The following is a 72,089-nucleotide window of genomic DNA, read 5'->3' as shown; positions in this document are numbered from 1 at the left end:
TTCCCCTACCTACATACACTATCTGGGCAATATTTGCAATTGGATTATGAAGTTTATTTCTAGTGGTTCTAAGCTATCACCCATGCTTTTAAGTCATAATGCATCAATTATCTTCCATCAAAATCAATGAAACCAAACAAGACCAAGTTATAGGTGCACAATCAAATTAACCCTAAATAGAATCCAAACGTCCAGCAATGAAGAAGAACAAGCGGATTGAGAGAAATTGAAACAATTGAGGAATTTAGAGAGAGAAAGAGAGAGAACTAAAATGCAGTAGTTTAACAATTACAGATAGTAGTATATGATGATTGATAAGACAAGATGTATACATGTCCATTAAAAATTTAAACTGAGTGAGTGTTTATTTATATCTACACATCTTTGTGGATATATATATATATATACACAGAAAAATAGTGATCAGAAAGCAACATTAAATAGGTAAGCCTAACCCTAAAGATCATCAAACTATACCTTCCTGCAAATCTTCAAGCAAAAAAGAAAAACAACAACATACTAAAACAGAAACAGTCACGGCAGAAAACATTCCAGAGAACAACATTCAAAAAACAAGACCTAGTCAGAACTAAAACCCACAAAACAAAAGGAAAAACAAAACAAAACAAAAATGTTTTTCGGAAGCAATTCAAATTGAATAGATAATTCACCAAAAAATCAAAATCAGAGAGATTGAATGGTAAAACAATTGATCGAATTGGAGCACAAACACACACACACACACACACACACACACACACACACACACAGAGAATGAACTGACCTTAATCGGCGATTTTACGATCGACAGAGAGGGGGTTTGGTTTGTTCTTCTCTGGAATTTATGGAGTTCAGATCTTCGGCCGCTTCTCCTCTCCTTCGTGTCCTCTGTCTAGGGTTCAAAAATGGAAAGGGGAAAGGTTAATATGAAGAAAAGAAAGGAAAAAAAAAAAACATACAAAACGACGTCGTTTTGTATCGCTGCTGGGAGCGCGGCTGGAAAGAGCGGCCGAAGATCTGAACTCAACAAATATATGCTACCGTGATGATGACACTAGTAAGTCAGAATCAGATTTAGAGTCGGTTGCATGCACTTCCCAAAATAGTGCTAACTCATGTGGACATGATGATGACAAGGAAACATGCAAAACTCTATCAAATTACATGATGTATCTACTCCTCACCTGTCGTTCGTTGTTGCCTGTTGTTGTATCAAATAGGCAGTTGGAAGAATTCATGAGCTATGCCGGTCCTTCTTTAAGGTATATTACAGTTTTTGTTTCAGGTATATTACGGATGTTATCACTACAATAAATTATGATTTGAGACCAAAAAAAATTAGGAACAATATTACTTTTTAGGGATAAAATATTTTTATTACAAAAAGTGTTATTATTTTATTTTTAGCGATAAAATTAGACATTTAGTGATGAATTATTAGCCTTTTAAAACCAAAAGTTTTGTCTCAAAAAATAAATCTTTGAGAACAAATTATTGTGTCCCTAAAAGTGTATTTATTAGAGATATTTTTAAAATTTTGTTCCTAAAAGCTCATTTTTTACTTTTCAAGATGACTTTTTACAATTATCCTCACTACAATTAAAATTAGTCTCTAAATATTTTTTGTAACAAAATTTATACTTTTAAAAATAAAAATAAAAAATTAATTTTTAAAACTCTTATATGTAGAGCAATAAAAAGCAGAGAACGTGAAGGACGCAAATTGTCTCCCTCGAGTATGACAGATTTTTGTTTTCGTGTCACAATAGATACTTCTTATTAGGGGTGAGCAGCGGATATACCGATCCGCCAAAACCGACCGAATCGAACCGATCCGCCGCATTTTGGACAGATGCGTGATGATGAGCGGACGGTTGCGGATTGATTTTCTCAAATCCGCCAATTTGGCGGACGGATGGCGGATTTGAAATTTTTTGGCCGCAACCGAACCGCCAAACCGCCAAATCACGAGCACTCCTAGTAATTTATAAGACTTTGTATTTTCAATTTGTTTAAATATTATGTTTGTGTTTTTAATTGAAAAAGAGTTTAAATATTCTGTTGAAAAAAAAGTTTTCAACTAGAATATATTTTTTGAATTGAAAAAAATAAACGTATTATTCATATATATTTTTTAGTTTTTAAATGTAACTCTAAAAATAATAAATAGAAAATATGATATATGCTGGTTGGTTTTTGTTTTCAAAAACATATGCAGATGTAACAATACAGAGACATTCAATCTCTACTACTGCTTTGTTTATGGTTTTGGTGGTTTGAATTGTTATTATATTTTAAGAATCACAGATTGTAATACTTTATGGGAATGAATCATGCAGTGATTGTAATATGTGGATGAGGCATGCAGTGATCGTGATATTCTAAAGTTTCAAACTTTTTTTCTTTGGATAAGGCATACAATGATTGTAATACTTTTTTAAGTCATTGACTGTAATACTTTCTTTTTCTTTTTTTTCTTTTTTTTTTTTTTTTTGTTTGAGGAAGTGCACAAGTTGAATTATGTTGAAAATTTATAAAATTTTAAACCGCCAAACCGATTCGCATCCATCTGCCAAACCGCCAATCCGCTCAATCCACATCCGCCGGATTGGCGGACGGATGCGGATTGATTTTCTTCAATCCGCCAATCTGGCGGACGGATGGCGGATTGGAGGTTCCGTGGCCGCAACCGACCCGCGCCCACCCCTACTTCTTATGAATGAAATGAAAAAAAAATGTTCAATATAATAGTAATATTATGTTATTGGTATCATCATCCAATAATATCCTATCATTTACCTTCTCATGTATATATGGCAATATAGTTATATTTTGAGGTTACTCATCTTTGGTGAATTTTTTAAACATTTTAAGCAGATTTTTTCTTTCTTTCTTTTTAGATTCTCTTAATCTAAATACATTTAAAAAGTAAAATATTTGTGAATTTTTTTATATAAAAAAATTGACTAAATATAAAAAAAAAAATAAAGAACTTGGTACATTTTTCACAAAAAAAAAATTATTTTTAGGTGCATCTAAGAAAATTACAAATATATATATATATAAAATTCACTAAGAACCAAAAAAAAAAAAAAAAACTACTTTCAAAAATTTAGAACCAAACACAATAAATGTTATTTAGTTTAAAAGTTGTTTTTTGTTTTTAAAATTTGTAAAACTTAAATTTATAAAGTGATCCCCATTGCTGAAGTCGCCACTCTTATCTAATCCCTTGTATTAGTAATTTGTAGAGGTAGTAAATGGGCGGGTTAAAACAGGTTAGGTAATAAAATAATTCAACCCAACCCGGCCCATTTACAGGTTGGGTTTAAACGGGTTGAGTTAAATTGAGTGCGAATTAGACAAATCAATTTGACTAACCCGTTTACTTTAATGAACTTATTTTATAATATATTCAAATTTTAAAAATAATAAAAAATGGTGCCAAACAAAAAATGTCATAAATAGTTTTTAGAAAATTACATACACATGTATATAGTCCTATATTAAAAATAAAAATAAAAAATAAATTTGAACCTAAACACATATATGACAATATATATATCTATATATATGTGTGTTTCCATATGTATACATTAGCGGGTGACGCACGCATTTGCATATACAATTCGAATAAATAAAAATAAAAACAAATAATAAAAAAATTAATATTTTAATATGTATATGTTGCCCAAGTGATGTGAGATTTCTTAATGAAATCAAAAGTCTTGGATTCAAATCTCTTTCAACACTTTATGTAATTTTTGTTTTTAGGATAAAAAAAAATGTCACGTGGCATGAGAAAAATGCTTGGACACCAAATCTAGTCTTCATTTAATAATAGTATAAATAGATAGATGTGTATATCTTCTATACTTCTATTTATATTATATTATTAAAAGTGAACAATTCACTTGATTTTATGAACCTCTTCTCTCTTTTTGCCAAGTGACCTTCTCTTATTGCGCCAAGTGTCAATTTCTCTATTTAAAAGGAAAAAAAAAAGATCATAGTTACACAAGGGGGCATAAGACCTCAACCAATGATCATTGATTGATATAATAAAAAAACACTTTTCACCACTTAAACAACATAGAAAATATATTTTAAATTTAAAATTAAAATTTATATTTTAAACACACCTATCAAGTGGGCTCACATTCCGTGTATATATAGATGCATGCAAATAGAGCTTGAAGTAGTTGAAAAAAAACAATTCAAAAATCGAAGTTAGAGGGAGGGATAAATATTGTTCAAAGAATTTTGTTGCTAATCACATTTTATCCAAATAATCAGAAGCAAACTAGATAAAAAATATTTAAAAAAAAAGTTAGAGAGAGATGCAGTAGGTTGTAGATAATTTGTTTTGTATGGCTACTGTTTCATACCATCTAAAAAACTTGTACTCATTCATTATTCATACTATTCAATACAGGTTTCTCTTCTCTCTCTTTCTAATATCATAATAGGGTCTAAACCCATAAAATTATATGCAGTTTAGCGGGTTCAGGTCAACCTATAGGCAGATTGGCGGGTAAGGGTCAATCTTACCTGCTCTAGAAAATTTGTAAAAGGAGTTCGAATGTGTTTAGCTTTCATTTCCTTACAAAACTTGATATATTTGATTTTTCTTATCTTTCATATTTTGCAAATATTTTTAAAATCCTAAAAATTTATAAATGGACAATTATTGTCGTGGTTCTACCTATCTTTCAACATTTTCCTTCCTCTTTCAGAAGTGAAATTTGTCATGTGTGTTTTCATTCTTTATGCTCACCAACTTGTGAGTCGACCGAAAATAAATAGAAAATTTCAATGAATGTTTTGTGATAAAATAGCTCTGGCCAAACTTAACTCATTAATCTATAAAGTTCACTTGCAGAAAACAGTCTACAAATAAGGTGTCATTTGGCAAAATTTATAGTTTATTATTTTTTTTATTACAAGAAACAATAAATATGTTTATGTTTATTTTCAATAAAAACGAAAACGAAAACAAAAAGTATGTTTGATATATAAGTATTTAATAATTTTATTTTGAAAATAAGTGAAAATATAGACTATGAGACGTGATTGTAGACGATTAGAAATGGTGGCCAAAGGTGGTTGTTGGCAATGAGAGGTAAAGGCTAGAGGTGATTATTGTACATAAGAAGTGGTTGGAGATGATGACCGGTTAGCCGCCTAGAGTCATAATTGAAAGTGGTTTTCAATAAAAAGTGATAACCAAAGATCGTTATGGCCAGTAAGAGATAGTTTGTGGTGATGGAAGGTAATTAGTGGTTGAGGGATATGGTTGGCCGCCCTACTATAAAATCATAAATATATCACGAATTTTAAGTGTAATGTATGTTATTTAATCAAGAATTTTTTATTGAGGGTAATTTTTTATCAAACTTTTTGACTGTCATTAAAAGATAATTCCATCACGTGTTTTAACCGTGATAATAAACATTTAGATCACAGATTTTAAGTGTGACTAATAATCAATAAAACTTGAGATTAAACTTAAATAATCCATGATTAATAATGAGATAAGATCGCAGTTATATATATTTCTCATCATGGTTAGTGTGTGTAATAAAATAAAGGTTCAACCATAAAATGTGACTATCAATTACAGTGTGTAAATAGTGATTAAAATCTGAACATAATTAATATCTAAAATATAATCAATATTATTTGTACAAAAAGTTTTTTTAAATCACAACATTGACTACATATGAATAGCTAATTATCTCATATATTTCATAAACGAAACTCAAATGTTGGAAAAATATATACAATGAAAATTAAGTAATAAAAGGTTTTTTTTCCGTGATTACACAATCAAAATCTTTTTAGAAAAATAAAAATAAAAAACTTAAGAAAAACTCAAAATTCTTGAATATTCAGTCTTCTTTGACCATATTTTTCATCTCTCCAAGCAATTTCTGACATGAATAATGAAAACACAAATTAGTTCAGAAGTCGCTAGAAACATAGAAATAAACTTAGTGCCTGTTTGGCACAACTTATTTTCAACTTAAGTCAACTTATAGCTTAAAATAAGTTATTTTTGTGTGTTTGGTGTAGCTTAATGGTGCAGATTATAGCTTTTTATAAGTTAATTTTCAGCTTTTTCTTTGAGTGGAGAAGGAGCTGCTTTTCCATTTAGCTTAAACGAAAAGTTGAAAATCGAGGGACAAAATTACTTAAATGCCCCTCATCAATTTCAACTATTACGAAAAACCCAAGTATATAAACTTCTTTTCTCAAAACACTACTCATTTGCTCACTGGAGAGAGAGAGAGAGAGAGAGAGAGAGAGAGAGAGAGAGAGAGAGAGAGAGAGAGAGAGAGAGAGAGGCAATTTCTGGCATGTTGAGGCGATTTCCAACAGGCAATTTTTGGCAAACAAACTAGAGCACTCTCTCTCTCTCTTCACAATCTCTCTTTTCTCTCTCTCTTTCTCTCTCTCTCGCTCGCTCTCTCTTACAATCTGCTCCGTCATCACCTCCCGTCACCACCGCCGTCGCGATCTGAGATTTGCTCCGTGCTCTCTCTCTCTCACTCGATCTGCGTTGTTTGTCCTAATCGTTGTTGCTGTCGCGATCTACATTGAAACCTTAGCCACCGGCAATTATTCGCCGGCGGCATTGAAACCCTAGGAAAAAATTGAAGAAAAATAAAAAAATCAATATTAATATTAATTAAAAAAGAAAAAATTGTATATTTTTGAAGAAAAAGAAAAAAATCAATATTAATTAAAAAATCAATATTAATTGGTATTAATTATGAATAAATTAATATTGTATATTTTTGTAATGAATTAATTATTAATTGATACTAATAAAGCCTTTAATTGATACTAATTAATAATTTTAGTATTAATTGAGACTAATTAAGCAATTAATTGATATTAATTAATTTATAATGGAAAAAAATTGTAACAATAATACTTCCATTACATTTTTATCAAATGTATCAATTTTTATATTAATTGATACTAATTAATACTAATTATATTAACCTTTATTAATGAAATAATTTTTTTAAATTAAAACTGAAAAAAAATGAAAAAATTATCATTTTTATATTATATAAGGGCAAAAAGAATAATTATATAAAAAACTATTTTACAACTTATCAACCAAACACTACCCTGCTACTTGAATCCATAATCTCACAGTTGCACCAAACAGGTTAACAGTTTATGTTCACAGTTATAAGCTTCTGTTAAGCTATAATCTATAATCAATTTCCTACAGCTCTACTAAACGGAGCCTTACTCATTTGTTCAAAATTAAAGAAAACAAAAATTAAAAGAAAAAAAAAATCTAAAAGTTTATAGGATTTATCAGAGTTTGAATTAATCAACTAGACTGAAATTAAATGCAGGGACAACATCATCCAGACACATCAACTGGATAGGTAACAAAGATGTAACACGATTTAGAGTCTCTCTAGAGAACGGCCCTTGGAGTTGGGGCCAACCAAATAATTCAAACTCCATAATGTGAAAAATGGAGAAAGGGTAATTCATATAAAAATGAATTAGGGTTCAGATTTGGGATGAAAGAGCACTAACGTAGTGCTTGGCCAATCCCAATCCCAAAATAATAAAAAAGCCTCAACTTCAATATGCTAAAATTTCATTGCTTTAGCTGGCAATAACAGATGATTTTGTCCCTAGTTAGTGCTTAAGTTGATGATAAAACTTAACCATTTCCATTAAATAAATAATAAATAGAACAAAAACTAAGGTTATTAAAAATCAATACCAATTGAAGTAATTGAGCAGCTAAACATAAAAACCTTATGCTTGACAATGGGAAAGGGTCATGAACTTTAGAAGATGAAAAGGTGGTTCATTAATCTCAGAACATGGTGCTATATATGACGGAATGAATCATAGAGGAAGGAATGAATCATAGAGGAAGGAATGAATCACAGTGGGGATGAGATTTCAATTCAGAAGTTACTTGCAACTTTGACATAAGAACCAGCTATGTAACTATGTTTGCCATTTTCAGAGTGCTATGATTAGTGTAAACAATCTCTAAAACATTATTATGATTAAGCAAGAAGCTGAACAGAGGCACTACATTTAAATCAAAAATGAAAAGGAATCAACATGAAGAAAGAACACATGAGATCGCCATATACATAGGAAAATTTGTGTGTATATATGTACACATAGCTATACAAAGTCACAAACATCTAGTAGTAGGCAAGCATTTTGTAAAGGTCTTCTAATAAACTATATATTTGCATTAAAAAAGCCACCTATAATTGGAGACCTAAAAGAAGGGACAACAAAGCAAAATGGTTCAAAGGTCACCAAGATTTGAGTCAACTTGCTTGGCTAATAATGCAAAGATATATTATAATTATAGGCAGCTTCCATGCATGCAGTTAATTGTTGGTTAGTGTGTTTAAGCCATGGGATACCTGGTTTATTAGGTGTCCTAGTGAATGCTCTTGGCGAATTGACGCTTGTAAAAACAAGACTTCAACTCAAGCTATTCAATTTCATTCTTGGAATTTTGTTTCTCCTGTAGAACAAAGAATGATGTCATTAATGAGCACTTGAACAAGTTCATGGATGACAACAAAGCAAATGACCATAAGAACTTCGCTTGTTTACAGCCCTATAACATGAGCACTAGGCAGGCATATGAATGAAGCATTCACAATCTAAAAAAATATTCATCGACAACATCAAGTTTCAAAGCTTGAATAAGAACTGGCTAGAACATCTAAAGAATGAGAAACATATAGAACTATCATACTGAGTATCTAAAGTTAGTTACAAAAGAAGTGGCAATTCCTATCATTGGTAGAGAGATACAGACTGGAATAGCATACCTAGATCTTCCAGAGCTACTGCTTCAACTGATTATTCAGCTCTCCCCGCTGAGCTGCGCATGCTCTAAAGTCTTAGAAACACCAAAGAGCAAGTGCACGACCCAACAACAAGCTGCAGAAGTTAGTTTCAAAAACTAGAACACATGACAAACACAAATTACTGAAATAGAAACGGAGCAGAAAAATGAGAACCACAAATAAGCTTTAGCTAAAGAATCAATAAGTTCAGAGCATCCCCATGAACTATGAAGGGTCATATTGCTGCCCAAAATTAAAAAGGCAATGACACTAACTTACATGCATATAAATATAGACACCTAGATTATACACTCGCATAATGAGATTAAATTATTAGAAAGTTAAAGCACCTAAAACTAATGAAGCCTAAATGCTCGACTTTCAGAAAATTAAAAGCTCAAGTCACATGTCACATTTGAAATATATGTAAATGCTCAATTTATGGTATACATCAGCCTACCTTGATAGATGTTTATTCACTTACAAGAACTTTACCTTCTTATATGAACTAAACATTTCCGAAAATAAAAAAAAACTCAAATAAAATATCGTACATTGAAACATATGTAAACACTCTAGTCAAACAAATCATAAACCTACCAAATTTAGCGTTGTCATGAGCTATGGCGTACATCAGCCTACCTTGATACATGTTTATTCAATTGTTGTAAAAGCTTTTCCTTCTTATAAGAGCTAAATATATGCACGTGTCTCTTGACCTTATTTCTGCCACTAGCACCTAGTTCAGGAGAATAATACCTAAATGGGAGCATAAGCCAAAGCACCTGGTTCAGGAGAACTTCACTCGCCTAGTGCTCATGTCGTTGATGAAATTTGGTAATGCTTCACTCAATATGGAGAATATTCCAAATGCTTCACTCAATGTGATGAAAAAAGTGTTTTTGCCCTTGATTTGATAAGCATTTTATGAAAGGGTTGGAGATGGATTTTGAGCAATTTTTCATCAAATTTAAATTTGATAGAGAAAAAAAAAAACAGGTTTAAGGATTGAAAAAGAACTTTTTAGTTGCAGCAGAGCAGACTGCTAATTTTTTACCGTATAATCGTCAGCCAAAAAGGTTAATTCAAATATATTCATGTAAGAAAGGGAACATGGAATTTGACTAAACTTTGGAAAGAAAAGTAGTCTTACCTAATTAACTGTGGATAACAGATGCAAATACAATGAAAAACTCAAGAGCCATGACAAAGTGACGATTGCATTTATAAGGTAAAATGTCCATCTTACAGCAGCCCTGGCCTCATCCATCAATCTCAAAACTCCAGGTCTGGGCTTCACTTGCCCATTAACAACACAAATCCATTTTCTTGGAAATCATTCATCCAGAATAATCACCCACATAGATGAACTGACAAGGAATCATAAATGAAGAATAAATAAATTCCTACTTACAATTCCAGATTTGATAATTTCCTTGTATCTTTCAGTCTTCCAATCCTTCAGATAAATAATCCTAAAACAGTCCATAAATATAGCCAACTAATTGATGATACAGATTAAAAAAAATCTCTTCAATTTGGAGGAATTTACAAGAGATCAGCATAAATATAGCCAATTCATCTCTGTTAAAGACCATGATCTCTTCCCCCTTTTTCGCCCATTTCTTCTCTCCAATAGGAAAGCTTTAAGAATAATTACGACAAAATTGCTATTGGTAACTTTGAGAAACCCTCCCTTTGCTCACAGAAGAAAGAAACCCTCACTCAACCAATCAGCCTGGCCTGTTTGGTTAACAAATGCAAATCCAACTAATTGACTTGCTTCAATTAATTTTTTTTTTTTTAATTTCCTAGAAACCAAAAAACCAAAATCAAAATCCAAACTCAACTACTATCAACTAAAACCACGCAATCAAACAATGATAACATCAAAATTAAAAACACAACTACAATCAGAATTTAAAAAATTAATTAATTAATTAATTATTTCTATGTCGATCAAGGTTTTTAATGAATTGAATTGCAAGTACTTGGAATTTGAATTCTGAAGAAGTTGGGAATAAGAAATGCAAGAATCAAATACTCATGAGTTCAAGTGAGTCCCACTTGGGGGATAATGGTAATCTGTTAGGTGAAAAAAAAGGTGTTAAAAAGATTTATTGAAGAGCTGGTGTTAATAATAAGTGTAAGATAAATTGATAGAATAAGAGAGAATAAATTGTGTATATATTGATTGATGTGTTACAAGATTGTTGTGTTGATATTGATTTTTGTATCTGTATATTACAAGTCCTATATATAGAGAGGTTTTGGGAGTAGTAGGTGTAGAGTGGGTGGTGGTAGTAGGTAAAGTGGAGGTGGTAGGTGGAGTGGGTGAGGAGTAGTGGAGGTGTGTAGTGGTAGTGGTAGGTTTTAGTGGTGTAGGAGGTGTACATTAACAGCCCCCTCCAAACTCAAGGAGGATAGGAACTAACCAACTTGAGTTTGAAGAGAGTAACAAAACAGAAAAGTAAACTGATAAATAAAAAACAAAACAGGACAGGAGACACGGTATGGTCGTGTCGGACCGTTGTAGCAGACAGTTTACGGGGTCATGTCGGACCGTTGTAGCAGACAGTTTACGGGGTCATGTCGGACCGTTGTAGCAGACACTGTGTGGTCGTGTCAGACCGATGTAGAAGACAGTTTATGGGGTCATGTCGGACCGATGTAGAAGACAGTTTACGGGGTCATGTCGGACCGATGTAGCAGGACAGTTTACGGGGTCATGTCGGACCGATGTAGCAGGACAGTTTACGGGGTCATGTCGGACCGGTGTAGAAGACAGTTTACGGGGTCATGTCGGACCGATGTAGCAGGACAGTTTACGGGGTCATGTCGGACCGATGTAGAAGACAGTTTATGGGGTCATGTCGGACCGTTGTAGCAGACACTGTGTGGTTGTGTCAGACCGTTGTAGCAGACAGTTTATGGGGTCATGTCGGACCGATGTAGAAGCTGACCGGAATCAATGTCGGGACAGTTTATGGGGTCATGTCGGACCGTTGTAGAAGCTGTGGTGGTGCACCGAGGAGGCGACTTAGGGAGTGCGCCATGAGCGACTTATACATGATACTGGTATAACCCCCCCTCAAACTCAAATAGGTGTGAAGATAGAAACCTATTTGAGGTTGAAACAAAGGGATTGATAAAGCTGACTGGTGTAGAAGACACTGTATGAGTGTGTAGATAGGCTGCCCAAAAGATATACATGGATGTAGATATCGAGCCCTCAAAAGTCGTGCCCTCAAAAGGTGTGCCCGCACCCTCAAAAGGCGTGCCATCAAAAGGCGTGCCCGAATGCATCAAAAGGCGTGCCATGAAAAGGCGTGCCAATTTGTCGGCGAGAAAAGGCGCGCGATGCGTGTGGCTGCCTCGGCTATTTAACCAAGACAGAGCTGAGGCAGAGGCGAAGACAAACAATTGGCGAAAATCCTCTGAAAAACTCTTCGTTTTGCTGAGAAGGTTTTGCTGAGAAGATACTCTGTAACACTCTCTATAACACTCTGTTGCCCAGAAAAAATGGCTTCGTCTTCCCGCGGGCTGCTTACCCTCTTTCCCGACCTCAACGAGTCAACAAGAGAGATAACGGGTGCGGTGTCCCGTGAACCTCAACCAAACACCACTGGGTTTGCTCCGTTGAACTTTCCGATGCAGTCGGTGGAGCAAAAAATGGCAGTGCAAACGGATGTGGAGGCTAATCAGTATACTTTGAAGGCATGTGTGGAGTCCATGACGGCGGTCACAAACTTGTCGCACCGGCTGCAGAGTAGGACAAATGAGGTGCAGCAATTAAACTCCCAGCTGGCTCTGCTCCAACGCATGTATAAGGATGCGCGAGCAGAGATAAGCGTGCTAAGGGCAGAAAACAAGGAGCTGAAGCGGAAGGCCACCGTGATGTTCCGATTTGGAGGGCCGCCATATGCTGCAGTGGAGGAGCAGGGAGTAGTGATCATGCCCAGTGGAGTGGGAAACACGGAGGCAACACCGGCAAGGGCCGCCCATGATGGAGGCAAGAAGAAGAGACCGGCGGCAGAGTAGAGAAGAAAATCCTGCTTGTGGATGTGGTTGTTTGTTTTTTTGTTTTTTTTTGTTTTTTTTTTTGTTTTTTTTTTTGTTTTTTTTTTTGTTTTTTTTTTTTTGTTTTTTTTTTTAATGTAAAAGTGTGATCGGGGTTGATCCCCTGATATGAATAAATGGACAAGGTGGGGAAATGTTGTTGGTGTTAGTTGGTGGTGGTGTGTTGTTGAATAAGAAAAAATAAAAAAAAAGAAAGAAAACAATGGATAAAGAAAAGAGAGAGAAAAAAAAAATATTGGTGGATGGGTGATAAGAAAAACAGCGGTGTGCAGGTCGTCTTCTGCTTCTGGTTTTGTTGTTTTTGTTTTTTTTTTTTTTTTTGATAAAATAATAAGAATAATAAGATAGTAATGACTGAAAGCATGTGACTCGGTGGGTGGAAAGTAAAAAAAAAATAAAGAGAGAAAGTAGGGGATATGAGGAGGATGAGGAGAAGAAGAAAACGAATAAAAAAAAAAAAAAAAAAAAGTGGCGGCGTGATTTGAAAAACAAAAGGTAGTGGATGGCAATAGTAAAAGAAAAAGAAAGGAAAAGAGAGGGTTTAAAGGGAGAGAGAGAGAGAGGGAGTGGGTGGATTTAAAAAGAAAAAAAAAATGTTTTCATCACATGTGTGTCTGTCAATCCCGTGGGTGTGTGTCTTGTGTGTCTGCTGTGAGTGCCGTGGGTGAGTATTGTGTGAGAGAGAGAAGCCTAGAAATCTAGAGAGAGAGAAGAGAGCTGGGTTTGTGTCTGCGTTGCTTTCTCTGATATCTCTGGACACAAATCAAAAACACCATACTCACATATACATATAATCATATATATATATATAATTGTATATATATAGAGAGAGATGAGAACGAGGCAGGGAGTTTGTTATCCGAAAGTAGAGATGTGTTTGGAGAAGAGTATTGATGAGGATATTGAGGCGGTGGAGCTTGAGGAACCCAAATCCCTACATTATTTGGGGAAGAAAATGAACCCAGATTGCTCTCCAGATCCGCATAGCAAAACGGCATAACTTCATCAACAACAGTCTTATAGATACCGAACGAGGGAGGAGAAGAGGAATCGAGAAAATCATCCACGCGCCACCCGGGTAGCGTCTCTATCAAGGACTCGGATATGCTACTGGTGGCGCCGCCGCCCTCAACACCCTTGTTGGCGGTGATTGCCACCGCTGTCGCTGCTGTGACCGTCTTGGAGATGGTGGGTTTGCATCTGGGTCTTGCGGTTGAGGACAGGCAGCGGCGGCTGAGATGGAGGAGGGTTTTGGAGGTGGATCTTGAGATGGCTTTGAAGAAGAGTGCCATTGCTGTTATGAGACAGAGAGAGAGAGAGATGCATATAGTAGTTATGATGATGAACCAGATCCCCTTTTTTTTTTTTTTTTTTTTTTTTTTTTGTGTTTGTGTGATTTCCCTCTGTTGAGTGGTGTGTGTTCTTTGGCTGTTAATGGTATGGTCTCTAGAGAGAGAGAGAGATGGCTGTCATGGTCTGAGAGAGCCGAGAGGTAAGAGAGAGGAAGATGAAGTTACAGTCTGGGTATGTGTAGAGGTCCGGCGGGCGGTCAAGGTGAGGCTGCCGCCCGCCGGTGAAGCAGAATGAATAGGTTCTTAACGTAGCTCTGATACCATGTAAGATAAATTGATAGAATAAGAGAGAATAAATTGTGTATATATTGATTGATGTGTTACAAGATTGTTGTGTTGATATTGATTTTTGTATCTGTATATTACAAGTCCTATATATAGAGAGGTTTTGGGAGTAGTAGGTGTAGAGTGGGTGGTGGTAGTAGGTAAAGTGGAGGTGGTAGGTGGAGTGGGTGAGGAGTAGTGGAGGTGTGTAGTGGTAGTGGTAGGTTTTAGTGGTGTAGGAGGTGTACATTAACAATAAGTTTAAGAATATAAAAACTAATTCATAGAATCAGATATAGAATTTGTATAGATGGACAAAATTTTACAGAAGTAGAGTTGTGGAGGTCGTCGGGAGCACCGGAGATAGAGCCGGCGACGGAGGCTCCAGCGGAGCGAACGTTGGAAGAGACAATCTTCAAACAAGAGGAAAGAAACCTCACAGGATGAAGGTGTGCTTGGTCTTGTTTCTTCATAATCAAAGACTTCTTCAGGTTTCACCGCTCACCGGGAAGTTATCGGTAATGATAACTGCTTCGCCGCCGCCGGCTCTCTCCGACTCCGCCGCCGCCTCAACCTGTCGCCGGAAACTGACGATCAGATACTCCACGACGGCAGACTTGGAGGAAGAAGAAGAAGCGGTGGTGGCAGTGGAGGAAGATTTGGTGTTGTCGTGGTCGATCGAGAGAGAGCATAGTTGAGGGAGTCCCTAGGATTTATAAGGAAGAGTCGATTGTGTTTGGCCTCAACCTAAAACAATCAGTGCATCCGGTAACGTTTACGTTTTCAATTTATATTTATAAAAATTTTATAAATTGATTTTTATTTATTTTTAAAAAAATATAGATTATAAATGCATTTGGTAATTGACAAAATGTTTTAAAAAGTTTTAAAATATAAAAAAGAGTGAGAAATGGCAAGTGGTGGCGGAAGACGGTGGTAGAAAGTGGTGACGGTGGGTGGTGGCGGGTGGGTGGGAGTAGTAGTGGTAGGTGGGTGGGTGACAGTGGCGGGTGGTAGATGGTAGCGAGTGGGTGGGGGTGGGGGTGGTGGTAGGTGGGTGGGTGACGGTGGCGGGTAGTGGGTGGTAGCGAGTGGGTGGTGGTGGTGGTGGTAACAGGTGGTAGGTGGTGATGGCCGATGGGTAGCGGATGGCGGGTAGTGGTGGGTGGTAACGGGTGGGTAGGGGGTGGTGATGGTGGGTGAGTGGGTGACGGTGGCGGGTCGTAGCGAGTGGGTCGTCGTGGTGGTGGTAGTGAGTGGTGGGTGATGGTAGCAGGTGGGTGGCGGATGGCAGGTGGTGGTGGGTGGTGGTGGCAAGTGGGTGGCGGATGACGGGTTGTAGTGGGTGGTGGCGGGTAAGTGGCTGGTGGTAGTGGTGGTGGTGGTGGGTGGGTGGGTGACGGTGGCGGGTGATAGGTGGTGGCAAGTGGGTGGTGGTAGTAGGTGGGTGGTGGGTTATGGTGGTGGTGGTGGTGGTAGTGGCGGTGGCGGGTAGGTGACAGGTGGCTAGTGAGTGGTGGTGGCAAATAGGTGGCGGGTGGTGGTGGCAGGCGATGGTGGGTGGTGGCGGGTGGATGGCAAGTGGGTGGTGCTGGTGGTGATGGTGGTGGCGAGGGGTGAGTGGTGGTGGTGAGTGGGTGGTAGGTGGCTGGTGGCTGGTGGCTGGTGGTGGCGATTGGTGGCTGGTGGCTGGTGGTGACAGGTGGTGGCTAGTGGTGGCAGGTGGGTAGTGAGTGGTGGTGGCAGGTGGGTGGTGGGTGGTGGTGACGGAAGACGGTGGTGGAAAATGGTGGCGGATAGTGGCTAGTGTTGGGTGGTAAAAAAAAAAAACTCAAAACGGAAACACATTTTTTGTGTTTTCATTTTTTGGCCAAATTTATAAACTGAGACCACTGATTTATAAATCAAAAATTTTACCAAACAAGTTTTTATTTGAGTTTTTAAAATTTTTGTAAATATAAACAAAAAACTGAAAATGTAAGTGTTACCAAACAATTTAGAAATTATTTTATGAACAATACACAAGTCTAAAAAGAACTCTGACACTATGTTTGTAAGGTAGAGAAAAGAAAAGATATTGAAAAATCTAGAAATTGCTTAGATATAGATTTGTGATTATGTGTCAATTTAAGGTAGTATATAACAATCTTAATCAAACAACCAAGACAAATCGACACAACGATTTTAACATAGAAAAATCACAATTGGAGCACCTCCAATTGTGATAAAAAAAACATGGGCAACAGCCACAAAACAATCTACTAAGAAGATATAAAAAAATTACACAAGTATACTCTCAATTACCTAGCGAATCCACGCCTGAATTGAACCAACCTCTATGTGCATCTTCCAGCCCCGTCTTCACCTCGGAATTGTCTTGACGATGAGCCACTCCAGAATCCACCAAAGTTTCAGGCTCGAATTCTTCAAAATTCAACGAAGAACAACTTTCTCTTTTGTATAAAATAAACAAACAATTATTTGATGTATACTTCTTAAATCATGAGTTGAATACTCAATTAAACATCAAAGAAAACTAGCAAAATAGCCCCAAATATAAACTCTAAAACCCAAGAAGAAGATCTGGAGGCGTCACCCTAGAATTGGACTGAAACACGTATTTATAGAAAATCGTCCCGTGATCTCCGCTCGAGCTCCGGAATGTCCGCTCGAGCGCGGAAACTTCCGCTTGAGCGGAAAAAACAAAACCCAGTATTTTTGCAGGCGATCGAACTTCTGGAACCAAGCATTCTCCACTCGAGCGAACAGGCAACTTCAATTGCATTTTTGCATTTTGCTTCGGGGGCGCTGCCCCTTGGAACCCCGTGAGCTGACCGGGCGGCTCGATCCTCGTCATAGTCAGAGAAGTGACAATCATGAAAGCATTAACATTACAAACTTCTCTGCAAGGCACAATTCGGGTTGGATTCGCATCTAAGAAACTCATAACCTCACTGATATAAAAGTGCGAAAACAAATACAACTGAAAAGAGTTTTGTCAAACGAGATTGCCAAGAATAAAAACCTAATAGATATGATTGTGATTTCTCTCATTTTATTTAGTTAGATTTTATAAGAGAAAAAAAAATATTTTATGTTATATTATCAAAATAATCTTTTTATATTTTGCCAATCATTTTATTTTTTTATTTTTACATGGATAAATTTGGTATTTTGAAAATATAAGAATTTGTTGGTTTCTTTTCTCTCCTAATCTATTCACTTTTGAGAAGATTGAAAATGATGGTTATAAAAGAAATGAGTTTCTCTCCGTTTCTCTCCATTTCTCTCCATTTAAGTTATCCAAACAAATAAGAGAAATACATATCTTTCTATTTATTTTCTTTTCTCTCCAAATCTCTCAATCCAAACATACGGTAAGAGTAGAATTTTAATTCGAGCTTTACTGAGTTGATAAAAAAAAAAAAAAATGTAGACACATAATTCACGTTATAGATAAGATCCAGTATATTAGAGCTCTTCTAAAACTCTTTCTTTAGACCTTCAAATTATTTTTGTTATTTTATATAAAAATAAGATTGGAAAGATATATGCAATCACATTTATTAACCAAATGTGATTAAAAAAATATATATATGTAATTACACATATTTGGAAAAAGAGATTAAAAATGAATAATATCTCACTTAATTAATTGAGTGTGATTAAAATATTATTTTAATTTTTTTAATCACACTTTTAATAAAAGTGAGATTCTTTTAATTTTTCTTGTCTGATCTTTAAATATTATTGTATTAGTGCCGAAAGTGGTTGACGGATGAAGTTATTGTTGTGAGTGTGGCCGATGGCGATGAGAATGAATGGCAACCAGACGAGTTTGGAGCAAATTTGTCATCCTAATAGGTTAGTTTTGTAATTTTAAAAATAAAAAAATAATAATAAAAATTAAAGGTAATATAGTATATTATAGACAATAATTTATAATTAACGAGACTTAAAATATGTAATATGATAAATAAATGAATAAAAATGAACATTAATAAGTATAATATTTTAATTTTTTAATTTTATTATATCAAAAAAAATTGAGACAGGGATGGGGTAGATCGGGAATGGAAGAGTAATGAATGGTAGTTGGAAAGAATGGGGGAAAGAAGAAGAAATGTCAAAAAATATAAATAGAAAACAAAACCAATTTTTTTGTGTTTACAAAATTTAATAAATTTGTAAACTGTTTATAACTTTTTGAAAAGGAAAATAAAAATCAAATGAGTTTTGTTTATAGTTTTCAAAAATTATGTAAATATAAACAAAACAAAACAAAAAAGAAGGTAAATATAAAGGGTATTTACAAGCTGATCCTATTGACTAGACTTATTTACCCACAAGTCTTGATTGATAAATTTATCATTGTAAATTTATTCATAAAAATAAGAGAGACTGATAAATTTATCATTGAATAAAAAATAATATGACTTAATGGTATTTAAGTCTCTTTAATGAAACTAATTCATAATTACCTCTAAATATATACATTACCAAACAGACTCTAAGGGTTTGGTTTCTCTTAAAATCAAGAGCTGGAAGGGTGCTTGTTTAGGCTTGTGGGCCCATCATAGGTCATGTTTTGATAATCTTAATCATTCATTTTGTATGCCCCTTCGTCTATATTATCAAAATAAATAAATAAATAATCAAATAATCTTAACTTATTCAATTAATCATATTTGTGTTCAAAAAAATGGATGACAATGATGTGTAGTATTACATTAGTTTAAGGGAAAACGCTATAGTTGATGTATACCATATGCACCCTATCATAAAATGTGTAATTTTATCATAAAATTTAGTAACATCAACTATAAAATGTATACTCTCACCACAAAAATATCCACAATTTTGTGGTTAATGTTATAAAAGTTTGTAATTTAATTAGGATATTTTTTATTACGTCAATTTGTAATGAGATTGTGTATTTTATGATTGATGTTATAAAATTTTATATTATATATTTTGTGATAATATGCACCCCTAGGAGAACCCTAGTTTAATTGAGGCAACTACCCCCACCTAACTTCAGGAAATAAAAATTCAAAAAAAAGAAAAGAAAAGAAAAGAAAAAGACTGTTTTATATGTTTTATACAATTTGCGTTCACTCATTGAGAGACATTCTTTCTCCTATTACTCTTTTGTTTTTTGTTTTTTGGTTTTTGTTTTGTTTTTTTCTCTCTCTTAATTATAAAACATAACAATAATAGCAGAAAATTTATTGTTTGCTCATGTGCCAAAAACATTCCTAGACAACTACAAAACACAAGCATAGGGTTTAGTTTCTACATGACTCAATGAGTGTCATATTACTATTTTAATTAACCTAATTGATATTAAATTATGTTTATAGTAGATTAGGTGCCAATAAATTGTATTGAATTATGTTTAAATTTTAAGTTTTGTTGATGTACTAAATTTTGTTTAGTGGTTATGTTATAAGTTTGTTGTTTGGAAAAAAGAAAAAAAAAAATCAATGAAAGAAATTTGTGTAATGTAATATTTTTTCCAAATGAACAAAAGTGGTCAATTTGGTTTGATTTTCAAAATTAATTTTGAAAGATAACTTTTTAAAAAAAGTTACAATTTGAAAATTTATTTGGTTGTATATTTAAAATTTTTATTTTTAAAAATCCAGTCTAAAATCTTAAACAATTTTGCCCGAAATAATGCTTTTGAAGCAAATAATGAAGTACAATCCTTGCATTTCTAACTTCAATCTATGAAATACATTTCATAGAACTTAAAATTCAGTCATGACTTACAATATTACAGATAAATTTGTAGTTTTTTCAAAAAAAAAAAAATAAAACAATGATTTTCACAACGTCAGAATTTGGGAGGAAATTGCAGCTTCGGTGTAGTGAATTTTGTCCCAACTCACATAGTACTGTCATTGCAACATTTGGTTGTGACTGAGCTCTCACTTATCACTTTTGCTGGGCCACAGGCCACCCGACTTCCGTAGCGCTACATGCCATTAACGATTGTTCAAATCCTACAAATTATATTATTCATAACAAAATAAATAAATAAAAATTTAAAAATAACATGATAAACGAGCTGCATTCAGTTATGTGATATGATATTATTTCAGAATTTGAGTTTGAGATTCTCCACAAAAAAAAAAAATCTTATTACACACCCAATTATATAACCCCCAGAATGGAGCCAATAAGACATTGGTGTGCAACAAGCCCGCCACCCCAACCCCTTTAATCAAAATTATATATGCATATTTTATGCAAATATATATATATATATATAAATTCTTAAAATAGTGCCCCTAACCTTTTAGTTTTTCAAAAATGTAAAGACCCGCAACATTTTTTTTTGTCTCATTTTACAAACCAATAATGTTATATTGACCACATTATCTTATCACATTTTGCATACTATCTTGTATGTTATTACGTCATTATTTAATGGGTTCATCCCATCACTTATCTGTTATCAATTAGGGATGGAGATCCTACCCTATGGATATCCATGAAGACCCGACCCAAATATATAAAATTTTCCCTTTTTTTTATCCGTTGGGTCAATTAAGTGATATTTTTTAAATATTCATAGGATATGGGTTGGGGATGGGTATCGGCCCATTTCCCCATATGTTTGTGTTTAGGGTTCTCTTCTCTTCTCATTCGAAGGTGTTCTTAATGAAGACGTAGATCTTGTTCTTTTGCTTCTACGCAGAGATTTGTTCTCTTTCTCTCTTTCGCTTACTAAAATTAAAGACAGATTTCATTGATTTGTTGCTGAACATACATGAAATCCCTTAACAATTCACTTTGCAACCCAACAAACGAAGCAATGATGAGGAATTTGAGCCTTGCAGCACAGTTGCAAGCTAACCCAACAAACATCTTCTTTTTCTCTTTCACCATTGATGAATAGTTATAGAGAGAGAGAGAGAGAGAGAGAGAGAGAAGCAATGAATTTGACTACACTTTGCAACCAAGTTTAGGAACAGAGCAAACAATAACCAGAAAATGGAAAAATTCTCTTTGCAACCAAGTTTAGGAACAAAGCAAACAATAACCAGAAAATAGAAAAATTCTCTCTCTCTCTCTCTCTCTCTCTCTCTCTCTCTTCTTTGGAACCTTGAGAAGACATACTAGTCGGTTTTTTTTTTTTTTTTCCATTTGAATGAAAGGATAACAGAGTTTAGAGTTTAGTACAAGCAAATAAACAAAAGGGTAATTAGACCTTCCTTGAACTAGCAGACACCATGTCTGCAACTACAAAGGATAGGATAGAATCGGGTGGGTCATCTAAGAAGACAAGATGCTCTGTTTGGCTGACTCCAACGTTGGCAAGTGCATCGGCATATTGGTTAGCTTCTCTTGGAATATATGAAATGCTGCAGTTGCATCTTCTCAGTATGAAGTTTGCATCTTCAATCAATGCTCTATATGGGCAAGAGCTTTCAGCTCCATCTTTGATAAGCTACATTGTCATTTGGGAATTTGTCTCAAGTTCTATGTTTGCCATTCCTTTCTGCATGATGATGGTTAGACCTTGATATAGTCCCCAAAGTTCAGCCTCTAAGCTCGTGCAGTTCCCTATATAGCCATGGTATCCCCACAGCCAAGTGCCTATTTCATCTCTCAGTAGCCCACCATACCCAGATTGGCCTGGATCTCCTTTAGAGCTTCCATTAGTGTTCAATTTCAGCTTCCCCGCAAGAGGAGCAAACCAGTTAGTTAAACGTGGTGTTGAATAATTTGGGTGAAGGGAGAAGACATACTAGTTGAATATATATATATATATATATATATATGGGTTAAAATAACAGAAATAAAAATTATAAAACATTTTTTCTTTTATTAAATTAGAAAAATGTAATGGATAGTTGAGATTAAAGTGGTGAGATTTATATTCAAAATAAATTTCAACTAATCAATATATTTTTTTAATATGTATTCTTAGTATTAGTATTTTTTATACAATTTTATTTCTTCAAACTGGCTCTTATAATATTATAGGAGAGAGATAGATGGTTGTAATTTATTTATTTATTTTTTATCTTCCACGTCCTTTCACATTTTTTTTTTCAATTACTAAAAACATATTTGATTGTCTCAAATTATATATTTGATTATTTTAAAACAAACTTTTTAATTAATTAATTAAATGTGTATTTGATTTTGTTGTTGAGCCAAATAAAATAAAACAAGATTGAATGTATATTTAGTTTTGGTTGTGAACCTTTCAAAAAAAAAAAAAAAAAGGGGCAAGTTGGGTTGGGGAAAATCCAAACCCATTAAGAGATGAAGAGGGTAGTACCCATGGAGAATGAGGAATGGGGAAAAGTTATTATAGGGGAATGCCCATTAACCCCCATTGCCATCCCTATTATCAATATAGTAGTGATACCTCATATGGTATATAAAATATAGGGTACAATTGTGATGTCTTGGGTCTTAGACCCGACATAAATTAGTTTATCTGTGTGTTCGGAGTCTCGAGAACCATGTAATGTTGTTATACTTTGTTTCCCACTTGATTTAACCTTCTTAATATTTTTGGGTTTGAAATTTTCAAGTTTTGAGTATAAGGAGGAAATTAAGAAGTGTGGGAATGCCTTAGACAAATTTCTGACCTTCAGCCATTCCTGTACATGTGACAAGAGAGGCCCACACGTGCAGTTTGATCCGGCAGAAATCGAGTTGGCTTGGAGCGGTGGGCAAGGCCTACACGTTGTTGGATCAATTCGTCTTGAATTCTTCAGTTGGTGGTTTTCGGTTCTTCAAAACCTGGCGATGATCCTGTCTACGTAGAATAGAAAATTAACGCTTCAAGTCCCATTACTTTAATCACTTTCCTAAAGACAATATTTGCACCCACCCCCAAGATACAATGAAGCCTGATCTAAGGATCAAGTCTATCGACATCTGCACCGACGACAGTAGATCATAATACTGTTGATATAATCAAGAAAACCATGACACTAATAATCAAATCAGCAAAATTTGATTACCAGTAATAAACTTCAACATTGAAATCGTGAATCACTATCCAATATTGAATTCCTTAGAAAACTTCAAACTTCATAACAAATTATGATTGAGTAAATGTCAATCTTACCAGTGGATTTTGGCTTTCATCTTCCAAGCCTAATCATATCTAAAGAACTAATATTGACCTTTACTTATCATATACACACATACATGCATGCTTGTCAGAATCGTACGATCCACAATTTGATTCATGTGATTCAATATGAGTTTCAACAAAAACAATTCGAATCGTGATGTTGAATCAGAATTGAGTGAATCGGGCAATTCAATTTGAGATTCACTATGATTTGTTACGATTCAGTTCTATTTTTGTTTTCTCTTACATAATGCATCAAATAACATCGTGTTCGCCAAACTATCAAGACATATAGAAAAGAACAATTAGTTATATTTATTTTTACATCATTTTAAACACTATGATTTATATAGATATATAAATATATAAGATTATATCTTATATTAAATAAAATTAATCTTATGACTCACGATTCAATACTGTTCACTATTCTCTATTTTAGCCAAAACAATTTAGGACTCGATTTGCAATTTGACAACAATGGGCACATGTGTATATATATATATAAACTGAAAAATTAAATGAAATAAAAACCCAATTAATACCTCCTATTCTAACACATAACGAAAGGGTGAAAGAATCACATAGCAATAAAATTATGCATAAAGAAGAGATTGAGAATGAGTTAAAAAAATAAAAATAAAAAAAGCCCTAACCATCTTGGAGAGTTGCAACTTGCTCTTGGTATTCTTTTTTCTAAGCAAATGTTGCTTCCCAGCTCTCCTCATAATCTTCCCACTACCCATGACTCAAAATCACTTCACCGAAGTGTAAAAACACCCCAAAATACAAATAAAATAAGTACCCAATTCCTCAATTACCTACAAGAAAAACACAGAGATAGAGAAAGAAAGACCATGTGGGTTTTCATTTTGTACCCTTTTGCAAAGACGACGGTGAGGGATTGGGGGGTTTGAGTGGGAAAGGTAAGACGATGAAGGATTGGGGAGAAGCCAGATATGGTGTGTGAGGAACTGAGGTTGAGTGACGATTTCTTGGTGAATTGTGAGAGGTGAACAATGGTAGGAGAGGTACGAAGACTAGTAATAGAACATTACGCAATTTGGGGATATGAGTTTGAAAGCAAAAGAGAAAGTTCTTGTTGAGGACGACGCCATTGTTGCTTTCTCTCTGCTATATGTTGTTTTGGTTGAGATGAAGGAACTCTTCTAGTATTTTGTTTACTGGGTGTGTGGATAATGAATGGTTGTGTTGTGTTCTGTGCTATAAAATGGATAAATTTTAGAGACCCAAATTTTTATGTTATAGAAATTGAAATGATATAAAAAATTATTTTTAAAATTTAATGGTGGGTTGGTCATATAAATGTTATCTTAAATTTACTAATTGATTTTCATATCATTAAACTTGAAAATTGAGTCTAATTTTTGGATTTGTATAGCAATGTCGGAAATGGAAATAGGTCTATTTTAAGAAGTTAGTTAAAGTTAATTTTTTAATTTTTTAGTTTTTTTTTTTTTAAACACATTACCTATCTAATTTTTTTACACGTATTTTTTTAAAAAAGTAAAAAAAAAAATTCAAAAAGTCAACCTCCAACCTACTTCTTAAAATAGACCATAGTCACATAAATTAAAATAAAAATAAAAATAGAAAAAATTATTAGAAAGTCCTATTTACCAAAATGTTAATCTATATGGTCCCATGTTGATTCTCTTAGATTGATGAGCCTTGTATGTTACGTCTTCTATACAGATTGGTCCCATTTTGAAATTTGAGAATATTGTGGCGGATGAGTCTGCCTTTTTTATTATTGTACTGGATGGGTTGGGGTGTTGATTGGAGATTTTGATAGGTATGTTGTTTGCCACGTTTGGTAAATCAGATCCACTGGTTATGGGTTACGAGATTTCCACCAGGAGGAGGTATGATTAGTGTACGGCAACAAACTAGGGTTTGGATGTTTTGTGGGTGGTGTTGGGGTCGTTGCAGACGTCAACATTGTCGGTCATCATCAGGTACGCCATTTGTTACTGTGTATATGTTTGGTAAATGACATTTTTCATACACGCCAACGACACTGTATGCGTGACAATGTTCACATATTTATGTCTTATTGCATTTTGACCTGGGTCAGTCAATGGCAGTCGACGAGGGCAGGTGCATGTGGGGTTGTTGCGTATGTTAGTTTGTTAGTGTTGTAATGTTGTTTAACACACCACAACATCGATGTTGTTTATGGGTTAGCTTTGTTTTTTTGAGCCCAACATGTGTTACTGTATTAGAAATATATTTAATTTTCTGTGTTATCACGTATGTTCTCAGTTGATTGTTATCCACGTTAGGGTATTCAATCATAATGTGTGTGTTCGATGGGGTGGTGCATTTCTTGGTTAATTCATTATTCTTTCGCTTTCGCGTGATACAACCATTTTCTTAATATGCAACGTGTGGTTTACAGTGTCAGTGTTCGTGTTTTCAGGCATGGAGGGGAGTCTAATGTTGATGTGTGCTTACAACAACATGAACGAAACATACAATTTGCGGAATAATTACACTTTTGTAGATTTGGTTGGTTTTGTGTGTTCCAAGTTCAGCGGATTGGGCCCTCATAATGTGGGATTGTCTTACAAGATTGTAGGATTCAACAATTTCACATTACAGGACGATGTGGACATGGAAAATCTTGTATGCCTCGTTCAGACGTTCAGTTTGGAACACGTTTGTGTGGTGATTGAACAATGCCAAGGGGGGCTATCAGCATAGGTATGGAAGCCGGACAACACTATATGAAAGACACCACGTCGTACAACTTACTTGTCAATGGTGAAGTAAGACTTGATACCGATGTTGATTTGGTGCCTGAGTTCTGCCCGTACAATGACAAGGTACTAATGATTGAATCGTGGGCTCAAGGGTTAACCCATACAGATCAATGTTTTGAGGGGGGTGCGCATGGATTCTGAATAGTTTTGTGCAAGTACGCTATAGAGTGTGGGTTCAATTTTAGGTACATCAAGAATGATTCGGTCCAGGTTACAACAATGTATTCTATGTTGGAGGAGATAAGGGATGCACATGATCCCTACATGATCGTTTGTTGGAAGCAAATTAGTTTTTCTACCTCCGTAAATGGAACAACGTTCACAGGTCCGGGCATCCAACCACCTGAGGGTTGGATTTGATATGATTTCCGATATTGTCGCATCTCGTGTTTGGGCCAGACCACCCACACGCCCAATCAATGTTGTGCTAGACTTGAAAGACGATTACGGGCTGGATGTCAATTACCATGTTGTGTGGTTAGACGTCGAGAAGGCACATGGGGAACTATGTGGCGCCCATTCCATATCATTTGATCAATTACGTTGGTACCGCGAAGCTGTCATGCAATGTAACCCCGGAAGTTATGTTGATATTGAATACGATGAACATAACTACCAGTTTCGCTGATTCTTCATATCATTCAAAGCATGTATTGGTGGGTTTCAACATTGTCATCTATTACTATTTTTAGATGGCACCTTCTTAAAAAGGAGGTTTAAGGGGTTTTTGCTCGCTACCATTGCAAATGACGGCAATCAAGGTATGACAACCAACCTTACAAACACACAACATTCATCTTAATTTCACCGTCATTGCCGAACAATTTGTAGCTGTTACATGAACACTTAATTAATTATGTTCAACCTAACATATGGCATGTTATGTTTCGTTCTGTGTTACACGCTCCGATGATGGTAGCACCATTACGACAAGGTTGTTCCCGTTTGCTTACGTTATTGATGACTCCGAAAACACCATTAACTGGAAGTGGTTCCTGCAACATCTTGCAAACGTGGTACCCATTGACTAAACACTCACATTTGTGTCCGATCGAAACTTGGGGCTGCTAGAAGCAATGCCATTTACGAGACAAACTACGGTACGTGAACAACATGCATCGGTTTGGACTGGTTAGTAAATTATGTCGATGTACATATGCACCAACCGCAACGACATTTAATCAGAAAGTTGACGAATTCCAAAAATCTAGCAAAGTCGTTGCTATTCCTTGAAGATGCGCATCCATAACACTGGTCGAATGCATTTGTTAGGTACAACACACTAATTTGTTTGCATGTCACATCAGTCTGTCTTTGCCAAAAACACACAACACACGTGCAATGATGACAATTTAATTAAAAAAAAATCTTGTTTTTATAGAGGTAAACGGTATGGTGAATTGAGCTCCAACGCGGATGAATCCTTCAACTCCTGGATACGTGAAGCACGTCATCTACCAATCACTAGAATGGTTAACAGCATCAGAGGCCAAATTATATGGCAGATGGCGAAGCGAAGAGTATCGGCCCACAAATGGACCGATGCAATTTACTCTAAAATGTAATCCAAAATTGAGAAAACATTTACCAAAAGCCGATCATGGAAGGTGAGTCAGGCAAACGACGACATGTATGAGGTCCATTCACACCCCTCGGTTATGGTGGACATCGGGAGGTGGAGATGTTCATGTTTCCAGTGGCAAATAAACGAGTTCTCCTGTACGCACGATATTGTTGCGATGCGGAAAAGCGGCCAAAATCTTAATGATATAGTCGTACCTTATTACCATGTGTCCGAATATCGGTTGACATATGCGCCAACCATATATCCAATACCAACAGTTGAGAAAATACCGTTCGACCCTACCGATTACGTCATTTACCCACCAAATGTGAAACGCCCACCAGGGAGGCCGAAAAAAAAGAGAATATTGTCTAAGGGTGAACATGTGCAGCAGATACACTGTGGAAGGTGTGGCCGTTTGGGAAACCATAACAAGAAGACATGCAAGGAACCTATTTAGTTATCTACCTAATAACTAGAATTAGTTTTCATTATAAGCCGTTTCAAATATATGCGTACTTTGTGCGTGTCATTAAATAAAAGATGTGTTTTTCACATAAATTTTAATTTTTAAACATTTTGGATTTAATTTTCTGGTATGCAATAAGTGTAATGTTTATCATATACACTTTTAGATTGGTATACAATTTAGGTTTTGTTATTTCCATTATGCAAACACAAATTCATACGTCACAGGTGAATTTGGTGTTGTTCGCATTACCATGTTGTACCCCATAACCATCCACACGGACAGGCGAAATGTGTATGAAAACATACCCAACCAAGTTGGACTGACACATGAAAGTTATGCGTATGCAACCCACCACACACACTTGTTACCGTACGCCACGCAAGCCATTTCTAATTGTGACAGCGTGCGGTGAAACCGATGTGTCGTTCGCATGTAAACCCATCACAACATCATGTGCTACTTCATATCCTGCGCCATTGTAACACGCCATTTCTGTCCCGTAGGCACATCACACGTGTGCACTGACAATCCATGTTGTCAACATTAACGATTTCCACCAGCACAACCCATTAAGATAGTACCATTTTCGCACAAGGAGCAAGTGTCAATCTGGCTAAATGGGCTGTACGTTGCGTATTACGTGAACTACTTGTCATCTTTATTCTACTATACAATGTTTGTAATACATTTAAACTACTGCCTATTTGTGCGCCATGATTAATTGCAATACACATTTCATACATCGTGACGACACGTACCAAACGGTACATGAAACTTATGCGCCACAGTCATAGCAAACTGTCACTCATCTTCGTTGATTCCTTAAAAATTTTAACGGGGCGCATTGTTGTGAACATTAATCCATGCCACTTAACAATCGGATGTAACCAGTATGCGCATTTCACATACACCGAATAGCCTGCGCCAACCACGCAACGATCGATCATACATGCTTAACCATCCCTGGTAAAAATGTAATCAAAACAACGTAAAATACGCTATTAATTACGTCGCCCTTCTGTGTTATTTTGTACACATATTTAATGTGTACCATTGACGTGAGCAATAACATATGCCACACTGAACACCCGTACATAAACACTACGCACAATTCACAACACCAAATGGCCTACGACCGAACAAGCAACGCACCATCCAACCCACACACAATTACCCACATAACCAGTAGAAATGTAATCAAAACAAATTAAAATATGGTATCAAATTACGTCGGACAAATGATGGTCAGATGTTCATATCACACTCAAAAATTTTAACCAACCAAATTAAACAAGCTATAAATTGTGATTTACAGCATAACCTATTGAACAAAAAATATAAATTTGTTTTCCCAAAACCAAACTAAATCCTGTTTTCCCAAAACCAACTACCACTAATGCAAAGTGTGTCTCACAAGCATATGCTCAGTCAATCCGTGTCGTTCTTCAGTCCACGCACTGAATCATTGATGAATGCTTTCACCATGGTGGCTCGCAACACACTGCAGTTCCCGTTGTGTAATGACCTCCCAACATCCACATGGTGTATATATTGGTGCATCACAGCGCACACAATGATAGCACAGTCAAGCTTGTCCAAAAGCACATGGCACGTTACAAATAGCAAAAACCTATATACAACGGACTTCACTTTTCACATTATGGGGATGTAAACAACAAAAAAAAGTGTTAATACTTACAAGTCAGGCCGTTGTTGGGGACAATCCACAATTGATTCAAGCGGCTTATTGAAGTCTTGGGTATCAACCCAGCAATCCCTCATCGCCTGCCTCTGAACCTCCGACACACCGTCCTTCTGTGATCAAACGATTAAACATCAACAAACAATGTAGCATAAGGAAAGGGTATTGATGCAAAGATCATAACATAGTTATGTGAACAAAAATCCTAAACACATATTTGCACGCATATCAGCCTAACCAGGAAAAGTGCCTCAGTGTAGTGTACATCCACAATGGCGCCTCTGTTCCTCATCGAGTTGAAATGCTTCGAACTCTCGTCTTCAGTGTCGTACACGACTAAAGTCTAGTGTGATCGTTACAAATTGGAAAATGAATGTACCGGAACAACTTCGTAGCATTCAGGTTGTCCATTATATACTTATCCCTCGAATGTATGTTGGTGTTCTTCATTATGCCTTGCAACGCCACAATGACGATGTACAAGTTATGGCAGCTGACAACCAACATACCAGTTACAAACAATAAACTTACCAGATGTATACTACTGAAGAAGTAAGACTTCTGGAACCTCAACACCCTCGTTTATTCTGTCTTGCTCAGCACTCAATAGCACAGCGTACGCATCAATGACCTATAACATTTGCATATGTTTTACGAATCCGTTACATGGACATAAATTATGTTTACAACAACACCATAATCACTAAATTACTAAACAAAAACCGTAGTTCACGTAACCAAATACGCCAATACTTACATTCCCCCGTATCTCGGATTGTTACACAAGCACTTTTACATCCGTGAAATACACGGTAACCCCATACTCATGCCCATCCCACATTACAGCCCTACCCACCGCACAAATCAAACACCAAAAACATTAATACATATTAGCAGGGATTTTCAAACAAAATCATTTTTTTCTTACGTACCTATCACCATATACGTTGTATGCATTGCTTATCTTACTTTTCTCCCCAACTGTCATCATTTTCCATACTCCGTGTCTGTTATTAATGTCAAATTCCGACTTCTTGTTCACACACACAACAACCTCATCCACATCGATCACATCCTTACAGACAGCACGCTTCCCACTACACCCTACATCAATCATCGTCGAGTAACCAGCCACAACGCCTTTATTAATTGTCTGCCCCCGAATATCTTGGTATTCAAACCCTGGCATCTTCAATTCCTTCCTTACTTTACACTTTATGTTGCGCACAAAAGAATTGGGCCACAAATAGCCTGCCCACCCTTTGCCATGATTGGACTAATGACAATCACATCAGGTTCTGCCTGTACACTCAGACGTATGATGGTATCCTCATTTTTCTGCTCCGCTATTGGTGTGACCTCCAAAACCAAGATTGGGTTACCATCAACTGTAAATTGTCCGCGGGGTGTTGGATTGTCTGCCAAATTTGTGATGTTGTCATCCGCAGCCACATTACAATCCAAGCCTGATGATGTGACATTTACGTCACGGAAGGCTTGCGTGACATTGTGAACTTCACGTTCAACAAATTGTTCCTCCAACACTGCTAGCGCCCTCCTCAGCTCAGTATTTTCCGTTCTAAGTTTTTTAACCTCATCATCTTTGCCCTGCAGCAAACTACCAAAAACCCAACAAGATGTAATGCTTGCATATCATTCGCCTGCCTCAATTTATCTACCTCCGAATGTAATTCTGCTATCACACTGTCTTTCGCATTGATTTCCATCTCAAACTCCACATGCCCTGTCCACTTTACCCATTGCGCAACGTTTACTAGCTTCGTAATATCCCATTTTAGGAATTTGGGGAATGCGGCAATGGATATAGGACACTGTGATCCTCGTATGTTTGCACAACCACTGCTGTCATCCATGACACACACAGCAACAATAACATGCACATGATGTCACGTGAGTGCACAATATGAAACAAAAGTGATATTATCCACATACAAAAGTCCAAATAACACAAAACACAAAATGTACCATCAATGCAACGACACACTCTAGTTGGTTTCTCATACTCCTCGGAGAGGTTTGGTCTCCTTGGATACAATAGGCCTACAGTTCGAACTCCCGTGGTTCTGAATCTGGTTTCACAAGTACAATATGAAATAGAAAAACACAAATGAGAGTCTAAATTTGATAAATCTTTGAAAAATCTACTTACAATCATAAATGTCAAAAATGGACTACATTGTTAGATTTCAGAGTCGCCACCTAGATATTTTTAAAAAATTTAGGAAACCCGTGACTCGTGCCGAATGCCATTTGTCTGTCATAACCAAAGTGTCTCGGCTCGAGAAATTAGATCTGAGAGGAGAAGGTCATGAATTGAGCAACCCACTCACTTAATCAAAGATCAACCTCTACTAATCATGATGTAATTTTTATGGACAACATATGCTTATGTTTTGATTATTATGCTAGCATTACTATTTGGAATGCTTTGATTTCATGTTTGCTTGAAATGAGTTTTGAATATATGTTACTTGAAAAAGCGAGCTCATATGTACATTAATCAAAAAGCGAGCTCATATGTACATTAATCAAAAAGCGAGCTCATATGTACATTAATCAAAATCATCCCAATTTAAGCAAAATAGCCTCTATCCACAAGCATTCAAAGAGGTATTTCAAATAAACACTTAACCTCATGGTAGTATGCTTGGCATGGCAGGACAAACACATATGCAATATACTAAAGCAAAAAATGCTCACCTAATACTCAACCGAGGCAAGTCAAAGAGAAGAAAAAAATTAGAAAAAAAAAATGCATGCTCTAATATGCAAGTGACTAATGCAACACATGCAAAATGCAATTACTAGGTTCGGTTTATTTTAACATGTCATATGGATCAACTCAAAGCATGCGACAACGTACATATTCAAGTGAGTAGGAGATAACAACAATATTAAAATGATGAACCAAACCCAATGCATGCAAAAATGGATATTAAGCATGGCAATGATATGAAACGAAAAATATGATGCTACCACAGTAAGCATATAAATAAAATGGAGAAAGAACTGGGGGTTGGAAGACATACAAAATATTACAAGTTTGTCCTCACACCAGAGGGTCCGAATGAATGTCCCAATTAAACTAATTATCACAAACTCAAATGAATAAACTAGACTAATTAATTATCTATAACAAGTTCAAATAAAAGTAAAGCAACTAATTAATTACAACATACTAATATTAAAGCGCTAATTTAATGGACTTGAATGGGAGGCAAGGAACCACATGCGTACAACCGAGAACATTTTCTCAGAAACCTCTCCATTTGCTACCCTAATATGCTCTGTTTGCAGTCAAAACATTATTTTGTTTTGGTCTCAGGTTCTGCTATGTTCTGCTGTAAAAATGCCATTGCATGTACAAAATAGGTGGCCGATCGGCCTTGAAAAGTGGTCTACCATACAGAATGATGGCCGGCTGGCCACTGCTTCTAAAGGATACCCTTGCTGCCACAGAGCTGAAACAGAGCAAAAAAAGAGTGTTTCCAAGAGATATTTATCCTCTCTGCCCTTCCCTATCATGAAGATGATCAAGGGAGGAGTAGATTCGTTTATCAAATCATCAATTGTCACAAATTTGTTGCGTGATGATCTTAAAAATGATAGAACAAGAGCTCAATAAATTAAACAAGAGATAGACAATACCTCATCCCTATCATGGAGTTACCTTAAGGGAAGGAGTAGACATTTCTTCATGAATCATTAAACATCACTAAAAAAGTATGCAATGATTCAAGACGCAATAGGTTCAATATAACGTTCGATTAAACCTAACTCAATTTTATTACCCTTTTTTTTTTTACCACTTTTTACTTCAATTTTATTAGCCCTTTTACATTATCTTTCCATTTCTTATTTTTTCTCAATTTTTGTCTAAAGGTGATGATTACGTTCACTAAATCCAAAGTAACAAAGAATAGCAAGCACAACTTAACCTGAGAAATGAGCGTTTCAAGCCCTTTTCTATGAGGGAAAATTACAAAGGAAGAATCAAACTCATTTACAAGCGATAATGAATTCTAAATCAAACCCAAAATGAGCAATAATGACTAGTCAAACTCAAAAAGAGTGATAATGACTAGTTAAACCCAAAATGAGCGATAATGACTCCAAATCCAAACTTGATAATAAGGTATAATGCACCTGTGATAAAGAGAAGTATCAAAAGAGAGATCACGCTTAGCATAAGAGAGATGTAATGCCTTGGTACGAATCTCCGAAGAGATTAAACCATTTAGCATGAAGGGTCTCTTTCTTATGCCTTGAGCGGTATTCTTTTGTTTGATTCAACTCTTTAATTAAGAGAAACAAAGAATGGAGGGAGGTTGCTGGGATAGAAGGATGATTACAATGGTGTGAATATATATGAAAGCTATAATAAAAAAAAAAAAAAAGGAAGTGAAAGAAAAGACTATTAACTCAAATGGATTGAAAGCTATATCCATGAGGACTTACAACAAGATATCTATCGTATTTAAAGCATAATTTAGCACACTGAAAAGCTCTGAAACAGCACAAAAACAGTGCTAAAAATCAGGTTTTTGAGGTGATAAAAGCGAGCAAAAATAGGATAAAGCTAAGGGGTTTCAACCAACCAACAAACCTAAGGAAGGGTGGCTAAAATCACATATTGCACGCCTCAAAATACTTTGAAAATAATAAGTAAACACCAAGAAAAGAGAAAGAAAATATGGTTAAAGAGTTGAAAGTTTATCCCTTTAAAGAGAGGAAGACCTTCCTAGTTAACAAGCCACAAGTTGAGCACTCTCAAGAGCTGAAATTGTGTTCAAGAATCTCAGCAAAAAGCCTCAAGTTTTGGCTTAGGAGGTGTATGTATGGTGTATGTATATTGCAAGAGAGGAGGGCAGAGTGTTTGACAAATTATAGCTCTTGGCAAAATTTTCTAACCTCAAACCATGAGGGGAGGTCGTGTATTTATAGAAAAACACATTCTCACGTCGAAAATATCTGTAATGAGACAGCTGGTGCAAGGCATGGGCGGCATGGGGACAGCTGGCAACTTGTCAAAATATCTATTGTGCTAAACATGGCCGGCCGGCCATCCATGAACAAGGACGACTGGCAAATCAAAAATGGCCTGCAAGCCACTTGCTGGCCAGCTCTTCTCTGGGTGTTTAGGCTAGAAAAAAATTAAGTTTTGGTTCAAAGGGGTTGCAAGGTTTAGGTTCTTAAACTCAAAACCGAAGCCTTTTGCTAAAGAAATTGAACGATTTGCACAGCGTAACATTTCATCGAGTGTTCAAAGTGAGGCGCCTAAGTATTAAGGGCAGTTAAAATGGCATGTCTACACACACCCAGTTACTTTTTCCGGAGTCCAATGATAGTCCCTGATCGAACACGTCAATGAGCTACGGATCGCACCAGTCTAGTCATACGTTCTCATTGCTTCCAAATTATCCACATGCCGAATTAATGCTCAACTAATTGTTTCACCCAAATTCAAGAAAAATAATTTCCCACAAGCGTATAAGCACAGTAGCTTCACTGTGTCTTCAACATCTCGATCGATACTGCCGACAGCAACGTTAACTAGTAGGTTCCGTGTCATTTTTAAGGTTATGCGACTGGTGTTACGACACCTCTGCTGAATGAAATCAGACGGTGGCTTAGGTCGTGGGCTCAAATCAAGAAAACTAGTACCACATTGAATCCCAAATACTAACCTTTTGTCCTCATCCGCAACGCTCACGCTGTGCCCTCCTTTGTGGAATGTACCATCACAATAATTGTAAGCCCAGATAATATTCACCACTAGGTCGTCCCCTTTTCGGAACTCAGTGTGGTCAAGCTGATTAATGAGAATAGCTTTGAACTTAGCCAAAAGGTTTTTTTTTTTTTTTTTTTAAGGAAAATGATGTGTTCGTCCTACAATTGCACCATGTATACTAACTTCACAATCCCTGCAATGTTGGACCTTAAATTCAGCCTTGTACGGTGACGTTTCGGAGTGAAACTTGCACGATTCAGAATTTTGGACTGAACAAAATAAGCCCTTGAATATTCACCCCAATTTTGTTTGGCGATGCCACGCCACCTGCTGCTTGCCGCTTACGCTCACAAAAATGCGTCCACGGACTGTTCATCTTCGATACCCCTACATCACAACAAACAACAAACAATTAACAATTGTAAACAAAAGTCAGCTGGTAATAGATGTCCATACATTGCACTACAACAAAGCATCATGACCATCAATATAACCAACAATATATGTCGCATTCAATTTTCTCTACCAACACACACGTACATGGTGAGATGAATCCGAAAGCAACAGCACGCGACGTACATGACTGCACACGTACGACCTAGAACGATGCAATACAGTAAATGCAATGTATGGTGGCATAACATTCGACGACACCACCTGCTCCCACTAAAATAGTAACATGAATTATTTATCACAACACATTAATGTGTTCCACTCCCCTTTGTACGTCTATGTCGTACATTACCAAACATTATAAAATGAACATACCAGCACCAGCCCACCAACGCAAACTTTACAAGAAAATGACGATGTATGAATAACGTACAAAGTTCACGTACCTGTAAATGACAAATCAGCATAAAGATTCCACGCCTTGACACACACATCATAAACCACGAACAATGTAACATCATAACACTCAACACTGTTCACTATGCCACACATGACCCCTCCATTTTCGTAGGCCCACATCGTATTACTAGCTAACAATAAAAAAAAAACATTCAAACCCCACCTACAACACACTGTAATCACAAAAGGAACACCCATAAACACTCACGAGTTTGCTGACAACCACACACACCCCTTTTGTTCGTTAATGCGTGCACAATATGTGTGGGATGTGATGCTACGTCCCACCAACCATAGTATTACCACAAACATGTAAGAAACTATACAAAATCAACACATCAATAACTCGTAACTGCGAAATCAATGACGTGAAACAACAATATGACACAATCCAATAATTTTCAAACAAAAACAGGGTACGCACCTTTACCCGACATCGTCAAATATTGGGATTGCAGCGTTCACCTGACGTGAACAAAGCTTCAACGACAGAACCAGAACAAGCAACTCAACACAACAATTTCGAACTTCCTGTCCCACACTTTGAAACCCCACAACCGAATCTCCAACGTGGGATTCGAATAATGGAATTTTGAATTTTGAAACTACGAAATCTAACTACTTGATTCTAGGGCTACAGTCGTCTCTCAATTAGGGGGTTTTCCAAAATGGGGGCTTGCACGATGTGAACGGGTCATATGTGGATGGGTCGGGCAGAGCAGGTAAATTCACATATCGGGGCCCATTGATGGTTAACAATATTACATATTTTACTAGTTAACAATATTACATATTTAAAAAAAAAAAATACTCAAAAAATAACTTATATTTTAAGTATAATCATCATTCCATCAATTCCAAATCCACCTCATAAATCTTACATTTAGGGGTAATTCTTTAAATAAAATTTCAAGATAACTAACATTTTCGGTAGTGTTTGACAAGCGGTTTTGGGGCTAAAATAGCCACAAAAAATAAAATAGACTATTTTAGCCACAACAAACAAAACATCATATCCAACCCATAATCATTACACTCTTCTCTCACAAAAAAAGTCAAAAAAGCCGAAAAGTCCTTCCCAAACCAAACTTTTTAGCCCAGGCTAAAATAGAAAAAAAAACAAAAAAGTCAAAAAGCCAACCCACTTCCCAAACGGAGGCTAAAACTATATATAGTCGACATGTTTCTGTATGTTAGTAAAATGATAATACAAAGGAAATATTTTTCTGATTTTATATCCACTTAATTTATATACATTTAAAATGTTTCACATTTTTTTTTTTATAAAATTACTTAATAATGAAAAATATATTTAAAAAAATAAAATTAACCTAATTTCAAAACTGATACAAGGATGGGTTTTTGAGTTGAGGTTTGTGTGCTTAGGCTATTGAGTTTTGAAAACATGTTTGTGAAAATCTCAACCAAATAAATTTTGGGTTTTAAAACTTGGGTTTAAAATGAGTTTTGAAATATATGTTGTGAAAACCAAATAAATTTTAGGTTTTAAATTTTGAAAAAGTGATTCAAAAACTCAACTGAAGGGGCCCAAACTCTTTTATTACTTCAATGAAGACGTTTGTGGGTTAACTACCAAAATAAATGTATATTAACCTAATCCCTAATTGTAGTGACTGAACTAACAAAGAAAAGAGGGGCTGTAGCGTGCCACCGTTGTAATGATTTTTTTTCCCGATGACACATTTTACGTTATTAAAAAAAAAAAAAAAAGCCACTATTCTCATCATATTTATTCCAAAAATACTCTTTTTGTTGTCTTTATTATACATAAAAAAGAAATTCATTTGAAGTAAAGTAAAGTGACAATAGTAACTATATAATGACCAAAAAATATATATATTTGGAATAAAATTGAATGTAACTACCAACTCCCCGAAAAGAAATTCTTAATATACTTTGATATTTTTATGATGGTGTTCATTCACTTTCTAAATTAACAAATCTTAACACTTAAAATTATACTCAACTTTTCATTATTATTATTTTTTATTTAAATTAACAAGTTTCCCCCGAAGGGAGATCTTACTAATCTAACAAATAATCACTAATTTTTACCAATCAAAAAAAAAAAAAAAACACAAATACACAATGTCAACAAAGGTTACTACATTCTTATTTACCATATGTAATATTAATTTAAGAGCGAATTACACTAATAGTCCCTATAATTTGGAATTCGTGTCACTTTGGTCTCTAATTTTTCAATTATAACACATTTGATCATAAATTTTGAATCTTGTTCTAAATAAGGACAATTGCAGATACTATTGCTCAATTTTAAGGGCAAAGTCGTCAATTTTATAAAATATTAACTAATTTGACAAAAATAAATGCCCAAAAATATTTTTGAATTTTTAAAAATAATTTCTACCCCACTAAAGATAAAATTATGTAAAATTGATAAATCTTTTAGACATTTATTTATTTTCACCAAATTAATTTTTATTATGTGTTTGGATAATAATCATGTAATGAGTGGTTGTTAAGCTTTTAATGTGTAATCCATATATTTAATATATGAAATTTTTTTAATTTTTAATTTTTTGATTTAATAGATTGGTTTAATAATGATATCAAAGTTGTCGTAATATTTTTAATATTTGACTTTTTAAAAAATAAAAACTAATTTAATGAAAATAAAAACAACCACCCATTTCAAAATTATCATCTAAACTCATAATAAAAATTAATTTAGTAAAAAAAATTAAATGTCTAAAAGATTTATCAATTTTTCATAATTTTATTTTTAGTGGGTAGAAATAATTTTTTAAAATTCAAAAATATTTTTTTGACATTTATTTTTGTCAAATTAGTTTATATTTTATCAAATCGACAATTTTGCCCTTGAAATTGAATAATAGTATCTTTAATTATCCTTATTTGGAACAAAAGTCAAAATTCAGAATCAAAATTCAGAGTCAAATATATCACAATTGAAAAGTTAAGAACCAAAATAATATAAGACCTAAACTATAGAGACCGTTAGTGTAATTCATCATTAATCTAATTATTAATAGTACATTAGACTTGTATACATGATATTACATTACAAATACACATTAGTTATGAAACTTAGGCCTCGTTTGGGAACAGACTTTTTTAGTAACTTTTTGGCTAAAATGTGATGTAAAAAAAACTAGTATATTTAGGATGACTTTTTGACTTTTTATGAAAAGATGTGCAAAAAGTAGAGAGAAAATAGAATTTTGACTTTTTTGTATGGGTTATTAGCTTTTTGGTTTTTTTAGTGACTTTTTGGCTAAAAATGCTACTTGCCAAACGAGGCCTTATTGCCAATATCGTATTGACAAAATTTAAAACTTGATATAATATAAAAATATGATAAATCTAACATTATTGTTGATAAAACAGTCTTGATTTTCTCTTAAAAGGAAGAGTTATTGTAAAACTTCCACCCAAAAAGACAACAAAAAAATCAAAAAATAAAAAATTTGCCTTCAGTAAAATAAATAAATAAATCTTATTTGACCCATTCCCCATTTCTAGTCTAAAGGCACTTAAAAGAAAATGAAATCAAATAAATAAATGACCCTTACTAATGTAGTTGAAAGCAATTAACTTGGGCCAAGCCACAGTTAGCTGTAACTGCAGCTTGCAATTCATTCGCCACAATGCTAAAAACCCATAAATATTAAAAAAATGTTTGAGAGCACTAAAAAAGAAGCACTAGGGGAGCACTAATGATGTGACGGTGGATCTTCTTTTGTTTTGTTTTTTTTTTTTTTTTTTTTTTGACATTCCCAATGCTGTAGTGCTATTAGTGGTATTTTTTTTTAGTGGTATGAATCATTGTTGTAAATATTATCCAGAAACATCATTGTGTGGTTAAAATTCATCTAAGCCATGAACCCCACAATACAATAAATCAATCTCAGCCATGCACTAGTGCTCTGAATAGTTTTCATGGCAACTTTTTTTGGGTCCATGGGTTTAGTGTTTTGTTAGCAATGTCTTTCAAAACAAAAGCAGATGGCCCAAGATAACTTTTCCAACATGGATTCAGTCTGGTGCTGTTAAAAAGCCAACTGTATTCTGTACTACTAGATAAGATAGAGCAAAACTATAAACCTTACATTTTGGGGTGCATATGCTGGTTATTAGAACAAACTGAAGCTACCTAGTTCATCTTCCCAAAATTACGATGTGCTGCTTCTTTTTGCCCCAAGTAGATCATCACTTTCACTTTTTGCGATACACTGAAAGGATAATGAACAGATCCTATTTATGCCACTGGATTCTTCATCTTAGTTTCAGAAATTATGCCCTCATCAAGACGGCAATAGCCTCCCACTATAAACTACATATCACATCCTGTTATGGCAACAATTGAAATAATCAGTCATTTTTAGCAATTCCACAGATATATGACACAGCAAAGTAATTTATCCCCAAGAGCAAAATGTTGTACATCTCTGAGACAAAACTGAGTATAGGAGAAAAAGAGAAGAAAAAACACATCACCGAGGGGTTCTGTTGGTCAATGTCAAAGTTGTTGATAGCACATGGTTCAGCCAAGAGTTCAATGGGTTCCTCACCTGTGCAAAGGAACAGTGTGAAACAAATCAACCACCAGATAAGAGAGGTTATAGATTGTCTGAAACAAGTATTGATAGAAAACTTTGCGGAACATAAACTAAAAACCATTAAGGATTCAATTCTATACATGAAAACTATATGAATTTCTACAATACAACTTAAGTAAATACATACCTTGATCCATGATAGTATGAAATCCTCTTGCAAGAAAGAGAAATCTTGAATGGAAAACCTTGATCTTTAAGTTCTTGACTTGTCTAAGATCTTCAAACCACTTCTCTCTCTAGGCGATGAGAGCCTTCTTGTGGTGACAACTTAAGTTTTTGATTGAGAGTATGGTTTGGGACCTTACACTATTTATACTAATATTCTTCCCATCAAAGAACCATTCATTCAACGAACTTCATTAAATAGATTAATGTATCTTATATATTCATGATACATAATGCATCTTCTTTATTAATGAAGTCATTAGATAAGATTAATGTATCTTACATATTCATAATAGATACATAATGCATCTCTAAGATTCATTTATAATGAATCCATCACATTGAATGTGCATCTCTAAGATTCATTCATAATGAATCCATCACATTCAATGTGCATTAGCATTAGTCTTCCATACATTGTATATATAGGTGCATTCATCAATAATTAGTCACCATCTAATTGATGTACATGTATCTTACTTAATGAGATGAATCTAGTATAATCATGCATAAGCCACATTAAGCCATATATTGTAAAAATTCTTACAAGTATTCCTTTTGCAGAGGAGGCAAAAGGTTTGGATAGGTCAAAATGAATAATGCATTTAAAAAACCTGACCGTTCAATAAACGGGGTTTAACTGAGTTGGGTTGAATTTGGCACAAAGGTATGGAAAATTAATCTGATCAACCCATTAACCCGACAAATTAACCAGATCAACCCAACAGGTATACAACTCATTTATAACCTGTTTATTTATATATTTTGATGAAAGTTTAAATGGGCGAAATTGGATGGATTTACAGTTTCTAGTTAAGTGTGCCAGCTTTATCTTTTTGCCATAGAAAACAAGAAATATGAATTCAGCCACTTAGCAAATAAGATGACCTTAAGCCTTTCCACTAGAGCACTCAAATGGAAAAAGCCAAATATGGCAACAAACTTCATACCTTGTTCAACAACAGCAAGGATTCCATCTTCTGAGCAAATCATAATAGGCAACACCCGTGATGTTGACATGTTACCAATGTTTGAAGAATAGGTGTCATACTCGACCTCCCAAATTTTACTCTTAGATAATGAGTGGGACTGAAACTCACCTGCTGCAACCCCAGAAAGAACTATTGGCTGCTATTGCCACAGAAGATCCCATGCAAATACAGTACCAGAAGAGCCTCCTGCCTTCATGTAAACCAGCATAATAAATAAACAATCTCGAAAAATTACTCAAATCAAAACACAAAAAGACAACTTATTCGGTTTCCAAATAACCATGTAATCCAATAATTAAACATGGAAGAATTTCAATGTGATCACAAAATCCTTTGAATCATCACCCAGCATGAAATTTAAGCATGCAAACTTTTTTTTTTTTAACAGTAAAAAACAGGTTCTCCTTGGAGGCATCATCTTGAATGAATGTTCATAAGCATAATTCCTGTCTGGTCTATTTAATATTAAAAGAAGAAAAAATAAATAAAAAAGAAGTAATAGTTGAGAAATCAAAATTCATAGATATATGCCATAGAAACAATTTCAGTCAGAGTTGGTAGTATTTGCACCAATACATTATGCTCAAAGATCATCAAGATGAACATCAACCAGTAACTACACACAAGCAGAGCTATCTAAGATACTTAATCAGCAAACAATTAGAGATCCTAGTTATCTCAAAAAAAGCTAATCAGTTGACTCAAGGACAGAATATCAGCATGCATCTGCAGCAGCAATACAACAGCAAACTTCGTTATAGTGTGGCAATCAAATAAACCATATAATTATATAGCTGCCCAAACCCCTTATAATACCACAATATGATACATTTTGATAAGATCTGTTTCTAACACAAACAACAGTAGGCTTTAGTTTATATTCCAAATCATCAACTTTATTATCTTTACCAAGTCATTACTGAACCTTTTAGCAACTAAGAAAAACTACAGACCAAGCATAAATATTATCAGCCACTGGATATTCCAAATATACTGTAATTTTGCGTCCCTCCCCCAAAAAAAATAAAATAAAATAAAAATAAATAAATAAATTAGGTGAAGAGAGAGAGAGAGAGAGAGAGAGAACAATGGGGACAGCTAAAACAAAACCCAATGGTTTGTATACCGCTGTCCTAATGCCTCGGCATTTACTTTCTGATGTTTTTAATTCTTACTTGATGGACACTACATTATGCCCATGAGTTAAGCTTAGTCCATCAAATCTACATATTTTTATGAGAGGAATGAAGAATGAAAAAGCGGCATCTTACAATACAAGTGTGTTTTCTTGATGAATGAATATCGATGGAGTGTACAATCCCATAAGTAGTTCCATGAGCCCTGCAATATTATCAATATGAAGAATCACATCTTATCACAACAAAAATAAACCATGAAAAAAAAAAAAAAAACTGCTTCTACTCAGATGGACAAGGTTGAACCCAACTGTCAAAATATGCAGTTAAGATAGTGCAAACAGAACAAAAATAAACACTGAATTTAGAAGCATAATAGAAACTCATCTAAGAAAATGACAAATACCACTTAAGAACACATTAAGCTTCAAGAAATTCCAGCATTTGGTATGTTCAAATTATCAACAAATTATGCACTCCTCATGATCCTTGCATGTGAAGCGTATCACCATCCATCTTTTCTCTTTTGTTTATTTTCCCAAAATCATAACTTTATTTGATAAGAAGCAAATTTTATCAGAACATATAGGAAATAGGTCCCCTTAACACATTAGAGCACAAAAAAACAACTGATTTCAGTTCAAATGAATAATATCATGGCTCCAAAAAAAAAAAAAAAACAAAACAAAACAAAAAAAAAAAAGTCTGAAATGAAAAAGAAATAAATAAATAAAGAACCTGAGTGGAGAACAAAACAATTCTCACAACGAGGCATGTTCAAAAAGGGGGATGAATGAAAATCTCACTAAAATGCACTAATTAGAGGCTTTAACCTCGCGTACTGGCCTCCAAAACTCTACCAGACATGAAAACGTGATCAATAGGTGACGATTGCTAAATTAGCTGAAACCTTCAAGTATATAAAATCACAGAACTCTTTATACTCTCAAATATTACTTGCCAGCAAGTTACACTTACAGCCAGATTGAACTAACCTAAAGCTCAAGCGATCACCCTTTAAAGCTAACAACATAAGCTATAGCGACCCCGGGTTTACCCTTGTTGTACAGTGATCCGGACATGTGTCCATGGATGATAGTAGTTGATTATTACCTGGTGTACATCCTTTCTTACTTTGTATTTGAGTTATAGGATGTGTTGGGCAGATTTGTTACAGGTTGGTTGAGATTAGAAACCAAAACTAGTTGCTCAGATTTTGACCTGTCCGCTCGAGCGGGGGTTTTGGAGCTCGAGCGGGAGTTTCACCCATCCAGTATTTCCTGTGCTGTGTTCAACGCTCGAGCGTGGGATTGCCCGCTCGAGCGGGTTTGTGTGAGTGCCGCCCGAGCGGGGAGTTGGAAGGTTGAGCAGGAGACCTATCTGCAAAAGTTCTGGGAGTGTGTATCCGCCGCTCGAGCGGGATTGTTGACGCTCGAGCGGGAGTCTGTGAGTGACGCTCGAGCGGGGAGTTTGACGCTCGAGCGGGGCGACTTTTATATAAATCCGAGATCCGACTTTTGGATCACTTTTTCAAGATCTTTTCTCTCTCTTACTTTTCCAAAAAGCCATTTTCAGAGCTTCTCACTCTAAAACCGGCCCTCCTCTCTTAGATTTGATCTAGTAGGAGTTGTTTGCTCACTTTTGGTCTTTACGAAAGTTGTGTTAATCGTCGAGGGCTACATTTTAATCTGAAAATTTCAGAATTTGAAGCATTTTGGTTTTGGTCTTCATCTCCATTGGAGCTCAAACTTTGAGGTAGGGATATCCTACTCCTCTTTATGAGCTTTGTCTTTAAATTTTAGTATTTTGAGATGTTGGGGTTGGTTTAGTAATTTGTGAAAGTTTGGGGGCTTTTGTGTAAATTTACAAGAGTTGGGGTTTTAACTATATCAAACCTAGATGCATGTTTGGCATGGAAAATGTGAAATTAATGTTAAGACATTAATGAAAATGGAACCTAAGGGTTGTAATGTAAATTATGGAGAATGCCCTAATTACATTGGTTAATTAATTTGCATAATTAATTATAAGAAATGAGGAATTGATTTGGGAAGTCATGGGATAAAAAGGGTGTAGTTGGATTATTTATCACTCACCTAGTTGGAATGTTGATTTAATATCCATTTGTGCATTTATTTTCTGTTTAGAAATAACTGCTTTGGGCTATCGGTGGAGGATAGTCGTGATTGTTGTAGACAATGCATGATGATTAGGCAAACTAAAACTAATCGATTGAATGTGTCATAGAGTATGACGGTGGATTGAATACATTAATTTTATGTATTGATTGATTGTGTATAGAACCTTTGTGTTTATATGCATTGTGTATAGAAGAGGAGATGGGGGATGTACTCCGCGGTTTAGGGGAAGATGGGGGATGTACCTCTAAACCGGATAGGATTGGGAGGAGATGGGGGATGAACTCCATAGACACAGCTCATATGCTTGTCTAGAGAAGTGAAGATACAGCTCATAGGCTTATCTTTGAGAAGTGTAGATACAGCTCATATGCTTGTCTAGTGAAGTGTAGATACAGCTCATATGCTTGTCTAGTGAAGTGTGGATATAGCTTATATGCTTATCTGTTGATGTGTGATATGTTTATCTATTGATATGTTGATATAGCTAATATGCTTATCTACTAAATAAAGGTGGAGAATGAAAAGTAACATAGACTTGTATGTTATGAAACTATGATGAGATATATGTGGATGTATCGGTATTGGCCATCTATCAATTGCTAATCTTTTAGTCATCGTTCATAGTTGGTTTAGTATATCTCTGCTGGGCTGTGGCTCACCCTATATGGGAACATCATTTTCAGGTACAGGTAGCATGCCCCCTCCAAGGACGTAGCTTGGGAGGCTAGAGGCGAGCATACTTTTGTTATCTTTTCCCTTTTGATGTATTACATGTATATTCAAGCCAAGGGCCTATTGTGTAAATGAGTTAGCACTCTTTTGTTGTAACCAAGTGTTAACTTGGAAAGCTGTAAGCCCGTAGGGCATTTGCTTTTGTTGATTAACATGTAATAATTTTGTAAAGAATTACTCTGATGAATAGAAGAATGTTTATCTTTATTACCAATGCATGTCTATATTGATGGGTTTAATGTGTTATTTTGAGGGCGTTACAACTTGGTATCAGAGCGTACCGGGTTCGAATACTTTGGGTACGTGGGAAGTGATTAGGATCACAATGGGTTTGTCTCGCTTGATAGAGACTTAGATGTAGTGTCATATGTTATGTGCTTAATTGATAACATGCTTATGTGACTATGTGGGTATGGAATGTAGTTTTTAGGATGTTGATTGGATCCTTGGGTTTCTGGGAGTCTTGTTGGAAAGGCACTTGATCAATGCTGTTTCTAACCGGAACTCTAGTAACGCCTCGGGACTATCATTATCCGGAGATGAAATTCGTAAGTGCTTATGTGTTTATGTGCTTATGTGGAGTGAATTACAGTTGTCCATGCATTAGGACGTGAGTGTTTAGTTTTGGCACATTTGTGAATGTGCTAACGTTCTGTATTACCTTTATTAGGATGTCAGGATGAGGAAGAGGTGCTAGGCGTGGTAGGCCTGCGAGGCAGGAAGTACCCTTACCGGATGATATTCCGGCAGTGTAGGAGGGAGTTGGCCAGGCCAATGTGGCCGAGCCAGCGGGTCAACAGGCTATGAGTGCCTTGGCACGAGAGATAGCAGGGGTTTTGGGTATTCTCAGAGCAGGAAATCAGGCAGCTGAGGCAGGGCCTTCTTTCTTGAAGAGGGAGTTCTTCCGGTCTAATCCGGATAAGTTTGTTGGGGATCCAAAGGAGCCACTGAAGGCTGACAAGTGGTTGGAACAAATGAGTAAGACGTTCGAGATGCTTGGCATCGAGGACGGGGCACTAAAAGTGACCTTGGCATCTTTCCAGCTGAAGGGAGATGCGGGTCAATGGTGGAAGTACGAGAAGGCTCGTGTTGATGGTACATGGAAGGCGTTTGTAAATGCTTTCCAGGAGAGGTTCTTATCTGCAGTGGCTAAGGAGAAGCTGAGGGATCAGTTTAGCCGGCTTAATCAGCAGGGCATGTTTGTGGCAGAGTTTGAGGCCACTTTTACTAGTTTGTCCAGGTTTGCACCTGAGTTGGTGGCGTTTGAAAAACGCCGTTGTTATGAGTTTGAGCGGAAGTTGAGGCGGGGCCTCAAGTTGAGGGTTGGTGGGTCTTTCATCCGAGAGTATAGACACTTGGTGGATGCTGCAGCTCATATGGAGCTCATGATGCAGGAGGAGGATGAGGGGCAGAGAGGCTCCAAGAGGAGCCAAGATGGTCAGGGCGATGGTAGGAGACAGAGGGGTCCCAACCCTCAGCAGTCTCAGGGTGGTCTGGCTAGGTCGACCTTTCCAATGCCGAGTGCAGGCTCCGGGAGAGGTAGTCAGGGGGATTTCACCTGTTACAAGTGTGGCCAGCTGGGTCACAAAGTTTCGGTTTGCCCGCAGAAGGGAGGGGGTCAGCGAGCTGCTTCTTCATCAGCTAGACCTCAGGGCCAGAGTCAGGGCAGAGGCCAGTCCTTGTCTTGCTATCAGTGTGGTCAACCCGGGCACCTGAAGAGGTTTTGCCCGCAGTTGAGTGCCACTTCGGGAGTGTCTGGTTCCAGGCAGACGTAGAGTTTTCAGCCAGCTCAGTCTGTGCAGGCCTCGAGGGCCAATCCGGGGGCTTCGTCGTCCCAGTCAGTACAACAGTCGTATGCTCCTAGAGGTGAGCAGGGGGATCAGGGGCCCACAGGGCGCGTGTATGCTGTTACCGCGCAGGATTTAGTACCGGCTCCATCGGTAATGAGAGGTACTTTTCTGTTTTGCAACTCGGTTGCTAGTGTGTTGATTGACACGGGTGCATCTCATTCTTTTGTATCTGCTGCATTTGCATCTGTTTTAGAATTGGAGTTGGCACAGTTAGCATCTCCCATTTGTTTGGTATCGTCTTTGGGTGGTGAGTTGATCTTGAAACAAGGTGTTAGGGGTTGTGATATAGAGGTCGCCGACTATAGGCTTCCTTTTCCGTTTGTTGTCATGCCCATGAAGGGCTTTGATGTTATTTTGGGTATGGACTGGCTATCGTCATACCGGGCTGTTATCGATTGCTACCGCCGGAGGGTCACGTTATGTATCTTGAGCGGGGAGTGGTTCCATTTCTTGGCAGACCGGGTTGGTAGTGTTTTGCCACCGGGGTATGATTCGCGAGGGCGAAGTGAGCTTAGTGGTCTACTTGCTAGCTTTGAGAGTGGTGAGAGTGGTGAGACCCAGCTTGTATTGCCGAGGGTGGTTTGTGAGTATTCAGATGTCTTTCCCGAAGACCTTGTTAGTTTGCCACCTCACCGAGAGATAGAGTTCTCTATTGATCTAGTGCCCGGCACGGCGCCGATTTCTATGGCACTTACCGTTTTGCTCCAGCAGAGTTGATTGAGTTGAAAGTTCAGCTCCAAGAATTGCTAGATAAGGGTTTTGTTCGCCCTAGTGTTTCACCGTGGGGAGCACCGGCCCTCTTTGCTAAAAAGAAAGATGGTGCCTTGAGATTGTGTATAGGCTACCGGAAGTTGAATCGGGCTACGGTCAAGAATAAGTACCCTATGCCCCGTATAGATGATTTGTTTGACCAGTTGAAGGGTTCCCGTTGTTTCTCTAAGATAGACTTGAGATCGGGTTACCACCAGTTGAGGGTCAGGGAGGAGGATATTCCTAAGACGGCATTCCGTACGCGGTATGGCCATTATGAGTTTCTGGTGATGCCATTTGGGCTTACCAATGCACCGGCAGTCTTTATGGACTTGATGAACCGGATTTTCTGGGAATTCTTGGATCGATTTGTAGTCGTTTTCGTGGACGACATCCTTATCTATTCGCCTTCAGAGGAGGAGCACGAGGAACACTTGAGAGTGGTGCTTGAGTTGCTTAGAGCCCATAGGCTGTATGCCAAGTTTAGGAAGTGTGAGTTCTGGCTAGGAGAGGTGAAATTCTTAGGCCACGTGGTATCCGGGGAAGGAGTGTCTGTTGATACATCCAAGGTAGAGGCAGTGCAAGATTGGGCACAGCCTAAGAGTGTGTTTGAGATCCACAGTTTTCTGAAATTAGCTGGGTATTACCGTCGGTTTGTGAAGGATTTCTCCAGGCTAGCTTCGCCTTTGACTAGATTGACGCGGAAAGGGGTCAAGTTTGTATGGAGTGAGACTTGTGAAAGGTCGTTCCAAGAGTTGAAGGTTAGATTGACCACCGCTCCGGTTTTGATTATTCCGGAGAGAGGGTTGGGTTATGCGGTTTATTGTGATGCCTCGCGAGAGGGTTTAGGTTGTGTGTTGATGCAAGAAGGGAAAGTGGTAGCTTATGGCTCACGTCAGTTAAAAATTCACGAGAAGAATTACCCCACACACGACCTAGAGTTAGCAGCAGTGATCTTTGCCTTGAAGATTTGGAGGCACTACCTTTATGGTGAGAAGTTCGAGGTGTTCTCGGACCACAAGAGTCTGAAGTATCTGTTTACACAGAGAGACTTGAATTTGAGGCAGAGGAGATGGGTGGAGTTCATTGAGGATTATGACTTTGAGTTACACTATCACCCGGGAAAGGCCAATGTTGTGGCCGATGCCCTTAGTAGGAAATCCATTAGTGATGTAGCTTGTATTGCCATCCGGGAATGGGAGATGTTGGGAGCACTTGGCGAGTTTGATTTGCTACTGGGCGAATCTGTTGAGGCTGCGGCCTTGTTTTCCGTTGTCGCGCAGCCTACACTTGTGACTAGAGTGTTAGAGGCACAGAGAGGTGACCTTGAGGTAGAATCCCTCCGAGAGAAGATCTCAGGTGGGAAGGTTGAGAAGGGTTTGACGGTGTATCCCGACCTGAGTGTGAGATACCGAGACCGTTTGTTTGTGCCGGAGTCTTGCCGAGAGGAAGTACTCCGAGAGTTTCACCATTCACGTCTTGCGGTGCATCCGGGAGGCACTAAGATGTATCGGGATTTAGGTCGCCAGTTTTGGTGGCGGGGTATGAAGAGAGATGTGGCTGTTTTCGTATCGAAGTGCCTTACTTGCCAGCAAGTGAAGGCCGAGCATCAGACGCCAGCGGGTTTGTTGCAACCCTTGCCTATTGCCGAGTGGAAGTGGGAGCATGTCACTATGGACTTCGTTGTAGGTCTTCCGAGGACTCAGCGGGGTAGTGACGCCATTTGGGTGGTTGTAGACCGGTTGACTAAGTCGGCGCACTTCATTCCTATGCGCGTGAGAGATTCGGTAGACCATCTTGCCGACTTGTATATTCGAGACATGGTGAGATTGCACGGGGTCCCAGTGACGATCGTCTCAGATAGAGATCCTCGTTTTACTGCTAGGTTGTGGCAGAGTTTGCAGAGTGCCTTGGGCACTAAGTTGACCTTTAGTACGGCTTATCATCCGCAGACTGACGGGCAGTCCGAGCGTACTATTCAGATCCTTGAGGATATGCTTTGAGGTTGTGTCCTTGACTTTAGTGGGACGTGGGAGAGGCACTTACCATTGGTGGAGTTTGCCTACAACAACAGCTTTCAGTCTAGTATCGGTATGGCACCGTTTGAGGCCTTGTATGGCCGGCCGTGTAGGTCTCCAGTTTGTTGGGCCGAGGTGGGTGACGCACCTTTGTTGGGTCCGGAGTTGGTTAGAGAGACGACGGAGAAAGTTGAACTTATCCGTAGGAGGCTGGTTACAGCCCAGAGTCGTCAGAAATCTTATGCCGACCGTAGGAGGAGGCCTTTGGCGTTTGAGGTAGGTGATCATGTTTTCTTGAAAATATCACCTAGGCGAGGTTTGATGAGGTTCGGGAAGAGTGGGAAGTTATCCCCTCGGTTTATTGGGCCTTTTGAGATCCTTGAGAGGATTGGAGAGGTTGCTTATCGTTTGGCCTTGCCGCCGCAGTTGTCCGGAGTGCATGACGTCTTTCATGTTAGTATGCTTCGGAAGTATGAGCCGGATCCATCGCATGTATTAGATTGGACCGACTTAGAGGTAGATGAGGATGCCTCGTATGAGGAGAGACCAGTTCGGGTCTTGGATAGACGGGATCAAGTCCTGCGTGGCAAGACCATCCCTTTAGTGAAGGTTTTATGGAAACATCACGGAGTGGAGGAGGCCACTTGGGAACGTGAGTTGGAGGTCCGCGAGAAATATCCAGACATGTTTATTGATGTGTAATCTTGTATTTAGACTTTGTAGTATTGTTGGACTTAAGAGCTTTATATATGTCTTAAGTTGTAAAACATTGGTAGTGTTTTGGTTTAATGGAAGTATGTTGTAGAACTTACCTTGATATGGGAAGTTGATTATGATATTGCATATGTTGGCTATATTGTAGAATTGGAGTTGTATCATGTATATTGATAATGATATGAACTGTGAACCATGCATGTTGAAAATGGTTGGAAATGGAAGGAAATTGCATGATAATAATGCACTTATAATATACATTGTGAAATACCTCTTGAAAAGGGATGGAATTGACCGGTAATGGGTCGAAATGTTTAAATATCATGTCGTAATATTGTTGGACATGGGGAAAACCTATTTTTGAACTTGTGTTTAATTTCAGGGACGAAATTCTTTAAGGATGGGAGGTTATAGCGATCCCGGGTTTACCCTTGTTGTACAGTGATCCGGACATGTGTCCGTGGATGATAGTAGTTGATTATTACCTGGTGTACATCCTTTCTTACTTTGTATTTGAGTTATAGGATGTGTTGGGCAGATTTGTTACAGGTTGGTTGAGATTAGAAACCAAAACTAGTTGCCCAGATTTTGACCTGTCCGCTCAAGCGGGAGTTTTGGAGCTCGAGCGGGAGTTTCACCCATCCAGTATTTCCTGTGCTGTGTTTGACGCTCGAGCGTGGGATTGGCCGCTCGAGCGGGTTTGTGTGAGTGCCGCTCGAGCGGGGAGTTAGAAGCTCGAGCGGGAGACCTGTCTGCAAAAGTTCTGGGAGTGTGTATCCGCCGCTCGAGCGGGATTGTTGACGCTCGAGCGGGAGTTTGTGAGTGACGCTCGAGCGGGGAGTTTGACGCTCGAGCGGGGCGACTTTTATATAAATCCGAGATCCGACTTTTGGATCACTTTTTCAAGATCTTTTCTCTCTCTTACTTTTCCAAAAAGCCATTTTCAGAGCTTCTCACTCTAAAACTGGCCCTTCTCTCTTAGATTTGATCTAGTAGGAGTTGTTTGCTCACTTTTGGTCTTTACGAAAGTTGTGTTGATCGTCGAGGGCTACATTTTAATCTGAAAATTTCAGAATTTGAAGCATTTTGGTTTTGGTCTTCATCTCCATTGGAGCTCAAACTTTAAGGTAGGGATATCCTACTCCTCTTTATGAGCTTTGTCTTTAAATTTTAGTATTTTGAGATGTTGGGGTTGGTTTAGTAATTTGTGAAAGTTTGGGGGCTTTTGTGTAAATTTACAAGAGTTGGGGTTTTAACTATATCAAACCTAGATGCATGTTTGGCATGGAAAATGTGAAATTAATGTTAAGACATTAATGAAAATGGAACCTAAGGGTTGTAATGTAAATTATGGAGAATGCCCTAATTACATTGGTTAATTAATTTGCATAATTAATTATGAGAAATGAGGAATTGATTTGGGAAGTCATGGGATAAAAAGGGTGTAGTTGGATTATTTATCACTCACCTAGTTGGAATGTTGATTTAATATCCATTTGTGCATTTATTTTCTGTTTAGAAATAACTGCTTTGGGCTATCGGTGGAGGATAGTCGTGATTGTTGTAGACAATGCATGATGATTAGGCAAACTAAAACTAATCGATTGAATGTGTCATAGAGTATGACGGTGGATTGAATACATTAATTTTATGTATTGATTGATTGTGTATAGAACCTTTGTGTTTATATACATTGTGTATAGAGGAGGAGATGGGGGATGTACTCCGCGGTTTAGGGGAAGATGGGGGATGTACCTCTAAACCGGATAGGATTGAGAGGAGATGGGGGATGAACTCCGTAGACACAGCTCATATGCTTGTCTAGAGAAGTGAAGATACAGCTCATAGGCTTATCTTTGAGAAGTGTAGATACAGCTTATATGCTTGTCTAGTGAAGTGTAGATACAGCTCATATGCTTTTCTAGTGAAGTGTGGATATAGCTTATATGCTTATCTGTTGATGCGTGATATGTTTATCTATTGATATGTTGATATAGCTAATATGCTTATCTACTAAATAAAGGTGGAGAATGAAAAGTAACATAGCCTTGTATGTTATGAAACTGTGATGAGATATATGTGGATGTATCGGTATTGGCCATCTATCAATTGCTAATCTTTTAGTCATCATTTATAGTTGGTTTAGTATATCTCTGCTGGGCTGTGGCTCACCCTATATGGGAACATCGTTTTCAGGTACAGGTAGCATGCCCCCTCCAAGGACGTAGCTTGGGAGGCTAGAGGCGAGCAGACTTTTGTTGTCTTTTCCCTTTTGATGTATTACATGTATATTCAAGCCAAGGGCTTAATGTGTAAATGAGTTAGCACTTTTTTGTTGTAACCAAGTGTTAACTTGGAAAGCTGTAAGCCCGTAGGGCATTTGCTTTTGTTGATTAACATGTAATAATTTTGTAAAGAACTACTCTGATGAATAGAAGAATATTTATCTTTATTACCAATGCATGTCTATATTGATGGGTTTAATGTGTTATTTTGAGGGCGTTACATAAGCTCTAAACATTTCCAACCATTATCTAGAACACACCTTTAAACCCACCTCATATTGATAAAAGTACGTAACTACACACCTTTAAGGTGTGTCAATATGGGATCCAGATCCTCTCCAACACTTTCTTCATACAACCATCATCTGACACTTTATCCAAATACCACAAGTGATAGTGACTAGTTATTGAATTGTGGCATTTGGATGTAGAATGATGATTGTATAAAGTAAGTGTTGGAACTAGAAAGGATCTTCCCCCAAGACGTACCCAAAATAAAGGTTCATTTTCGTATGGGGTAGGCAACTAATAGGCATGACAAATTTATGACATCTCCAGAATCCAAAGCCAAATTGAACTAGGACTTGAAAAATTCAGCCTAAATTGCAGTTTTCACTAGTAAAAGATAAAAGACAATAGTAGAGCAACCCATGCAATTTGCACATGACTCTCACTGAAATATATTTCACATTGACATTCCTTTCTAATTTTTGATTTAATATTTATCTTTACTTTTCAAAAAATGGGAAGATTCCCCAACCCTATCTTATGTTTTGACTCCTCTGCCTTCTTAATTTTATACTATTTTTTTGCCCATTTAGTTTTACTTATAAATAGGAGAAAAAGAATTAAAAACACAACGGAGATTGCTCCATACAAGGATTTTAGGCCTTATACTAAAATTTTGATGAACGGAAAATTGAAAACTAGTTGCCTAGTAATACCCAGACTAATCAATGGGAACCATGCAATTGTAGGGAATCACAAGCAGAAAAGAGCCCTAACATAAATAATCATCCATCTCTTTTTAAATCTTTCCAAAAGGGAACAAGGATTAGGGATCTTGTCTCTCTTCCAAGCAAAAAAGAATAGTCACTTACATGTTTGGGTTTAATTTTTTAGGAATAAAAGTGATTTTCTCAAAATGTAAAATTACACATTTAGGTAGAAGTTTTGGATTTTTCCTCATTCTAGAACAAATCTCACATTATGAACAAAAACCTAATACTTTAATGTAGCACTATAATAACGTAACACTTCAATGTAACACATAAAAAACTTATTGGTATATTTTTCCTAAACGTAACAACGCAACACTAAAAAAAAATTCTTTGGTGTATGTTTTCCAAACGTAATGTAAAAACTATATATATATATATATATATATATATATATATATATATATATATATATATATATATATATAATTCTTAGTGTATTTTTTCCAAGCGTAACACTTCAATCAGTGTAATTCCAAACATAACACTTCAACGTAACATACTCTAATGTAACACATAAAAACACTAAAAAAACTCCTTAGCGTACTTTTTTTTTTTTTTTTTCCAAACGTAACACCCAATAAATTTGAAATTATACATTTGTTGAATGCTTACTAAGGAATATTTGTACTCCTTTTGGAATAGTTTGAAGTATCACATTCTTTTTTTATTTTTTATTTCTAGTGTTACATTAGAGTGTTATGTTTAGAAAAAATATACTAAGAAATTTTTTTTTGTATTACATTGGAGCATTACGTTTGGAAAAAGTAGACCAAAATTTTTTTTTGTGTGTTACATTAAAGTGTTACACTAAGAAATTTTTTTTAAGTGTTATATTGAAGTGTTACGTTTAGAAAAAATACACTAAGGAATTTTTTGTGTGTTACATTAGAATGTTACGGTAAAGAGTTTTTGTGTGTTGTATTAGAGTGTTATACTAAGGATTTTTTTGGAGTATTATATTAGAGTATTACATTTGGAGAAAGTACATCGAGAAATTTTTTTGTGTGTTACATTAGAGTGTTACATTAAGGAGTTTTTATATGTTACATTAGAGTGTTACATTAAGGAGTTTTGTTGTGTGTTATATTAGAGAATTACGTTTGAAAAAAATACACTAAGGAGTTTTTTTGTGTATTACATTAGAGTGTTACAATAAGAAATTTTTGTATGGGTTACTTTAGAGTGTTACACTAAGGAATTTTTTTGGAGTGTTATATTGGAGTGTTGCGTTTGGGAAAACTATAGTAAGGGGTTTTTTTACGTGTTACATTAGTATTACTCTTGGATGTTAATTAATGTCAATGTTACAATAGGGACGAACACCACCAAAAAAAAAAAAAAGACGAAAACCATACCTAAAACATAACAAACGGAGTAACATCATCTACCTACAAATCACTCCACTAAATCTCCACAAAAAAAAAAAAAAAAAAAAATAGAAACGTAAAAACCTACCTTACCCACGCACACCCAACATTAAGAAAAAATTCAAACAAAATCACACACAAGGGCAAACAAATAAACTTTCAAATCCCAAATCAAAGAAATACAACATATCAAAAATAAAAAAGACTAATTGGTTTGAAAGAAAACTTCTAGGACTAAATGGAATAACTTTTTCTCAAATGGGATTTATGAGTAATTTTTCCTTTTTTTTTTTTTTTTTTTTTTGAGAGTTGCTATTTACACTATTTTGTTCCAAATGTATTCTTTTTTTTTTTCCTTATCATATATAGTTACTATTGTCACTTTACTTTATTTCAAATAATATATATATATATATTTTTTTGTATAATAAAGACAATGAAAAGAGTGTCTTTGGAATAAAGTAGGATTTTTTTTTTTTGGGGCAAATTATCAACACCTCTCTCGAGGTTTGACTAAAATACGAATTCTACCCTGAGGTTTGGAAAATTACAAATTACCTCATGAGGTTTATATTTGTATAACAAATGAGGGGACAATTTGTTATGCAAATATAAATCTCAAGAGTCAATTTGTAATGCAAATATAAATTTAAGAGGACGGGATGTAATTTCTCAAATTTCAGAGGTGAATCTGTATTTTAGTCAAACCTCGAGAAGTGTTGATAATTTGCCTTTTTTTTTAAATAATAATAAATAAAAAAAAAACTTAAAATGTGTCATTTGGAGAAAAAAGTCATTACGATGGTGGCGTGCGACAACCCCTTTTCTCTTTGTTAGTTCAATCACTACAATTAGGGATTAGGTTAATATACATTTATTTTGGTAGTTAACTCACGAACGTCTTCATTGAAGTAATAAAAAAGCTTGAGTCCGTTTGGTTGAATTTTGAATTATTTTTTCAAAATTGAAAATCTAAAACTTATTTGATTTTCACAACATATATTTGAAAACTTTTTTTAAATTCAAGTTTTACAACAAAAACTTGTTTGATTAAGATTTTCACAAACACGTTTTCAAAACTCAATTGCCCAAGCACACAAACCTCAACTCAAAAACCCAGCCTAGTAGTAGTTTTAAATTTTTGGTGATTTTTATCATTTTACTCTAACATACACAAATATATATATATATATATATATATATATATATATATATATATATATATATTTCTGATTTTAGTAAAATGATAATGCAAAGGAAATATTTTTATGATTTTATATCTACTTAATTTACATGCATTTAAAATGTTTTACATTTTTTTATTATAAAATTACTTAATAACGAAAAACTAATGATGATTATAATTAAAATATAAGTTATTTTTTAGAGTATTTTTTTTTAATATGTAATATTTTATTTTTTAGAGTATTTTTTTTTAATATGTAATATTGTTAACTAATGTAATATTGTTTTGCAACCTTCTCTTTTGCTTTCAAAGTCTCATCTCCTATTGCTCGCTCTTCTACTACTAGTCTTCGTACCACTCCTACCATTGTTCGCCTCTCACAATTCACCAAGAAATCCTCACTCAACCTCAGTTCCTCACACACCATATCTGGCTTCTCCCCAACCCTTCCTCGTCTCAGCTTTCCCACTCCAATCCCTCCCATCTCTCACCGTCGTCTTTGCAAAAGGCTACAAAATGAAAACCCACAAGGTCTCTCTCTATCTCTGTGTGTTTTGTAGGTAATTGAGGAATTGGGTACTTATTTTATTTGTTTTTTGGGGTGTTTTTAGGCTTTGGCGAAGCGATTTCGAGTCACGGGTAGTGGGAAGATTATGAGGAGGAGAGCTGGGAAGCAGCATTTGCTTGGAAAGAAGAATACCAAGAGGAAATTGCGACTCTCCAAGATGGTTAGGGCTTTTTTTCCCCTCTTTTAACTCATTCTCAATCTCTTCTTTATGCATAATCTATACTATATATATAACCAAATGTAGTGATTTTTTTAAAAATTTCAAATCCTCAATCCTAATACCTTATTAAACTTTTTCTTAAGTGGCACATCTATTCTTCTCTCATTTTATTTTTCTATTTTTTCCCTCTTTTTTAATATATTTTAGTTCACTTTTTAATTACTTAGGGTATGGATATATATAATATCATATGGATATGATTTTTTCAAAATATTTATAGATAAAAGATGAGTTTGACTCTAATTTAAATTCTTTCATCAAATTTATATCCTATTCAAAGATATTTCAAAAAAAAAAATTAATTAATTAAACTATAAATTTCAAAACCTTACTTCTATGACAATATGAAATTGGGCAAAAATACCAAATGTAGTGATCTCTTAAAAACTCCAAATTCTCAATCCTAACATTTCATTAAACTCTTTTCTAGGTGGCACATCTATTATTCTCTCATTCTATTTTCCTATTTTTTCCTTCTTTTTTAATATATTTTATTTCACTTTTTAATTACTTAGGGCATGGATATATAATATCATATGGATAGGATTTTTTCAAAATATTTATAGATAAAAGATAAGTTTAACTCTAATTCAAATTCCTTCATCAAATTTATATCCTACTCAAAGATATTTCAAAAAAAAAAAAAAAAAACCTTACTTTCATGACAATATGAAATTGGGCAAAAATATTGGAGAGCTTTTGTGATGCAATTTGAGTTCACCCATTTTTTTAAGAAAAATTGTACCAATCGATAAGAGTATTTGGAACACATTCACGAGTTTGAAAGAAATTTTTATTCAATCTCATTTATTTTTTATTATATTTTGTTCTTCAATTATATTAATTTACGTGTTCGATTTTGTTGTAATTTATAAGGAGGGCACTCAATTTAAATTCAGACGTAAATAAACTTAATTATGTAGTAGCTCTAAAATATTTTTGCTTATATTTTTATTTTTTTATTTGAGATCTTCATGAGTTTAAATTTGTTTCTTTGCATATATGTAGTGAGTAGAATTAAGTTTTTAAATGATACGTTTATCTTTTGCAATAAAAAGTTATCTGCAAAAAGGAATATTTGAAACACAATTAGATTTCTAAATCCTTAATGAATATACAAATAAATTACTTTGCTTTCAACTATATTCTTCGTATATATATATATATATATATATATAACGAAAATCAATTGTAGACAAGGACATTTGGATCCATTGGAAGAGTAAAAACTCAATATACAAGTTTTTTACTTAATTAATATTTAATAGTTAATTTCAATTACATTATTGAATGTCATGTAATTTTTAAATAGATTGGATTCAATATGTGAATACTTCAATAAAAGTTTGGTTAATTTCTTATAAAAAAAAAATTATTATTCAACTATGTTTGTATTGAAATTATAAACACATTACATATTAATGATCAAAATTTTAAAATTTAATTTGAATAAATATGTTTTATATATTTAGACAAAAATCATAGGTAAGAATTTTTTTTTCTATGATTGCTGAATTTTATATTCACGTGTCACTGCTATAGAAATATTCATGTCATGCGCGTTCCATGGTTAAGACTTTATTGTATTTAAAATGAATGATTATATTATCATATAACATAAAGTAAAAATAAAACTAACTACGAAGTTAAAAAAAAAACAAAAAACGAAGTGAAGATAATTTTTTTATTTTATTTAGTAGCTTCAAAATACGAAAGTTGTCGAAATTTATAGGTTATAGACACAAAACAAATTTAAAAAAATAAAAAGTGATCCTTGAATTTTGTTTGTAATTAAATAGCTTTAGAATACAAAAACTGTTAAAAATAGAGTTAAAATTTGTATAATAAGATAACATACTTCTAGGTTGGCACCGCGAAAAAAAGCACAATCATATGCATGGACTTTACCCAAGATTGACAAGAAACCAACCAAGATCAGCCAAAATCCAAAAGAGAACACCAATACAGCAAATCAAAAACAATTGACATACTTCTACTCCAGCTCCAAACCATAGAGCTTCTAAGCCAATCAACTTTAAAAAATTTATGTTTTAACTACACAAAATTTAAATTTTAAAAAATGTTTATTTTTAAAAAAATAAAAAATCAACTTCTTTTTTCAAAATTCTAAGCCAATCAACTTCTAAGCACATAAATGTTTATTAAAAAATTATAGATGGCATTCAACTCTTATATAATTTTTAACTTACCATGGTTCTATTTTTGAGTTCTTTTTTTATTATAGGTAGCAATTTACTCTTATCTAATTTTTAAACTACTATTATCTCCGGTTCTTCTATATTAGATGTTTTTTTTTATCAAGTTTATCTTATCTAATTTTTGAATTTTTAAATTTCAACTTTGATTTTTTTTTTCAATCTTCGTTTGATATTTACTAAATTTCCCTCTACCTCATTTTTCTAGGATTAATCTAAATTTCTCTTTCTATATTCTTATAATTTATCTTCACATTTACACTTAATTTTAATTTTAATTTTTTTTAATCTTTACCTTATATGTATAGGATCTACTCTTACTCTTAATTTTTCAATTAAGTTTATTTTTGTTTAGGATTTATCTGATTTTCACTTTCTATATTCTTATAGTTTATCTTCAAATTCAAACTTAATTTATTTTTACTTTTATCATATATTTATAGAATTTCACTCTGACCTTTCTTTTTCGGTTGAGATCAATCAAATCTATTTTTTTAAGTACCTATGTAAATTAATATCATAGAATTTTATTATTAATTTTTAACATATTTAAGTATTGTTTACCACCTTTTGTTATTTACCCGTGCATAGCACGGGTTACCACTAGTTTTATTGCTATGCGATTGTTTCACCCTTTTAGTTAATAGTTATGTGTTAGAGTATGAGGTATTAATTGGGTTTTTATTTCATTCAATTTCTCTGTTTATTTATATATATATATATATATACAAACGGGTGCATTGTTGTCAAATCGCAAATTGAATCCTAAATTGTTTTGCCAAAATTGAGAATAGTGAATAGTATTGAATCGTGAGTCATAAGATTAATTTTATTTAATATAAGATATAATCTTATATATCTATATAAATCATAGTGTTTAAAATGATGTAAAAATAAACATAACTAATTTTTATATACGTATATACTTATAACATCATGTTTATGAATATAACTAATTGTTCTTTTCTATATGTCTTGATAGTTTGGTGAACACCATGTGATTTCATGCATTATGTAAGAGAAAACAAAAATAGAATAGAATTGAATCGTAACAAATCATAGTGAATCGCAAATTGAATTGCACGATTCACTCAATTTCCGATGCAACATCACGATTCGAATTGTTTTTGTTAAAACTCATATTGAATCATATGAATCAAATTGTGAATCGTACGATTCTAACAACCATGCATGTATGTGTGTATATGATAAGTAAAGATCAATATTAGTTATTTTTTTTTTTTTTTTTTGTTGATAAATAACCAAACTTTATAGAAAAGCATCAAGAAGATGCAAAGAATACAAACTAGAAGCCACAAAGGCTTAACAAATCAATAAGCCAAATCCTGCACAAAATCTACAAATGCCAAACATCGGGACCAACCGAACAGGTCAACCAACTATGCAAAACAACAAGAAGTTGGCGTTCCAACCAAGGAACCGAATGAGACACCCCTTGAAAAACACGTCTATTACGTTCCAACCAAACCAACCAAACAATACAATGAGAAGCATGCAACCACGCTTTCCGCCGCCGCCTACTACCAACACGACCCCCCATCCAACTTTGCAAAACCGCCATAACTGAAACTGGTTGCACCCAGGCTAAACCAAAAGTCGCGACCACAAGCATCCATAGACGATGAGTAACTGGACAATGAACGAGCAAATGGGCCACTGACTCCGCTTCACCACAACACATGCGGCACCAATTAACCAATATATGGCCACGGCGAATTAGATTATCCAATGTCAAAATACGCCCCAACATAGCCGTCCACACAAAAAAGGCCACCTTGGATGGCGAACCTGACACCCAGACACATTTCCACGGAAAAACAACAGCCTCCACAGGGGCTAGCACAGCATAGTACGAAGACACAGAAAACTTTCCCTTAGCCCCGAGACAATTCCACACCAAAGAATCCTGCCCAGCCCTCCCAACTCGCAACTCATATAAAAAACCCAGCAACGCCATCAACTGATCCTGTTCCCAATCCTAAATAGCACGGTGCAAGTGCACATTCCAAACAATCGAATCCCCATGGCCACACTTTACATCACCCACCATAACCTCCCTATCAACGGCAAGAGCATAAATCAAAAGGAATTGCATTTCCAATGGAACGTCACCACACCACCTATCCCGCCAAAATCGAATTCTATCTCCCACCCCTACTTGGTACAAAACCCTCATCCAAAACTCCTCCCACCCCAACCAAATCCCTTTCCAAAGACCATGGCCATGCGATTGCCCCACCCTCCCTGAACACCACCCTCCCTGCCCCAACCCAAACTTCGCAACCACCACCTTCCTCCAAAGGCGATCCCTCTCCTCCACAAAACGCCACCACCACTTACCCAACAAAGCCACATTAAACAGGACCAACCTCCGAACCCCTAAACCCCCATGAACCTTGGGACTACAAATCCGATCCCAAGCCACCAAATGATAAGAACCCTCCCCCCTATTTCCCTAGAGGAAATCCCTCTGCAACCGCTCAATCCTTGTTGCTACAGACACCGGAATCACATGAACGGACATAAAAGTAAGTCGGAATGCTGGACAAGACACTTTTAATCAACGTAAGTCTGCCATCTTTAGATAAATACTGTCTTTTCCAGCCTGCCAAGCGCCGCTGAACACGGGCTACCACCCCATCCCAAACCCCCGTTGCCTTGAAAGATGCCCCTAGAGGTAAACCCAGATATGAAACTGGGAGAGGCGCCACCCTACAGCCCATAATAGCTGCCAATACCGAAATCCGAGCCACATCTTCCACTGGAATTAGCTCCGACTTTGCCAAATTCACCTGAAGGTCCGACACTGCCTCAAAACACAACAACACACATCTCAAATGACCAATCTGAGTAACATCCGCAGCGCAAAAAATAAGCGCGTCATCTGCATAAAACAAATGCCAAACCGTCAAAGCTATTGGAGCCCGTCCCACCTCAAGCCCATGCAACAAACCACCTTGTACTACTCTAGATAACAAACGCCCCAACGCCTCCATCACCAAAATGAACAGTAACGGAGATAAAGGATCTCCTTGACGTAAACCTCTATACGAAGGAAAGAATCCAGCTGGAGACCCATTAACCAGAACCGACATTCGCACCGTAGATATACAGAATTGAATTCACCTCCGCCACCTTTCTCCAAAACCCAATCTGTCCAGCATATACAATAAAAATTTCCAATTGACATTATCATATGCCTTTTCGATATCAAGTTTGCAAATAAGCCCTGCTTGGTCCTGGCGAATCCTAGAATCCACACACTCATTCGCCACTAAAACCGCATCTAGAATTTGCCGCCCACCCACAAAAGCATTCTGAGACTCGGAAACCACCCCATCCAACACACTACGCAACCGATTAGCCAACACTTTTGCCAACAACTTGTACACACTGCCCAAAAGACTAATAGGGCGAAAATCCCGAATATCCTCTGCCCCACCCTTCTTGGGAATCAAAGCAATAAATGTGGCATTGAGACTATGCTCAAACTCCCTGGTCTGAAAAAATTGCTCAAACATAGCAATCACATCTGCTTTCACCACCCCCCAACAGTGTTTGAAAAATGCTATCGAAAAGCCATCGAGACCCGGAGCCTTATCACCAGGCATACTCCGCAAAGCCGCAAACACCTCCTCTTCTGCAAAAGACCGTTCAAGCATGCAGCTATCTGCCTCTGAAATAACATCAAACACAATTCCATCCAGACATGGCCTCTACACCTCCTCCTCGTCCCGAAATAGATGCTCATAGAATCCCACAATCACGACCTTAACCTCCTCTGAAGAAGACAACTCCATACCATTTACTCGTAATCTGCCAATCTGATTCACCCGACGATGAGCATTAGCCATACGATGGAAGAATTTGGTATTACGATCCCCATCCTTCAGCCACAAACATCTAGACTTTTGACGAAAGCTAATCTCCTCCATACGTGCAATTTTGCCAAACTCCTTACGAACCCCATTCGGACGAACCAAATCCGCCGCGGATAAGCCCCCCACAGTCTCTATCTAATCCAATTCCTGCAACATAGCTAACACATTGGCCTTCTGAACCGCCAGGTGCCCAAACACCTCCTTATTCCACTGCTTCAAATCAGACTTGAGAAGTTTCAATTTCTGCGCTAAGCGACAACTCGGCAGACCAGACACACGATAACTGTCCCACCAACCCTGCACCCGGTCCTTGAAACCCTCCGACAACAGCCACATATTTTCAAACCGAAACGGCGCGGGACCACTCCTGATACCCCCACTATCCAATAAGACTGGCCAATGATCTGAGACTGGATGTTGCAACCGAAGTTGAGTCACTTGTGAGAAATGCTCCTCCCACTCCCGTCACCAAAAATCTATCTAGCTGAGACATCGCACCACCCCCAGACCAAGTATAACCGCCCCCTTACAGTGGCAAATCCACAAACTCTAGGTCATTAATGAATGAAGAAGAAGCCCGCATAGAAGCCACCACTGAACTTGCTCCCATCTTCTCGTCCACACTCCTAACCACATTAAAGTCTCCACCCACATACCAAGGAACCTCCTATCGAAAAGCAATACACTGTAACTCATTCCAGAAACTAGGCCGCTCCCCTCCACGAACCGGTCCATATACCCCTGTAAAGGCCCAACGGAAATCATCCGCAATACATCGAAATAGACATGATACCGAAAAAGTCCCCACCTCTTCCTCCTCCATTTCCACCACCCTCTTATCCCAACAAAGAAGAACTCCCCCTGCCACCCTTAGAGCAGGTAAATACGTCCAAGCCACATACCGACCACCCCACAACTCTCGAACTAACTCCCCCTCCACACACCCTAACTTGGTCTCCTAGAGACACACCACATCCGCCCTCGCATTTTTTAATACAGATTTTACCAACACCCTTTTCCCTTTATCATTTAACCCACGCACAGTCCAAGACAGAATTTTTAACCGCATTGCAACAACAGCTGATTTGCAAGACTCTTCCTTGCACCCTATCCATCCCCACACTTATGTCGATCATAATTTATGGAACACTTTAGTTTCCGTAATTCTCGGACACTCCGCCCATTCTGCGCCACCGGATCCACCTCTTGCCGAACAGGAGCACCCTCCTTCCGTGTCTCCTCAATTGCAATAAATAAATTCATTGCCTCATCCTCGTGACCCTCAAAAGAAACCCCCAGAAATTGACTAACCTCGTGTATTCGAGAGAGAACCCAATTCGAGACCTCCTCTGTGCTCGGAGACTCTTTTCCTAAAAAATTTGGTGGGTCGTCAGGTTCAGCTGCAGCATCCAGTACCTGTTCCCCATGACACGCCACTTCAGGACACACCACCATAGCTAGCTCATCCACTGAGTCTGCCCAGCGAGCCTCTACCACATCCTCCACTATCTCTCGCTTATCCCGACAGCCGATATCGTCACAGACCCACCCTTACCCAACTGACACCCATCATCGGCTAAACCTTGTGACGACTGTACCTCCACAGACCCACCACCGATAGCCCCCACAGGAAGTCGCGCAACCTCCCCTGACAAGCCCACCTCGCAAACTGGCTTGCTAGGCCCAACCCCAGCACGGAGCGAAGCAAAAACCCGACTGATAGACGGATTAGGTTGCTCAGGTTGGCCTGAAACAAACCCTCGTAGGTTGGGTTAGTTGATATGAGCATCAACCTGCTTCTGGTGGCCCACAACATCCAAGGGGCCCAAAACTAAAGGTGCTTTTGTCTTAACCCACTTATGGGTGCCCATAGGATAAAACCCATCCCTGTTGGCTTTAGCATGGCCCAAAGACGTTGGCCCCAAATTACATCTGAAGCCCAAATATTCCCAAACTGGCCCAAAGGCCTTACCCAAGATGCCCTAAAGTCGCCCCCCCCTCAAATCGGTGCAGATAATCCTTCACCCCCAGTATCTTCGGGAACCTGCGAATCACACTGCGTAAATCACGCCCTGCCTTATCCAGTCGAAGATCGGCATCCGCAACGGCTACCGTCAATGCCGGTTCCGCCGTCAGCCCTGCCTCAACCCAGATCGGTAACGAAAACTTCTATGAGCCCCACCGGATAAGAGCTCGCGGTGGGATATGCGCAGAACTCCTGACACACAGCCGAACGGAACCCAAATCCACCGGTGACTCATCAGCCGCCACAAAGCCGCCACACTGATCTCCGATTTGCCGATAAACCTCCAACCCACGAAGATGGATCGGCAAACCCACCACCTGGACCCAAACTCGTTGTGCTGAAGGTGATGACTTGCCCGAAGCACAAAGGGCCAGAGGATTCCACCAAACCAACTAGAGAACACAACCACCAATGGTCCAACGGCGGAGAAATAGCGTCTCTGCCTCACTACGTGTAGGTAATACAAACAAAAAAGCCTGATTACCCAATGGTCGCACCTCCACCTTGGCCGAGAACTTCCACCACCGTAAGACCCAGTTGAAAATATCCGCAAAGCTGATACCTTTGCCATCCATATCGCGAATTTGACCCACCAGTGAACGATCTAACAAACGAAACCATTCCGCTTCCGCTGACGTATGGACCACCGTGACGCCTCCAGATGCACCCTAAGCGGGCAAAGACATTGGCCCAGATGTGGACAACACCTTCCTTTGCAAACCACTAGGTTGCCACACCCATCCATCCCCTAACCTAAAACCTTCAATGACCAGAGCCACATCCCCCCACCCTCCTCCGAATTCTAACGCCGGAATAAAAATCTGTGCCCTCCGATTCCCTACCGTTACCACAACTTGGAACGAAGACCCATCACCCTTCTCCCCTCGAACCCACAGTGCTACACTACGATTGCCCCCATGAAGGCGACCCAGAAAACGAAAGTTGTCTGGTGCCAATGAAGCCGCTTGCATTTCATAGCCAACTAACACAATGGCCCTTCAGAGCCCCTGTCCCCTTTCCACAATCGAGATACTATGCCGCCCAATCGAATCTACTGACGCTTCTTCAAGTTCGAAGGATCGGCCGCCGAGAAAAAGAATACACCGGCATGGCTCAGCCACCACCGACCTAGGTAACATTATTCTCTCCTAAAATCTCGAAGCAAAACCTGATTAGGCTTGGAAGATGAAAGCTAAAATCCATTGGTACGATTGACATTCATTCAATCATAATTTGTTATGAAGTTTGAAGTTTTCTAAGGAATCCACTATTGGATTGCGATTTCAAGATTTTAGCCTTGAAGTTTATTTATTCAGCTGTTACTTTGGGGCCTATTTAGATAGTATTGGGCCAAATGATCTATTTTGTGTACCAACTTGGTTGAGTTTTAATTAATGAATTTTGGAAGCCTCTTGTGTTAGAGATAAAGCTGAATTTGGATTGGTGTTCTCATAATAATGGCTACCAGATTGATAATAGAATGACTTGTCTATTCTTAAGCTGGAGGCCTGAAGCTAGTTACTTCTGATGAATCAATAAGGTTATGATGAGGCTGATCCATGACAAAGAAAGGGCTATTATAGGCAGGCCTTGTAAGGCTGATTATGTTCCTCTGCAAGGAAGCTTCATGGGGATTTGTAGCAGTCAATATTTATATGTTTCGGTGCAACAACTAAGGAATTCTTAAACCTAGAAGCAAGCAGAAGTTGATATTGCTCTTTTGCTCTGTTGTTTATTTTATTTTCTTTAAGAGACTTCTTATCTCCTTTTTACCTTTCTTTCCTTCAATTTTCTTTTAGATAAATTAGCCACATTACGAAAACCTTGAGCAGGCTGCATGTACTTACTAGCAGTGAGGAAAGATAGGGTGTTATGATTGAAAAATCACTGCTTCTTAAGGAAAAAAGACTTGGAAAGGCGCTAAACGATGAATTTGGTATTAGAATCTAAATGGATTTTTGGTATTACATATCAAAGATACCAGATTAGTTGTGTAAACTTCTATTGACAAAGTACGAAATAGATGGAGGCATAATACACATGCAAAAATGGAAATATGTTTCAATAAGTACCGGTGAGTATGGATATAATATAATTTTACGAGTGTATCACCTTGACAAAGTTTTAATATTTTATTTTGGAATTATTTTATATTTATTGGGTTTCATTATTTAGTTAGGATTTAATTATTATTTTTTTTTTGGGGGGGGGGTTTCATTATTTAGTTTGGATTTAATTATTATAATTTTTTTTAATAACTTTTATCAGGATTTTCCAACATGCCTATGAATAAGCCTATATGTAATAGGTTTTGTAGACTTGGTTTGGATATTAATTAATTGAAAATTGATTTGTGAAATTGGTTCCTCCCCTTTTTTCTCTGTCTGCTTCCTGCTTCTCTATATTTCTTCTTCTCCTTTACTTTTCTTCTAGTGCTACATCACATCATAGTTGTCAAATCGTGAATTAAAATGACCTTGTACCGTCGAATCGAATCGAATCGAATCGTATCGTGGATCGTAAAGATTTGATCACTTTTTATAAATTACTTAGAAAAATATATCTACACACTTATATGTTAAATATATCTTATAAATATAAAATATTTAGACTTAAATTAATGAACATGGTGTTTTGAATGATAAACACGTGGTCTAATAGGTAAGAAGTTAACACAGGTTTCCATGTAAGATCACCATCGTACTTTTTTCCTTTTTTTAGATATTGTTTATCAACCATTCTTAATAAAAAAAAAAAAGTAAACAAAGGCAAACTCGCAATTTCTAAATAATAATAACTTAAAACACTATATTGATATTTCATAAGCGTATATCCTTATTTTCTACTTCAATGTTATCTCACCCATATAATATTGAAGCACATTTCTTTCAATAAAATAGCAATAGATAATTCATATTGCAAGTTACTTCTTTTTTTTCTTTTGATCAGCAACAAACAAGAATTTATTAAGGCACAAAGCCAAAGAGAGGAGGATGAGGCATCCTTAGAAAATACACTATAATTTCTTTTAATAAAAAAAAAATGAGAAGAAAGGTTAAAAACATATTGTGTCTGACTCACTCAATTTGATTTGATCCCATTGAAAACTCCGTCATTTCTAAAATAACAACAAATCATGTATATATGTTAGTTATTTTTGTACTAAACGCTATTAGAAGTTGTATTATGCCATTTTAACTTTAAAAAATTTAAAAAAAAATTAGAGAAAAAAGGAATCAAAATATGACAGTCATGATAGTTTTAAGAATTGCATCAATCGTAAAAATTGAATCAAATCATGAATCAATAGTGAATTGTGTGATTCACGAGAGATTCACATCAAAATAGACTCATTCATAGATCTGTATCGATTTTGCAAAAAAATGCAGATAAAATCGTGAATCGTAAAATTCTCATAGCAAAGCATCACATGTTGATGTTGACAAGGCAACTTCATGACAATTAGCTTTAAGGAAGATTGTCTGTGGTGATCATGGTGAGGGTTCTCTCAAGTATTGATTATTTTGTCCACTTGTTATTGCAAACGATGAAGTGGTTTATGTGGCTCATTTCAAACCCAAGGCCTGATTTCTTACCTTTGGAATCTAAGCTTTAGCAGAAATTTAGGTTGTGTTTGGTTGGAGGATTTGATGAGAGAAATGGAAAGAGAAACGGAAAGGGAAATAGAAAGAAAAAGAGAGAGAATTGATAAGACTTAAATTCCAAGCTATGTTTGGTTGAATTGGGAATTTGAGAAAAAAGAGGCTAAGTGAACCAAAAGACAAAAAAGTGGGATTGCATTTCCCCCTCGTTTCATTTTCCCTGTGTTTTCCATGATAACCAAACAAAAAGTGGGATTGTATTTCCTTTTCTCTTTCTATTTCTCTCATTAAATCCTCCAAACAAACACAATCTTAGGGGTCATTTGCCAATAGGCTAATTTAGCCAATAGGTCAAAAAGTCACTTAAAAAAAAAGCCAAAAAATCAAAAGGCCATACAAAAAAAGCACGTTTTTTCATAAAAAGCCATTTCCAAACACTTCATTTTTTTTCACCCATATTTTAGCCAAAGAGCCACAAAAAAAACCACTTTCCAAACAAATTGAATATTGTGATGTCATTGATATTTCTTCATTTTTAGATCTCTCCCCCCCCCCCCCCCCCCCCCCCCCCCTTTAAAGTTTTGGCTAGTAAATTTACTTGGATAGAAGATGGTGGTTGTTGGATACAAATAGCCTTTCTCTGCAACGAGCGAGAGCTTGGACCTTGAAATTTTAATGAGTAACATTTACCCAAATGAATGATGTTATGATATCTAGGGAAATGAACTAGTTGCCCATGTGTCATGAAAAACAAAATGGACACATTTTAAATGATCATTGCTAATATATATATATATATATATATATCAGTGACTGGTTGATATTACCATTGATCTGGAATCACAGTTTCTGATATTTTGATAGAGAATTGTTTACAAGTAAGAAAAATAAATTCAAAAGAATAGAACATATGCTGATATCAATACGTTGATCCTTTAGTTATTTCTCAATTTTGATTGAATTTTGTTCTCTTACAGCTACAAGTTAACCGCAGTGACTATGACAATGTCATTGGTGCCTTGCCATATCTGAAGGTAAATCGTCAAAGTTAGAGGTGATGTTTCAATTGTTTTGGAAGATGATTTCACCCTTTTTGTGTAAACTATAAAGGAATCTATTAATGGTTCAAGTTCTCCTAATCAACTTGTGTAATGAAATTTTTTAACCTTGAAGTTCAAATTCAATTTTATTGAGTAAACGGAAATGCAGTCATAGGATGGACACAACACGCACAATATGATGAAGTTGGTTTTCATGGGGATTGAGTTTTGCACAGCTTTCTTCCTTGCAGCTTTCAAGCACTGGTGACTTTAGCTTTCTTGGCACTGCATTCGGGTGTTTTTATTTATTTATTGTGTAGCATGCCAAGACTAGTTAACAGATAGTTGTATTAAATTAAAGGGTCTACTTAAATTTGCATCAATATCGGTTTCAGTTAACTGATGTTTATTTTTTTTATCAACCATTAGCAAGTAAGTAGACCATCGATAATTGGTATTTGTGGGCAAAAGTTTGATGGCTCTTTAAACCACTGCTATGTGGTATCAACTGTTAGGTTTTATCTATAATGAGTTTGCTTGATTAACCATTTCCTCTCTGTAGAGGCCTAAATTTGAAATATTTGTTATCCTTGCACAACTCCATGGTCATGAATGTCTATCCCATCTTCTTTTGCCTCGTGATCTTGCATCATATTTCTCAAACATTTTATTTTTATTTTTGCAATTTTTCTTTTGGAAAAATTACGACCATAGTTCTTGTAGTTTTTCTTTTGTGTCAATTTAGTTTTTGTA

General features: G+C 36.4%; 1 long non-coding RNA gene and 1 pseudogene across 2 annotated transcripts; one reads left to right on the top strand and one right to left on the bottom strand.

The window, feature by feature from the left end:
• Positions 1–5,730: 5,730 nt before the first annotated feature.
• Positions 5,731–10,780, bottom strand: LOC145814447 (uncharacterized). The gene is made up of 3 exons (XR_014357802.1): positions 8,850–10,780; positions 8,433–8,536; positions 5,731–6,645 (listed from the first exon to the last, which is right to left on the bottom strand). It is a non-coding gene; the product is annotated as an uncharacterized LOC145814447 (long non-coding RNA).
• Positions 10,781–42,669: 31,889 nt separating this feature from the next.
• On the top strand, positions 42,670–71,542 carry LOC145814476 (large ribosomal subunit protein bL35c-like; annotated as a pseudogene). The gene is made up of 4 exons (XR_014357828.1): positions 42,670–42,778; positions 58,054–58,293; positions 58,374–58,490; positions 71,274–71,542. The product of XR_014357828.1 is annotated as a large ribosomal subunit protein bL35c-like (transcript).
• The last annotated feature ends 547 nt before the right edge of the window (positions 71,543–72,089 follow it).

This window comes from Camellia sinensis, unplaced genomic scaffold, assembly GCF_055761805.1.
Source record: "Camellia sinensis isolate YWXY unplaced genomic scaffold, ASM5576180v1 Unanchor10, whole genome shotgun sequence".
NCBI classification, from domain to species: domain Eukaryota; kingdom Viridiplantae; phylum Streptophyta; class Magnoliopsida; order Ericales; family Theaceae; genus Camellia; species Camellia sinensis.
This window is presented reverse-complemented; position numbering and strand designations above follow the sequence as displayed.